A 72,089-nucleotide genomic window follows, 5' to 3' on the forward strand; every position below is an offset into this window, starting at 1 on the left:
ATTCACCTCTGTTAACATCTATCACAGCTCCTGCTGTGGCTAGGAAGGGTCTTCCAAGGATGATGGATTCATCCTCTTCCTTCCCAGTGTCTAGGATTATGAAATCAGCAGGGATGTAAAGGACTTCAACCTTTACAAACATGTCCTCTACTAGTCCATAAGCCTGTTTTCTTGAGTTGTCTGCCATCTGTAATGAGATTATGGCAGCTTGCACCTCAAAGATTCCCAGTTTCTCCATTACAGAGAGGGGCATGAGGTTTATCCCTGACCCAAGGTCACACAGAGCCTTCTCAAAGGTCATGGTGCCTATGGTACAAGGTATTAAGAACTTTCCAGGATCCTGTTTCTTCTGAGGCAATGTCAGTTGATCCAGATCACTCAGTTCATTGATGAGCACGGGAGGTTCATCTTCCCAAGTTTCATTACCAAATAATTTGGCATTCAGCTTCATGATTGCACCAAGGTACTTGGCAACTTGCTCTTCAGTAATATCCTCATTCTCTTCAGAAGAAGAATACTCATCAGAGCTCATGAAGGGCGTAAGGAGGTTTAATGGAATCTCTATGGTCTGTAGATGAGCCTCAGAGTCCTTTGGTTCCTCAGAGGGAAGCTCCTTATTGATCTCTGGACGTCCTAGGAGGTCTTCCTCACTGGGATTCACGTCCTCTCCCTCCCTTACAGGTTCGGCCATGGTGATCAATTCAATGGACTTGCACTCTCCTTTTGGGTTTTCTTCTGTATTGCTTGGGAGAGTACTAGGAGGGATTTCAGTGATCCTTTTACTCAGCTGGCCCACTTGTGCCTCCAAATTTCTAATGGAGGACCTTGTTTCATTCATGAAACTCAGAGTGGCCTTAGATAAATTACAGACTAAATTTGCTAAGCTAGATGGATTCTGCTCAGAACTCTCTGTCTTTTGCTGAGTGGATGATGGAAAGGCTTGCTATTGCTAAACCTGTTTCTTCCACCATTATTGAAGCCTTGTTGAGGCTTTTGTTGATCCTTCCATGAGAGATTTGGGTGATTTCTCCATGAGGGATTATAGGTGTTTCCATAGGGTTCACCCATGTAATTCACCTCTGCTATTGCAGGGTTCTCAGGATCATAAGCTTCTTCTTCAGAAGATGCCTCTTGAGTACTGTTGGATGCAGCTTGCATTCCATTCAGATTCTGAGAAATCATATTGACTTACTGAGTCAATATTTTATTCTGAGCCAGTATGGCATTCAGAGTATCAATTTCAAGAACTCCCTTCTTCTAAGGCGTCCCATTACTCACAGGATTCCTCTCAGAAGTGTACATGAACTGGTTATTAGTAACCATGTCAATGAGTTCTTGAGCTTCTGCAGGCATTTTCTTTAGGTGAATGGATCCACCTGCAGAAGTATCCAATGATATCTTAGCTAATTCAGACAGACCATCATAGAATATATCCAGGATGGTCCATTCTGAAAGCATGTCAGAAGGACACTCTTTGGTCAGTTGCTTATATCTCTCCCAAGCTTCATAGAGGGATTCACCTTCTTTCTGTCTGAAGGTTTGAACATCCACTCTAAGCTTACTAAGCTTTTGAGGAGGAAAGAACTTGGCTAAGAAAGCCGTGACCAGCTTATCCCAAGAGTTCAGGCTATCTTTGGGTTGAGAGTCCAACCACACTCTAGCTCTGTCTCTTACAGCAAACGGGAAAAGCATAAGCCTGTAGACCTCGGGATCAACCCCATTGATCTTAACAGTATCACAGATCTGCAAGAACTCAGTTAAGAACTGAAAAGGATCTTCAGATGGAAGTCCATGAAACTTGCAGTTTTGTTGCATCAGAGAAATTAATTGAGGTTTCAGCTCAAAATTGTTTGCTCCAATGGCAGGAATGGAGATGCTTCTTTCATGTAAATTGGAATTAGGTGCAGTAAAGTCACCAAGCATCCTCCTTGCATTATTATTATTTTTGGCTTCCATCTCCTCTTCTTGTTTGAAAATTCCTGTAAGGTTGTCTCTGGATTATTGTATTTTAACTTCTCTTAATTTCCTTTTCAGAGTCCTTTCAGGTTCAGGGTCTGCTTCAACAAGAATGTTCTTGTCCTTGCTCCTGCTCATATGAAAAAGAAGGGAACAGAAAATAATAATAGGGATCCTTTTTACCACAGTATAGAGGTTCCCTTGTGTGAGTAGAAGAAAAGAAGAAAGAGAATGAAGAAGAGAAGAATTCGAACTCAGAAGAGAAGAAGGGGTTCGAATTTTTGGGTGAGGAGAAGTATTAGTATGTCATTAAATAAATAGAAGAAGATGAGAGAGAGAAGTTTTCGAAAATAATTTTTGAAAAGAAGTTGATGATTTTCGAAAATTAAAAGAGAATTAAAATTAAAATTAAAATTTAAACAATTAATTAACTAAAAAGAATTTTTGAAAAAGAGGGAGGTATTTTCGAAAATTAGAGAGGGAAAATTGGTTAGGTAGTTTTGAAAAAGATATGATTGAAACAAAAAGATATGATTGAAATTGAAAAAGATTTAAAAATCAATTGAAAGTCAATTTTGAAAAGATAAAAAGATAAGGAGTTAGAAAAGATATTTTAAAATCAAATTTTTGAAAAAGATATGATTTAAAAAAAAGATATGATAGAAAGATATGATTAAAATTAGTTTTGAAAAAGATTTGAATTTTAAAATCAAAATTAATGACTTGACTCACAAGTAATCACAAGATATGATTTTAGAACTTAAAGTTTGAATCTTTCTTAACAAGTAAGTAACAAACTTGAAATTTTTGAACAAAAACATTAATTGTTGATGATATTTTCGAAAATTATGAGATAAAATTAAGAAAAATATTTTTTAAAATATTTTGAAAAAGATTTTTGAAATTTTCGAAAATAAATAAAAAAAATAAAAAAAATGGAAAAGATATGATTTTTGAAAAATATTTTAAAAAGATAAGATTTTTGAATTGAAAATTTGATTTGACTCATAAGAAACAACTAGATTTTAAAAATTTTGAAAAAGTTAACTCAAATTTTCGAAAATTTAAGAGAGAAAAGGGAAAGATATATTTTTGATTTTTTAATTTTTAATGAGGAAAGAGAAAAACATGAAAAGTAACACATAACATAAAAATTATGAATCAAAACATTCAATGCATGCAAGAACACTATGAGTGTCAAGATGAACACCAAGAACACTTTGAATGTCAAGATGAACACCAAGAACTTATTTTTGAAAAATTTTTAAGAAAAGAAAAATGCACATGAAAAATAACAAAAGATACAAAACAAGAAAACATCAAGATCAAACAAGAAGACTTACCAAGAACAACTTGAAGATCATGAAGAACACTATGAATGCATGAATTTTTCGAAAATTTTTATGCAAAATTTAAAACATGCAATTGACACTAAACTTAATATTGACTCAAGACTCAAACAAGAAACACTAAAAATATTTTTGATTTTATGATTTTATAATTTTTTGGTATTTTTCGAAAATTATTTGAAAGAGAAAAATAAGGATTCCAAAATTTTTAATATGAATTCCAGGAATCTTGTACTTTTAATCTAAAGCTTCAGTCCAGGAATTAGACATGGCTCACTAGCCAGCCAAGCTTTCATTGAAAGCTCCGGTCCAAAACACTAGACATGACCAATGGCCAGCCAGGATTCAACAAATCATCATGAAACACTAGAATTCATTCTTCAAAATTCTGAAGAAAAATATATTTTTGAAAATAATTTTTTTTCGAAATGAATAATAAAAACAAAAAGCTTAAAATTAAAATAAATTTACCCAATCTGAGTAACAAGATGAACCGTCAGTTCTCTAAACTCGAACAATCCCCGGCAACGGCGCCAAAAACTGTGTGTGAAATCGTGATCATTCCATTCCTTGGTAACGGCGCTAAAAACTCAATACTCACGTTCATGATCTTATATCTGTTTCACAACTTCGTACAACTAACCAGCAAGTGCACTGGGTCGTCCAAGTAATAAACCTTACGTGAGTAAGGGTCGATCCCATGGAGATTGTCGGCTTGAAGCAAGCTATGGTCACCTTGTAAATCTCAGTCAGGAGGATTAAATTGTTTTTATGAATTGATAAGTAAAAGATAAATAAAATATAAAATAGGATAGTGGTACTTATGTAATTCATTGGTGAAAATTTCAGGTAAGCGTATAGAGATACTTTCGTTCCTCTGATCTCTGCTTTCCTGCTGTCTTCATCCAATCAATCCTACTCCTTTCCATGGCAAGCTGTATGTAGGGCATCACCATTGTCAATGGCTACATCCCATCCTCTCTGTGAAAAAGGTCCAAATGCTCTGTCACGGCACGGCTAATCATCTGTCGGTTCTCGATCATACTGGAATAGGATCCATTGATCCTTTTGCGTCTGTCACTACGCCCAGCACTCGCGATTTTGAAGCTCGTCACAGCCAACCCTTCCCAGATCCTACTCGGAATATCACAGACAAGGTTTAGACTTTCTGGATCTCAGGAATGGCCATCCATGGGTTCTAACTTATACCACGAAGACACTAATAACTCGGACTCGGTCCCCTGTATTAGATATCCAAGAGATATCCATTCAATCTAAGGTAGAATGGAAGTGGTTGTCAGGCACGCGTTCATAAGTTGAGAATGATGATGACTGTCACGATCATCACATCCATCATATTGAAGTGCGAATGAATATCTTAGAAGCGAAATAAGTTGAATTGAATAGAAAAACAGTAGTACTTTGCATTAATCTTTGAGGAACAGCAGAGCTCCATACCTTAATCTATGGTGTGTAGAAACTCTACCATTGAAAATACATAAGTGAAAGGTTCAGGCATGGCCGTTAAACGTGATCTAAAGATGAAACAAAAAATGAAAACTCAATAGTAAAAAGTTCTATTTATAAAAACTAGTTACTAGGGTTTACAGAGATAAGTAATTGATGCAGAAATCTACTTCCGGGGCCCACTTTGTGTGTGCTTGGGCTGAGCTTGAAGTTTACACGTAGAGAGGTCATTCTTGGAGTTGAACGCCAGTTTGTAACGTGTTTCTGGCGTTGAACTCCACTTTGCAACTTGTTTCTGGCGCTGGACGCCAGACTGCAGCATGGAACTGGCATTGAACGCTAGTTTACGTCATTAATCCTTATTTAAAGTATGAACTATTATATATTTCTGGAAAGCCCTGGATGGCTACTTTCCAACGCAATTGGAAGCGCGCCATTTGGAGTTCTGTAGCTCCAGAAAATCCACTTTGAGTGTAGGGAGGTCAGAATCCAACAGCATCAGTAGTCCTTCTTCAACCTCTGAATCTGATTTTTGTTCAAGTCCCTCAATTTCAGCCAGAAAATACCTGAAATCATAGAAAAACACACAAACTCATAGTAAAGTCCAAAAATGTGAATTTAACATAAAAACTAATAAAAACACCCGTAGAAGTAACTAGATCCTACTAAAAACATACTAAAAACAATGCCAAAAAGCGTATAAATTATCTGCTCATCACTCATGCTTTATTAAGGTCATGGCACACCAGACCTAGGCGTGGCACGCTAGTACAAATTACCAGAGGAGAATTCTGAAGAGTTCATTGAGGGCGTGGCACGCCAGTTCTGGGTGTGCCATGCTAGTTCAAGTTTCCAGAACAGTGAAGAAGAGCCTTGCTGAGGGCGTGGCACACCAGGTCTGGGCATGCCACGCTAGTTCAAGTTTTCAGAGAGGAAGAATAGAGGAATCACACTGGGCGTGCCATATGAGTTCAAAGGCGTGGCACGCCAGGCTAGCTGAACAAAGGAGGCATGCCACTTGGAAGCCAGGCGTGGCACGCCAAGCCACGCTAAGGAGCTGGGTATGGCATGCCACTCACACGCTGCTCACACGCCAGGCAAATGGTTCATTTTTTTTAATGAGTTTTCCTTTTAGTTCAATTATAATTTTCTTTCCCTTTTGGTAGTTTTTATTTCTAGTGATAGGAGGAGTATAAATACTCTGTGAGAGTACTGAAAATGGGGATTGGTTGGTGAGTTAAGTTGGCTAGTAGTAGTCTTTACTTCACTTCATCTTCTTCAATCTTTTGTACTTTTCTCTAAGCTATGAGTAGCTAAAATCCCTCTCATTGGGAGAGGGAGCTCTGTTGTACTTGATGGATTAATGATAGTAAATTTCTTCTTCTTTTCATCTCTCTTTGATTTGCTAGAAGGAATTTCGTTCTTCATGCTTAGTGTTCACTCATCTTGGAAAAGAGGTTAAATGCAAAATGGGTTTCATTGGAACGTTGGAAAAGGAAACATCAAACCATGCTTAAAATCCCTTCTCACACTTGAGTAGATATGGGTTTTGGGATTGGATATGGTGACAAGAAATCCACCCACTATTTGGATCTTTGAAGATGTGTGGTTGTAAGAACCGTGGTTTTTCACGTAAAACCATTTTAATAAAATAATTTTAGTGCCTGGAATAGATTCAAAATTTAGAAGTTTTAATTTGAAAATATAAATGTGAATTTTGATTTCAGTGAATTTTTCTGAGTTGGAAAATGTACCTTCTTTGAAAAGATTTTGTAAAAATGCGTACTAGTGCTTAAGCCGGCAGTACCGGCTCTAGTCTGTCCAGTACTGCCTATTTAGGAAAATTGATTTATTATTTTGAAAGGATAAAAATAATTTAGAATAAAAAACCGGACACTAATCTTAAAGGTTTTGGCCCAAAGTGGGCTAAACGGGCTAAAAACGCTAACGTGTGATACGCAAAAAATTGCCTCCTAACAAATTTCTTTCCGGCAAGTGCACCGAATTGTCGTCAAGTAAAAACTCACTATAGAGTGAGGTCGAATCCCACAGGGATTGGTAGATTGAGCAATGTTAATTGGAGAATTATACTAGTTGGGCGAAATCAAAATTGAAATTGGGAATTGCAGAAAGTAAATTGGCAGGAAGCTTAAATTGCAAGAAAGTAAATGAACAGAAATTAAATTGCTGAAATTAAATGACCGAAGCTTAAATTGCAAGAAATTAAATACGAATGGGAATTGCATGAAATTAAAGACAGAAAGTAAATAGAATGGGTAGATCAGAGATGGGGATTCATTGGGTTTTAGTAGATATTGAATTCTCTGAATCAAATCATTTTCATCTCTTCCAAAATCAATGCATTCATTGACATTGCTTGGAAATCTTAGATGATTGGATCCCAATGTCTTGGCTCACTAATCTCTCTAAGTATGAACAATTGCCCATGTCTTGATTTAATTGCTCATGGGAAGAGTTGAAGTTCGGTCACTGACTTTACCACACAAATTCATAGATCAAAGTATAAGTAGGATTACATGTCACTATATCCATCCAACCCCCAATCTAATCCAATGTGAGAAAGTAATTCTAGCATGAACTCTTCATTCCTCTCTCAAGGCTCCGAAGAATTCCAATTATGGATAGCTTCTCTCTCAAGACAACTATCCAACTGGATGAAGAACGAACGCTTTCTAGTAAAATCAAGAGAAAAGAAAGAAGAAGAAGAATGAAAACTAGTATTGATCCATTGAATTTACACAGAGCTCCCTAACCCAATGAAAGGGGTTAGTTGTCCATAGCTCAATTCAATTTTATAGAAAAAGAAAAGTGCAAAAAGAAATAAAGAAATTACAAATGAAATTAAAAGAAAAGTGTAGGAATGGAAATCAGGGAATTGAACTCCCATAGCCCCCTCAGGGCCTTCCGAAAGCTCCCTCAATCTTCAATAATTCTTCTATTTATAACCCTCTTCTCATCTTTAATTAGATCCAGTAATTGAATGTGGGCCTTGGCTGAAGCAGTGACGAGTGATTCTCCAGTGATGGGCATTGGCAACTAACTTTCATATTGAGCATAGGTGAAGTTTGGAATTGAATTGGCCTTAACGTTGGTGATCACGTTTGAGAGCAAACGTTGAATCAGACGCTGCCTTGAAAACTCAGTTCTGATTGCTATCATTGGCGTTTGACTCAACGTTGGAGGGCCAACGTTCTGCTACCCACGCGTATGCATGCACCATGCGTGCGCGTGAAGGCTATGATTTTGCTAATTCACGCGGACGCGTGCACCAGGCGTGCGCGTGAAGGCTGAGATTTTGCTTCTTCATGCTTGCGCGTACACGACGCTTATGCGTGCATTGCCATTTTTCCAATCGATGCGTACGCACGTGACGCGTGCGCGTCGATTCAGGTTTTTCAATTCCAAATTCTGGGCTCCTTATCGCGGACGTTGGAGGCTAGCGTTTGAGGCAACGTTGAACTCCAACGTTCTTTTGGTGATGCACACGCGTGACCCACGCGTATGCGTGGCTGGTCAATTTTGCCATTCCACGCTTACGCGTGACTCACGCTTGCGCGTGGATTTAAAAATTTTCTTCTTTCATGCGTACGCGTCGCCCGAGATTCTTTCAGCTCCAGAAAATGAACATTTTCAAGGATGTTGAAGGTAACGTTGGACTACCAATGTTCCCTCCAATGTTGGCACCAGAAACTTGCAGAGAAAGTTGCATTGCCTCCTTTCCTTTTCTTGCTCTTCTTCTGCTTCCTTCCTCCTATTATCAACCAAACAACTATATCAAAACTTTGCTATAATCACAAGAATTTGCCTCATTCTTAGCACACAAGTAATTATGGCATAAATTTCATGAAAATGCATCAAATTAACATTGTTTGCATGAATCAATGTAAGCATGAATTTCTCATCAAAATACTTACTTATTTCCTAAGAAATGCATAAAACTACTCTAATACAAACTAAAAATGGCTTGTGGAATTAGCCAAGATGCCCTGTTACTATTCACCTCCTCCTTCAAAGCCCCATAACTTTTGATTCGGAGCTCCGATTGATGAGCTGTTTGTGGCCTCACGAAGCTCTTGACGAGCTCTTCTTTTCTATCTAAAGAAATCTGGTAAGATATCTCTCTTCACGCTCTAGTTTCCAGCCCAAAGCTTCTGTATTTTTGGGGTTTGGTTTTTGAGGAGATTTTGTGGTTTTCCTTGTTTACATGATCTCTAGTAGCGGGTAATTGTTAGATTTTACCCTTAATCTCATTGGGTAAGGTAAGGTTTCACTAAACCCTTGTGTTTAGTTGTTTTATGTATCTTAGGTTTTGATCTTGATATATATATATATATATATATATATATATATATATATATATGTGTGTGTGTGATGTTAGATTAAGTTTTGGTGGTTGTTGGAGTTGGTTGAGGCTTTGGATCAAGCTTAGTGGCTTCGTTTTGATGTTTGGTGCGTTTGGAAATCGGCCAAGGTATGGTTTCAGTTTTCTTTATGTAATATGTAATGTTTCAGGATAGTTAGACTAGTTGACCGTAAGATAGGTTGAAGGATGTAATTGTATGATTAATTGTATATAAATGTTATTCTTGATGATGGTTTGGATGTAGGTTGAATGAGTTTAAATGTGATGATATATATATTGTTAGCTGATGTTTAATGATGAGTTATGTTGGTGGGTGTTGAGGTTTGAATATGGATGTTGATGATGATTGTTGATTGTTGGTTATTGTGGTCCATGTTGAAAGTAAATGAGTAAGGAGGTTTGATAAATTGAATGTATTGTTGAGAATTGTGAATAACGAGTCTAAGTATTGATGATGATGATGAATTGAGGATAATGTGTTTATTGGATGGGAGTTTGTGAATATGTGACATTGATGATGAATGGTAATGGTGGGTGGTTATATTGATGTTAATAAGGTTAATAGAAAGTGAAAAATGTGAATTAGGTAGGATTTAGAATTATTGAATGGTTTAGAAGGTTGTGTGATTGAGAAAATGGTGGAAGTAGTGTTTGGTATGAATTTTGGGCTATTTTGGTATGGTTGAAATGTGATTCAATTGGTCATGGATGGAAAGTTCGGTAAAATTGAGGTTTAAGGGCTTTTGGTAAAAATTGGTTTTTGGTTAACTTTGTCTGATCATAACTTATGCCTCGGTTTTCAAAATATATTGAAATTGGTTGAGAATTAAAGTTTATTGAAAACTCTTCGAATTGATATAAAGTTTGTGAAATTTGGATTTTTGTAGAGAAAGTTATGATCATTCAAAGTTTGGTGTCAATATCTGAAATTTTGCAGAGTTGCAGAATTTTGGGATTTCTGGTATGTGCGCTCGTACAACCCTGAAAGATTTTAAACTTGTGCGCACGCACAGATCTGTGCGTACGCACAAGCAGGGATGGGCGTGCTGTTTGCAGCGCTAGCACAGCTTGTGCGCGCACATACCCATTGAGGTTTTACAACCTGTGTGCACGCACAGCCCTGTACGCATGCACAAGTTAGGAAAGTTAATGCCTGTGCATACGCACACCTCTATGCGAACGCACACATCTTAAAAATCTTCTGGGCGTCCGCATGCAGACCCATGTGCGTACGCACACGTCCTGTTTTATAACTTAAACTTTGTTTTTAAACTATTTGACTTTTCCAACAAGATTGTATACTTCTATGACACCATTTTATGACTCTTGGGCTCAATTTTGGATATTGGAACATGGAAAAGGTCCTAGGAGGTTTAATTTGGGTTTTACTTTGAATAGTTAGCAAATGGAGGTTTAGGTTTCTGATGTAATGAGGATGAGTTAGTTGAGAGGGAAGGAAGAGTGGTAAATATGGTGATTGCTGACAACGAATTTGAGAAAACTGATTAACTAAGGAGTTCGGAATGGAACTTATGAATTAATGATGGTTGTGATGAGTATGAGTGGAAGTGTGCTATGAGTAGTGGCCTCTGAGGTTGAATATATGATTACGATATGCACTGTTCTCTGTTGTAGGGGCTGTGGCAGTCTCCCGGCTACATTCGGATGCAAGAGTTGAAGCTGGGCTTCTCACTCATATTTCTCGCAACCAGAAGAAGGTGGTAGGGCACGCTCCCTCGGAATGTTTCCCTCTGAAAGAAGAAGGTGGTAGGGCACTCATCCCTCAGAATCATTCCTCCTGAAAATGCGATTTCTCTCTGATTGCAAGGTGGTAGGGCACTAACCCCACAAAATCATGCGGCAACCAGAGGAAGGTGGTAGGCACGTTCCCTCGGAATATTTTCCTCTGAAAGGAGAAGGTGGTAGGGCACTCATTCCTCGGAATTATTCCTCCTTATGCGCAATAGAGAGACTAATTCGGGAGTTGTCGACCAGATTTTTTGTCGGGTTTGGCACCATAACTGACACGTGATTTCACAGCCAATAGGACAGACATTCATCATGTGCATCTTCTATATGTTTGCTTGCTTTGATTACTTGAGTTTGCCTAATTGTATAATATGCCTACTTGCTTCTTGAAATACTTGTTATAAATATGAATACTACTTGTGTTTTTCTTGCTTGCATTATCTGTGTTTGTTTGGTGCTGAGGAGGTTAGGTAGGCGGCGGCGATGGGATCGCACGGAGGGTAGGTTGGCGAAGGTTGTGGGACAGCTGTGACTAGTTCTAGATAGAAATCCCCTAAGTTTATATACCCGGTTATAGTTTAAGTTCTTTATTTATTTATTTTTGTTAAGCTTGAATATCGGTTTGGTGTGAAGTTCTGGGATTGCCTTCGGCGTCCCGGGGCCTTACATCTTACATATTGGGCACTGTTACCATACTGAGAACCTCTGGTTCTCATTACATACTTTGTTGTTGTTTTTCAGATGCATGTCGTAATTCACTTCGGTGAGATTGCGGATATGGTGACAGAGTGGAGTATGGTTCCTCTTTGGTCTATTTCCATTTTACCTTGTTATAGTTACTCTCACATCTCTTTGTATATTATCTTTATGGCCTTAGAGGCTTAATTGAGAGATAAGTTGTATAAGCGGTTTTAACTCCAAAACTCTATATTTTACTCTTTGTAATTGGTCGGCTTTAACTTCGCAAGCTACGGCTAGTTCCCTATGATTATATACTCTTTTATATTTATATATGTTCCATTCTTTTATATCTATACCTTGTGTCCTGTGCGTTAGCTTCGTGTGAACGTTTCGCACTTTTGTAACTTTGTTTTTGAGCTTAATCCTTCATCGGGCTTGTAAAATATATTATTTCCTTCTATATAAATATGTATAAGCCTTAGAATTGTCATAACCTTTGATTAACCTTTGCCTTACCGCTAGAGGTAAGGCTTAGGATAATTGGGGTGTTACATTTAGTGGTATCAGAGCAGTTCATCCTTGTGAGCCTGAGGGATGGACCGATTATGCTTCATTGCACACTCTGGGTCATTTTTCTTTCATGCTATTTAAGTTATCTGCTTGATATGCATAGCATGCTTGTTTGTGAGTGCCTTTGGGGATAATTGAAGCACTGAGCTTGAGATATTGAGACTGATCACCTTGATATTAATTGTTTGGTGTGGAAAAAAACCGAATGGCAACTCACAAACGAGGTCGATTACGTTAACGGAGAGGTAGTGAGGATGGATAACCTAGCCTATGCGTTACGAGCTCAACATGTTCTAGGAAACCAGTTCGTGGAGTTGCAACATAGCAGTTGATGGGTGCGGGTCAGCACTGGTGGCATCAGAAGTGCCGATTGTTTCTTTTGCGATTTTTACTTAAGATTTTCAATTTCTACACGGTATGGCTTGGATTCTTGTTAAAAAGGTTTGAAAGCTTAAAACAATTTTGAAAATTATTTTGAAACTTTTGGTTTAAATATTTTGCTTTTGAAACTAAATCAAAACTCTTGGTTTAAATAATATAGTTTACAGAAAAAATGAGTTTTAAGATTTTCTTGATTTGTGATTTTGGTTTAACATTTTATCTTATCAAAAGGGATTTAACTTGAAATTATGATTTAAGGATTTTAAATGAATTTAAGAAAATTGTGGTTCAAAGTAATTGCTTTAAGAATAAATGATTTTAGAGTCCTTTGAAAAATGTTTGATATTGATCTTATTTTGAAGATTTTGGAAAATGTTACAAAAATCGGTATTTGTTTTCAAGAAAATTTTGGATTCTTAACGATGATAATCAGAGTGATGCAGCGGAAGGAAAAAGAGAACATCGGCATGGTAGGAAGCTTTGATAGGGATATATCACGTGATACAAATTTTCGAGCGCAAAAATTTTATTAGGAGGGGAGAATGTAAGAATTGGGATTTTTCACGTAAAACAGTTTTAATAAATAATTTTAGTACCCAGAATAGATTCAAACTTTAGAAGTTTTAATATGAAAATATAAATGTGAAATTTGATTTCAGTGAATTTTTTTGAGTTGGAAAATGTACCTTCTTTGAAAAGTTTTTCTAAAAATGCGTACTGGCGCTTAAGCCGGCAGTACCGGCTCTAGTCTGTCTAGTACTGCGTATTTAGGAAAATTAATTTATTGTTTTGAAAGCATAAAAATAATTTAGAATAAAAAACCGGACACTAATCTTAAAGGTTTTGGCCTAAAGTGGGCCAAACAGGCTAAAAATGCTAACGGGTTGGACCGGGCTCAAACCGGGCACAAGGCCTAACTTATATAAGCTCATTTATGAGCATTTCAGCTCATTTGATGCAAAAAGAGAGAGGGACGCGGTTTAGAAGAAGAGAGGAGAAGAAGCCATTGTTACTATTCACCTCCTCCTTCAAAGTCCCATAACTTCTGATCCAGAGCTCCGATTGACGAGCCGTTTGTGGCCACGCGAAGCTCTTGATGAGCTCTTCCTTTTTATCTAAAGAAATCTGGTAAGATATCTCTCTTAATGCTCCAGTTTCCAGCCCTAAGCTTCTGCGTTTTTGGGGTTTGGTTTTGGTGATTTTGTGATTTTGTGGTTTTTGAGGAGATTGGGTAAGGTAAGGTTTCACTAAACTCTTATGATGTTAGATTGAGTTTTGGTGTTTGTTGGAGTTGGTTGAGGCTTTGGATCAAGCTTGGTGGCTTCGTTTTGGTGTTTGGTGCATTTGGAAATTAGCCAAGGTATGGTTTCGGTTTCCTGTATGTAATATGTAATGTTTCTGGATACTTAGACTAGTTGACCGTAAGATAGGTTGAAGGATGTGATTGTATAATTAATTGTATATAAATATTATGCTTGATGATGGTTTGGATGTAGGTTGAATGAGTTTGAATGTGATGATATATATATTGTTAGATGATTTTTAATGATGAGTTATGTTGGTAGATGTTGAGGTTTGAAGATGAATGTTGATGATGATTGTTGATTGTTGATTATTCTGGTCCATGATCAAAGTAAATGAGTGAGGAGGTTTGATAAATTGAATGTATTATTGAGAATTGCGAAAAATGAGTCTGAGTATTGATGATGATGATGAATTGAGGATAATGTGTTTCTTGGATGGGAGTTTGGGAATATGTGACATTGATGATGAATGGTAATGGTGGGTGGTTATATTGATGTTAATGGAAAGTGGAAAATGTAAATTTGGTAGGATTTAGAATTGTTGAATGGTTTAGAAGGTTGTGTGATTGAGGAAATGGTTGAAGTAGTATTTGGTATGAATTTTGAGCTGTTTTGGTATGGTTGAAATGTGATTGAATTGGTCTTGGATGGAAAGTTTGGTAAAATTGAGGTTTAAGGGCTTTTGGTAAAAGTTGGTTTTTAGTAAATTTTGTCTGATCATAACTTATACCTCGGTTTTTAAAATATGTTGAAATTGGTTTAGAATTAAAGTTTATTGAAAACTCTTCGAATTGATATAAAGTTTGTAAAATTTGAATTTTTGTAGATAAAGTTATGATCATTCAAAATTTGTTGTCAAAATCTAAAATTCTGCAAAGTTGCAGAATTTTGAAATTTCTGGTATGTGAGCACGCACAACCCTGCAAGATTTTAAACCTGTGCGTACGCACAGGCGAGGATGGTCGTACTGTTTGCACATACCCAATGAGGTTTTATAACCTGTGCGCACGCACAAGTTGGGAAAGTTAATGCCTGTGCGTACGCACTCCTCTATGCATACGCACACATCTTAAAAATCTTCTGGGCATGCTGATGAGTCCATATTTTACGATATATTTTGGTTTGACTTTAATGGATTTCATCACATAAACCTACATTTATTCATCTAAATAGCATGCTTTTGTGTTTTCTCCCTAAATTGAGCTTAAATGTGAAAACATGCTATTTTGTGCTTAATTTAACCAACTTTATTCCACTTCCATTCCATTTGGTGCCTTGATGTGTTTGATGAGTAATTTCAGGTATACAAGACTAGTATGGGTTGAAGAAGTAAGGAAAAGAGCATGCAGAGGGAAGAAACCATGAAAAAAATGGAGTTTGGATGTTTCAGCACCCGTGCGTACGCATAAGTATGCGTGCGTATGCACAAGCAAGATTTGCGAGCCACGCGTATGCGTGGATGGATTTTTGCTCAGTGACGCATACGCGTGACCCGAATTACGTCAGCCCATTAATTGCAAATCGCTGGGGGTGAATTCTGGGCCTCCAGAACCCAATCCAACTCATTTCTGAAGCTATTTGAGGCCAAAGGAAAGATGAATGAAGGGGGGCAATTAGGGTTTTTAGGTAGTTCTCTAGAGAGAGAAGCTCCCCCCTCTCTCTAGAATTAGGGTTTTTAGCTTAATTTCCTTTTAATTTCAGCACTTTAATTCTTGTTTTAGTGTAGTTTCATTTATGTTTCTATGCTTTATTGTCTTTATCTTCTTCATCTCTTTTGTTATTTTCTCTTTTATGTCAATTTTCATGTTATGAACACTTTTGTTATTTTAATTCCAATTAATGCAAATGTATGTTTCCATGTCATTTATTGCTTTCTATAGTTGTTATTGCTATTTTCTTGCTTTGGTAGTTATAGAATTTATTTTATTGTAATTTAATGTTATTTTATTTTCATGCACACCAAGTGTTTGATAAAATGCTTGGCTTAGTTTTTACTTAGTTTTTCTCTACTCTTGGCTTAAATTTGATGACTTTGGTGATCCTTGAGTCATTGATGTCCATTCTTGTTTGATATATTAGAGTAGTTAGTTGATTTGGTTTTTCTTGACTCTATGTGACCCCTTAGTGTTGACATAGGACTTAGGGATTGAAATTAGCTATGCCTATTTGACTTATCTTCGATGTAAGGTTGACTAAGTAGGATTAACTCTTCAAAATCATAATATGTTTGTGGTCAATGGCTAGGATAGGTAACCTTAGCACTCAATTGCTTGTCAAGAGGTTTTCTTGCACTTTAAGTTTCCTTTCCTTGCATTTTATTGCTTTGACTTTTATTGCATTGACTTTTAATTCCTTGCATGTTTGTTGCTTTGATGTTTAATTCCTTGCATGTTTATTTTTCACACTCTTAGTTGAGAAATTGGGTGTTTTGGTGGAATTGAGTTGTGGATGTCCATTCCGCATTGTGTGAGAATAGTTAATTGGTTTAGTTTCCATTGACGCTAGTCTTTCACTAAGTAATTAGTTAGTTGACTAGGACTTATGGATTGAGATCAATTACGTCTTTTGACGAATTCTCAAGGAGGATTGACTGATTTTGATTGATTCCACACAATTGCCATGTTGGCGGTCTATAACTAGGATAGGAAACCTAGATTATCAACTTCTTGCCAAGAGTTGCCATTTACATTCCTTGCATGCTCATTTACTTTCTTTCTATTAACATCTCTTGCTCTCTTTATTTCGTTCCCAATTCCCCATGCTCTCTTTCATAGCCAATGATTATACACTTAATTGCAACTCCTAGGGAAAACGACCCGAGGTTGAAAGACTCTCGGTTATTATGTGGTTTGAATTGTGATAATATTTGATTGATGATCAATTGTTTGGTTTGGACTATACTTGCAACGTCAATCCTATTTTTAGTGTGAAAATCTAAACCTATGCTTTTGGTCATCTATCAAATTTGGCACCGTTGCCGGGGAGTTGCAATGGTGTAGGTTATGGGCTGTTGTAAATATGTTAATATGTAAATAGCTTGCTTTTTGGTTGTCTTTGTTGATGGTTAGGATTGGGATCCCAGAGGACATTGAACATTCTAGCATTTGGTGGGAAAGCCAAGCACAAGCCACCATAGCAAGGGCTCTCCCAATTGTCTAACTTAAAGACATTAAATAAAAGTTCTTGGTAACATTGTTCTAACTTTTCTCTTCTGCACATATTTTGAATTATTTGCTTTTTGTTATGCTTGGTCAGCTTAGTATTAGTTTAAATTTGAGTTAGATAGGTTAATTTTGGTTTGGATCTTGAATTTATGGGTTCTTGCATGTTTTGGTATTTGGTTTTGATTGAACTAAGGCTTGGTACCTTAGATTTTGAAAGAAATTTTTTTTCAAAACACGGCATCTGTGCATACGCACGTACTTGTGCGTGCACACAAAACAGCTATTTTCTGCTTCCTGTGCATGCGCACTGACCTGTGTGCACACACACGCATGATTTTTCCCTCTATTCGCAGCGCCAGCACACCTTGTGCACGCGCGTTCCACTACTTTCTACGATCTATGCGTGCGCACTCACTTGTGCGTACGCACGCATACCCTTTTTTTTTTTGCGTTGTATGCGTGGCCGCATAGGCTTGTGTGTCAATACGTGAGCTTGCGGGTCCTTTGGTGGGAGCGTTAGCACAGCCTGTGCACCTGCACCCCATACCCCTTTTTGATTCTGTGCGCCCGCACGGACCTGTGTGCGACCCACACATGATCCTTCCTAAAAAAAAATTTTTATCCTTCTGTGCATGGGCACAGGCCTGTGCCCATGCACACATCAAAATATGGCCTCTGGTCGCGGTGTTAGAACACATAGTGCAAATGCACAACTTTTTAAATTTTTCCTATCGTGTACGTGTGCCTTATGCATACGCGTCACCGCGTATTTCCTCCATTTCACGCATGCGCGTCCCTTACGCGTATGCGTCGATCTCCTCCTTTTGCCACACCACGCGCACGCGTAACCCTGATGTGTACGCGTGACACTCGTGCGTGCACACATCCCTTTGTGCGTACGCACGCCCCTGTTTCCACCCCTTTTACTTCTTTTCTTCTCTTCTCTCAACTTCTTCTCTTCTTTTCTCTTCCACCACTCTCTTCTCTTGCTTTCGCCCTCTTCTCTACTTGTTCCACCTTATTTTATTTATATTTTATTTTTATTTTGGTAATTATATTAGTTTTAGTTTAGTTGTTTGCTAATTAAATAAATTACAAGTGTTTGCTTCTTGGGTTGCTTCTTGCTTGAATTTGGTTTCAAGTTTGATGAATATGTGCACTATGTATCAAGTCTTTGTTTAATTGCCTAATTTAATTGTGAGTTTGATTCATATGTTGTAGCTACCATATGCATTAGACTTTATCCTTGTTTGGCATTATAAATTGTGCACTTTACTTTAGTGAATTGAGTTGAGCTACTTAGTCATCATGGTTCTTAAGTGAATATAATCACATAACAAGGTATTTGTTCCTCGTTAATGCTTTGCATTTTTTTTAGTTGACTTGACTTGATTCATATTAAGACTTGTCACTTTTTGTAACAAACACCTTATACATGTGATTATTACCTTATTCCTAAGGGTGAATAAGTAGTCTCTTTTTATCAATGAATTGGTTGTTGTTGATTGTGCCATTTTTTATTCACTTTGCGCTTTCACTTGCACAACCTCACTATCCAATATATTTTATACTCAATTCATTTTAGTTGTGGTTACCTAGGTTGTTTGTGCCTTAAGTCTTGCTTATTTATTACTTGCAACCTAGAACTACTTGACTGAGGAACATGCTATTTCTTTTACTTTTGTGGTTATTGTTTTACCCGATCAATGTGTTGTGTTCTAAATTGTGCACACATTTAGAATACACACATTGCCTTTCATCACACCACACACAACTAACATATCTTCAATTGTTGTTTATTTGCTTATATATCAACCGGAACCCCCAGAGCCCACCAACTGAAGGTGGAGCCTCAAAGCCCTTTATCCCTTGGATTGTGTGCATGCATGGAGGACCGTGCATTATTTAAGTGTGGGGATTATCGCCAACTTCAAGGGGGTAAAATTTATTTTCTTATACACTTTGCAATACTCTGTTTGTCCTTTTCCCTTAATTTTCGCAAATTTTTGTTTTTGTTTGCATTTTTGTTTAGTTTGTTTGTATATATCTCTTTAATGCTTATAGTATATGATAGTAAATACTTGCTTGATTGCATGGTAGAGTAAATAAGTTTGGTAAAACAACAAAGAATTTTCAAGAAATCTCTTTTAGGGCATTCCATTGATTAAATTTGAAAACTTGTTTTTGAACTTGCATGAAGTATCTTTTTAAGGAACATAGAAAAGAGCTTGAACAAATTACCTGGTGAGATTTGAGTTTAAACTGCGTGGTTACATATTTTCAATCACAACTTTTGTTCTTGTATGTTATAAACTCCTTTTATGATTGTAATCTTAGATTTGCTTTAATCTTTATGTCCTACATTTGTTGTTTTGAATGCATTTAGTATGATTGAGGCCATTTTTGATTAAACTCACCAATCCATATGGCCAACCCTTACATCTACCTTTGTAACCACTTTTGAGCCTTTTAATTTCCTTTTGTTCTTAATTTTAAGCACATTATTTGCCCTAAGTGAAAAACCAATATTATCCTTGAATTGTATCTTTGATTAGCTTGGGTTTGAGTGTGTATGTTAATCAAGTGTGGAGGAAATTTGTGGAAAACATTGGTAGAAAGTCAGTTTGGGTGTTCATTAAGAATATTTGGGAAAATGGTTAAACACTCATGCATCTATTAAGTAAGACATATGCATACCTTTTTGTCATATTTAAAATAAAAGAGAGAAAAAGAAAAAGAAAAGAAAAAAAATGGAAATGATAATGAGAATGTTAAATAAAGGATGCATATGTGTGTGAATTGGAAAGAATAATGCATGAATGAATGAGAAAAAGAGGTGAATGGGAAATTAGGTTGTTTCTTGAGTGTATATAGGATCATATAGGATTAGGTGGGATACTTGAGCTAATCAAAGATCCAATCTATTAGCCCACTTGACCATATTAATCCTACCCTTACCTAAGCCCCATTACAACCCTCAAAAGTCCTCATGATATTTGCATTCATTCATCAAATATTAGTCGATTGTTTGAGAGACATGATTAAAGGAGTATCGAGTGATTAAGCCCTACACACTGAGTGATTAGAGTGTAAACACATCCGGTGAGGGTTCAATCGCTCAATTCTATGTTTCCATGACTTATATTGTATCTTCTTGCAAGTAGTTGAACTTAATTTTGAAAATTTCAAATCAAATCTTTGGACATTGATCATATTGCTATATTTTCTTTGTCTTAGCCCTAAGCATCATTTTGGATTGATTGAGATCCTTTTGTTTGTTTTTGCCAAACTCAATAGGAACCATATCTAAATATAGATGGATAGCATTTGGTATAGTAGCATGCATGTAGGTATTGCATTGAATAAATCATTCACCTCTTCATTCATCCCCTTTGGTTGTGTTTAGCATGAGGACATGCTATTGTTTAACTGTGGGAGAATTGATGAGTCCATATTTTACGATATATTTTGGTTTGACTTGAATGGATTTCATCACATAAACCTACATTTATTCATCTAAATAGCATGCTTTTGTGTTTTCTCCCTAAATTGAGCTTAAATGTGAAAACATGCTATTTTGTGCTTAATTTAACCAATTTTATTCCGCTTCCATTCCATTTGGTGCCTTGATGTGTTTGATGTGGAATTTCAGGTTTACAAGGCTAATATGGTTTGAAGAAGTGAGGAAAAGAGCATGCAAAGGGAAGAAACTATGAAAAAAATGGAGTTTGGATGTTTCAGCACCTGTGCATACGCACAATTATGCGTGCGTATGCACAAGCAAGATTTGCGAGCCACGCGTACTCGTGGATGGATTTTTGCACAGCAACGCGTACGCGTGACCCGAATTACGTCAGCCTATTAATTGCAAATCACTGGGGGCGAATTCTGGGCCTCCAGAACCCAATCCAACTCATTTCTGAAGCTATTTGAAGCCAAAGGAAAGCTAAATGAAGGGGAGGAAATTAGGGTTAGCTTTTATCATGTTTTAGGTATTTCTCTAGAGAGAGAAGCTCCCCCCTCTCTCTAGAATTAGGGTTTTTAGCTTAGTTTCCTTTTAATTTTGAAGAGGGAAAATTGATTTCACACAAACTAACCGGCAAGTATACCAGGTCGCATCAAGTAGTAAAACTCACAAGAGTGAGGTCCATCCCACAGAGATTGATGGATCAAGCAACTTTAGTTAGGTGATAAATTTAGTTAAGTTGACCGTGAAAATAGTGTGGTGAAATCAGCAAAATAGAAAGGAAGCAATAGATCAAGGGCAATTAAATGGAAATCAGAGCAAATGAGAAATAACAGAAACAAAGATTCATCAGGGATTGGAGGTATTATAATCCATCAAGAATCAAATAGATCTCAACTTCTTTCTCAATCACATGAATAGATCTATGGCAGATTGAAATTGATTAGATCCCAATTCCTTGGTAATCCAACCTGTCTAATCACAATCAATCTCGCCAATTCCTTGATCCAATTGTCATGAGAAGAGGTTAAGCATTTTCTCTCATCCATAAGCCACACAGACTCTCAAGATCTCAATTCCTCCCGAATGGTGTTGATCAAGAGATTTGTGAGAAACAGAGCTTCAATTCTAATTTCCATGATCCCCCTTCCGAGGCTGACATGGAAATTCACAGATTCAAACCCCTTCGAAGTGAAAGGATCTGATTCACCGAAAAACTGTCTCTCAACAATTTTCTACCGGCAAGTGTACCGGATTGTCGTCAAGTAAAAATTTACTATAGAGTGAGGTCGAATCCCACAGGGATTGGTTGGTTGATCAATGTTAATTGGAGAATTATACTAGTTGAGCGAATTCATAATTTAATTGGGATTGCAGAAAGTAAATTGGTGGGAAACTTAAATTGCAAGAAAGTAAATAAACAGAAATTAAATTGCTGGAAATTAAATGACAGAAGCTTAAATTACAAGAAATTAAATGGAAATCGGGATTAAGCATGAAATTAAAGAAGCAGAATATAAACAGAATGGGTAGATCAGAAATGGGGAAGCTCATTGGGATAAGGAAATGTGAGAATTCTCCGAATCAAATTCATTTTCATCTCTTCTTCAATCAATGCATTCATTGATCTTCTTGGCAATCTTAAGTGATTAGACCCCAATTCCTTGGCAATCTAATCTCTCTAAGCATGAACAATTGCCCAATTCCTTAAGTTAAGTGCTCATGGAAAGAGATGAAGTTTGGTCACTGATTATACCACACAAATTCATAGATCAATGTATTGGTAGGATTACATGTCACTATATCCATCCAAACCCCAATCTAATCCAATATGAGAAAGCAATTCTAGCATGATCTCCTCATTCCTCTTCTAAGGTTTCGAGGAGATCCAATTATGAATAGCTTCTTTCCCAAGATAACTATCCAATTGGATGAAGAACGAAAGCTTTTTAGTAAAATCAAGAGAAAAGAAAGAAGAAGAAGAATGAAAACTAGTATTGATCCATTCAATTTACACAAAGCTCCCTAACCCAATGAAAGGGGTTTAGTGTTCATAGCTCTCAAAATGGAAATTGGAATTGGAAAATACATTGCTGGAAATGAAAATAAACAGAAGATTGAAGAGTGCAGTAAAGTGTAAAAATGGGCATAAAGTTTCTTTCTAACTTAAATTCTAAGTTATTTATACATTTTCTTTCATTGATCTTCAATCTCTGAATTGGGCTTTTGGCCTTGATGGATGATGCCAGGGCATCCTGGCCAGTTTCACTGACCTTTTCTTTACTGTTTTTAGGTTAATTTCATGCATTTCCTTAGGAAATAAGCTAGTTTTGGGTAGATATTCACTTACACCTTGATTCAAGCATACATTGTGCATTTTACATTATTTCATGAGGATTTTGCATAAGTTTAGTGACAAATTGTATGTTGCATTACCCATGACTTGGACTAGAACTTTGATGCACTCTATTGCTTGATTTCAGGACCAAAGGAAGCAAGGAATGGGAGGTAACTTGCAAAGTTAATGAGAAAAGTGATTGCCAATAACGCTCTCAAAGCCATCATTGACCACATTAAGAGTCATGTTAACTAAGTTAACGTGAACTCTAACGTGGAGAAGGGAAGTTGAGCCAACGTTAGTGACACTTAACATTGTCACTAACGTTGGCAAATGCTCATAAGTGGCCACGTTAGAGTCCACGTTAACTTAGTTAACGTGGCCTCTAACGTTAGAAAGGGGGAGAAACGCCAACGTTAGTGACATTCAACATTGTCACTAACGTTGGCCTAAGGAGAAACATACCACGTTAACTCCCACGTTAACTTGGTTAACGTGGAAGCTAACGTAAGAAGCAAGAGTGGTCGACAACGTTAGTGACACCCAACATTGTCACTAACGTTGGAAGCAACGACACAACCCCCCAAGGAGCCACGTTAACTTCGACGTTAACTTAGTTAACGTGGAAGCTAACGTTGATGAGTGAAAGTATGGCCAACGTTAGTGACACTCAACATTGTCACTAACGTTGGGGATGGCTAAGCATGGCCACGTTAGAAGCCACGTTAACCTAGTTAACGTGGACTCTAACGTGAGGCATAGGGGCACCTTGGAACGTTAGTGACAATGTTGAGTGTCACTAACGTTCTCGAAGGATGGCAAGCCCACGTTAACTAAGTTAACGTGGGAACAAAGGGGGCTTTTCAAAGTTATTGGAAATGTTAAGTCTCAATAACGTGTGCGAAGGACTTAGAGGCAACGTTAGTGGCAATGTTTATGCCACTAACGTTGAAGTTAACGTGGCTTTTACTTAGTAACGTTAGTGAGAAAGTTGATTGTCACTAACGTTCTCGAACTCATATTTTCACTAAACGTTAACACCCCTAATGTCCTGAGCTAAAGCCTCTGCCCACTTCACATTTTCTCTCTGCAAGTAAAGCCAAGCCCAAATGAAGAAGAGAACTGCTTCAAACTCAAGATCCAAAGGCCCAAGACTTGAAGAGCCAACTAGAAGCTGAGAAGTAGTATATATAGGAGTAGCTTTGAATTATTAAGGAGTTCTTGAAATTGGGGAAAAAGAGAACTACTCTCTGTATTTTACTTTCTCTGTATTTTCTAGTTTTATGATGTATTCTCCATCTTTGTTTTCAATTTCAAGAGCTATGAACAACTAAACCCCTTTCATTGGGTTAGGGAGCTCTGTTGTAATTTGATGGATCAATACTAATTTTCATTATTCTTCTTCTATCTTTTCTCTTGATTTTACTTGAAAGCTTTCGATCTTCATCCAATTGAGTAATTATCTTGGAAAAGAAGCTATTCAAACTTGGATCTCTTTTGAACCTTGAAAGAGGAATGAAGAGATCAAGCTAGAAATGCTTTCTCATGCTGGACCAAATTGGGTTTGGATGGGTATGTGACTATAACCCTCTCAATACTTGATTTGGGAAATGCATGTGGTATAATCAGTGACCATACTTCATCTCTTCTCATGAGAAATTGACCAATGAATTGGCTATTGATCAAGACTTGAGAGATTGAATTGCAAGAAATTGTGATTCAATCAATTAAGATTGCCAAGGAGATCAATGAGTGCATTGATTGAGGAAGAGATGAAAATGAACTTGATCCGGAGAATCGCAACATCTCCTAAGCCCAATGAACTCCCCATCTCTGATCTTACCCATTCTCTTTAGTTTCTGCCATTTACTTTTATGAGCAAATCCCCCATTCCCATTTACAATTCTGCAATTTATTTTCAGTCATTTACTTCCAGTCCTTTAATTCTAGCATTTACTTTTCCGTTATTTACATTCCCGCCATTTTATTTTCTGCAACTCTCAACCCAAATTCTGGATTCGCTCAACTAGAACATTCTTCTAATTAAAGTTGCTTGATCAATCAATCCCTGTGGGATTCGACCTCACTCTATTGTGAGTTTTTACTTGACGACAAATTCGATACACTTGCCGAAGGGAGATTTGTTACGAGACAAGTTTTCCGTGTATCAATGGAATTGGGTTAAATTGGCTCCAATTATTTTCCCTTGCTGTTGAGAAGAAATCTGTTAGAATTGCAAGTTCTGGTGCTTCAAGTTGGAGTCAACGTTTGATGGCCAACGTTGACTCAAACGCTTTCATTAAAAACCAGATAAATCTGCTGTCATTGGCATTTGACTCAATGTTGGAGGGCCAACGTTCTGCTACCCACGCGTACGCGTGCGCGTGGATGCAAAAATCCCATTTCCAATTTTCAAAACATGTAGAGGAGCGTTGGCCTTAGCGTTGGACTGGCAACGTTGCCTCCAACATTGGTCAATCCACGCGTGCGCGTACACCACGGGTAGGCGTGCATTGCCAGTTTTCCCATCCATGTGTACGCGTCACTAAAGCATGCGCGTCGATGCAAGTTTTTCATTTCCAAATTCTGGGCTTCTCATCGCGGATGTTGGGGGCAAAAGTTTCAGGCAACATTGGACCTCCAACGTTCGTTTGGTGACGGGTACGCGTGACCCACGGGTACGTGTGGATGGTCAATTTTACCATTCTACGCGTGCGCGTGACTCACGCTTGCGCGTGGATATATAAATTTTGCTCTTTCATGCGTACGCGTCATAGACGTGTATGCATCGCTCAAAATCATTTAGCTCCAGAATTGAACATTTTATCACCACGTTGGGGTAACATTGGCTTGCCAACGTTCCCCAAACGTGAGCACCAGCAACCCATGCAAAGAATTGCTCTGCCTCTCTTCCAACGTTTGAGGCAACGTTGGTGGTCCAACTTGGCCACCAACGTTGCTTCCTCTTCATCTTCTCCAGGCTCCTTCTTCAACTTCCTTCCATGTCCTCCTTAACCTGTCATCAACCAATACATGTGTCAAAGCCTTGCTAAAGTCATGAGAATTCTCATCATTCTTAGCACACAAGTAATTATAGCATAATTCTCATAAAATAGCATCAAATTAATCATGGTTAGAAGAATCTAGGTATGCATGAATTTCTACCCCAATTGCTTACTTATAACTCAAGAAAGTGCATAAAACCTATTAAAAAACAAAGAAAAAGGCTAGTAAAACTAGCCTAAGATGCCTTGGCAACACAACACCAAACTTAAATCTTGCTTGTCCCTAAGCAAGTACTGAATTATTGAGAAGAAAGAATAAAACAGAAGGTGATGTTCATATCAGCAAGTAATTATTATTAGTTTATAGGATTTTGTGCAGAAGATGTAGCGACTCACTTCTTATTGATTTTTAGGCATAGACTGTCTCCTTTAAGCATCAATTAACATATTGCTATGACCTCTTATTATTCATTCATCCTTGGTGATTACTTTTCTTTATTTTCTTTTTCTGTAAACTTTAGCTCAGTGTCATGTGTTGTAGCGGTTTCTTAGCTTATTTGTACTCAACACATATTCACTACAGACACTTGGCTCACAATTCTTCTTAAGACATTGGTGCCCAGCACCTCTTTGGGTTACTAAATACCTTCTAACTAAGTTACTCTTGATAATGGATTTTTGGTTGATAATCCCGGGTTAGTTAACCCAAGTTACCAAGTGTTAAAGCACTCCATAGAACCTAATCATCCAAGCAGATCCCAGTACAAAGACACCACAGGCATATGTCCTAAGGTCCAAGCTATTGGTGTCTAGCCTTTATTCTTTTACTTTCTTCTATTTTTGTTGCCACTTTTGGCTTTTCTTTTTCTTCCTTTCTATTTGTTTTTCTTTCATCCAAGGACTTTTATTAGCTAAGATTCATAAACAGCATGCTAATTTACACTAAAAGGGGAACAGTCTACCTTTTTATTCATTATAAGTGAGCTACTACAAAATCAAACATATATACCACCACTTACTATTATTTCAGTTCTTGTTAAAAAGAAACTATTCCACTTCTTGTTCAAATATTTCTTTTATTCAAATTGAAAAGACTCAGGGGACAAGACAAGCATTTAACTAGTGAAAATGAAAACACACACACCTAGGCTAGCATACTTATTGCAAAATTAAACACAACAAAGTGCAAAACAACTTAAACTAAAAGTTACTATCAACTAAACAGACATGTTCTTTCTTTATTGAGTAGAATAACCAAGGAGTAAGTCCACCTTTCATTTTTGTCCTGTTTGTCTTTCTTCTTCTTCTCACTTGCCTGCTTACTAGTTTCTCCCTTGCCTTTTCCTTTTAGCTTTGTCTAGAATCCAGCTTTCTTCATTGTCTCTTCCACTCTGTCTTCAAGGCGTATTGCTTTGTCTATATCTATGTCACTCCTTTCCTTGAAGTATTGATCATAAATTGGAAATGTTGGGTCCATAGTATGTAGATGTTTCGCAATGTAGTTGAGCTTGATTTGGCCATTTATGTTATAATCCGATTGAACTCCATATCTTGCATCCTGAAGAGTCGTGAACTCCTTGAAAGCTCTCATATTATCAACTTGAAGTTGGGCCAGCTGGTTGAAAGATCCTTGAAATTGTGAAGCTTGTTCTCTTTGGATAACTAGAGATCTTGACTCAAAATCTCTCTGCTGGCTCATCATTCTTAGCTAAAGCTCCTCTTGTCTCTCCTGAGATCTCATGTATTGTGAATGAAATTCTTCTTATTTCTCTTGAACTCTCAGGTACTGTTCGGATAGCCTTTCAATTGCTTCTTGCATCCTGCCCATGTTCATGTTGGTTTGTGGTTGAATTGTTGCCCTTCTTCTTGTTCTTCTTGTTGTTCTTCTTCCTCACGTGGTTCTTATCTCCTTCGCCTCCTTTGTGGTCTTCGAATTTGTTGTGCCTCTGTGATATTCATCATCCTTTCGAGGGTCATAGGCAAGCCTAGATGCAGCCATATTGGATTTGCATCCTCTAGTGGCACTCAGGCCTTCATGCATAACCTCATAATGGTGCTTGGGTAATGAAGCCAGGCTTCAGCGGAATTTTTCTCTACAACCTTTTGAATATCATTTGCAATGATCTCGTGAACTTTTATCTCTCCTCCCACTATTATACAATGTAGCATGACAGCCCTTTTCTTATTAACTTCTGAGGTGTTCACTGTGCCTAGAATTGATCTCTTTATAAGCTCATACTAGCCTTTTGCTTCAGGGATGAGATCTCCCCTTTTTAAGTACTTGTGCCCTCCTTGATTGTCCCTCTCCCAGTCAGTGTTCACCACACAGATATCACTAGAGATTTCATCATAATCTGGGTTCCCAGTCACTCTTTCTTGGTATCCTGGCTCATCAAAATGTGCTGCCCGTAGTCATAAGACCTTCATAATGGTCTTCGGTCATATCTAGCCTTGCAGTGTTAGCATAGAACTCTCTTATGATGTTTGCATTGATCATGGTAATTGGTGAGGTCAGCTCTTCCCATTTTCTCTTTCTGATCTTGGCTCTCATTTCTAGGTATCCATCCTTAGGTAACTGAAAAGGGATTTCTGGATATATCTTCTTGCCATTCATCTACCCAAGTTGCATTTGGTGGAACCATGATATGAACTTCCGTCGATCATAGTCGTTTTCAACTCCCTCAGTAACAGGTTCCTTTCCTCTCCTTCTTTTGGAACTTGAAGAAGATGCCATACTTTCCTTGATAGTTACCCGAGTAGGGATTGAAAGTTTATGAAGATGGGAGGTTGGTTTGATGCACTCTTGGTGGAAAAGTGTTTGAAAATAAGGTGGTGTTATGAAAGCAAGTGAACTAGGATGCTCTGTTGCACAAGGAACACGGTTTCTAGGCCTTGGTTTTAGTGAACACAATAGCCGAATTAGTTTAGGGTACAAGAAGTATGAACATTTTAGTTCATATGCATAGTCCAAGTGAAGCCATTTATAGTAAGCTTTAATGAAGAATGGATGGTTAGGATTCCTTGGGATAGGTTATGAATGAAGAGTTTGCATGTAAAGATGAATGAGGACAAAAGTTGCCTCTTCATTAGGCATGTGGGGCCGGTCTTCCAAGGGCTTCTTCCAAGCCATGTGATCTACTTTTGTCTTCATGCTAACTTTACCCTTCCTTGTCTTGTTCCTTTCATTAAATAGTTCTCTGCTCACCTAACCATCATAACAAGACAAAAGAAGTAAGTACTAACAAGTGGCGGCAAGAGAACAATTAATATCTAACTAAAAATTTGACTAGCATTCCTTACGCTTGTTTAACCAACCGTGACTCTTTTTGGTGCTACCATGTATAGTCTTGGAGGACACCAAACTTAGTGTTTGGTTGTATGGTACAAAGTGTTACTTCCTCCAAGTATTGTCATTGAGATCTCAACGGGATTAATGTCACTTTTGGTTAAACCATCATGAGAAACACTTTATTTTTCTATTTCTAAACATGAACTAAAGATTATATAAACATGGTTGCACTTTCATGACTTTCAAAACTCAAAAGACTTTGACTCTCATGCTTCGTTCTTGCAATATATAGAACACTAAACTTAATGTTTGGCTATATATTCCAAGAAACACTTGTCAAAATGGCAATATGATCATTATTTTTGAAAGGTATCTTAGTGTGCCTGTAAGCACACCAAACTTATAATTGGATTATATGCTTCACAATGTCATGGATAATTGTCAAAATTGTCTATGCGAGCTTGAATTCATGTTAGAGCATCACTTATTATTCATACTGAAGTATAAAAAACAAAAAATAAAAATCATGGGCTGCCCCACATGGAGCGCTTCTTTAGCGTCATTAGCTTGAAGGTTGGTCTTTGTCATGGTGGATTATAGTGCCTTAGGTCTTCTCCCCTTACAGTGAAGTGGTCTCCAATTGATTCCTTGATGATCTCTACATGCTCTAGGGAGAGGACCTTTCTGATGGTGAACACTTGAGGTAACTGAGATGGAATGGTTGGAAGATGGGGTGGGTTTGGTAGATGGTGGGCTGATATCACCTTGTCTCCAGGGGAAAAACCCTCTGTAGGAATATCCTTATTTCTCCAACCCCTTGGCAATTTCTTCACAACTCTTTTCTCTTCTTCCAATCGTGCTCCAGTGATTATTGTGTCAGGGGGTACCTCATTAACTGCTCTTCCCAACTCTTGTGGCTTCAGTTTTTTCTTGAGTTCCCTCGGTTGCTGTATCTCTTGAAATTCTTGCTTGTTCACCAAGGACTGTTTCAGGGGTTCAACTACTGATTCACTGTTGTTTTCCTTTGAGCACATGTTGCTATGATCATCCTTCAGCTCTTTAAGTTCTAGTTCAGACTCAAATGTAGGTTTGAAAACATGGAAGGTGAGATGTTCATCATGTATTCTCAGGATTAACTCTCCTTGTTCCACATCTATCAGTGCTCTAGCAGTGGCTAGAAATGGTCTCCCCAAGAAAATGGGATGGAGGTAACTTTCCTCCATGTCCAGAACAACAAAGTCAGTGGGGAGGAAGTGGTTTCCTACTTTCACCAATACATTTTTGACTACTCCTTGGGCCTGCTTCTGAGTTTTATTCGCCAACTGGATGATTACATCCGTGGATCTCAGCTCACTGATTTGCAACTTCTTCATAAGAGATAGAGGCATCACATTTATGCTAGCTCCTAGATCACAAAATCCTCTGTCAATTTTTGTCTCTCCTATGGCACATGGAATATGAAAGCTCCCTGGATCTTTTTTTTTCAAGAGTATGTCCTTCTTAATAAGGGCACTACATTCCTTGTTCATTGTCACTGTTTGTCCCCCTTATAAGGTTCCTTTCTTGGTCAGCAGCTCTTTCATACACTTGATGTATGTGGGCATCTGTTGGAGAATTTTGATGAAGGGGCTGTTGACACTGAGAGATGCAATCACATCTAAGAATCTTGAATATGACTTTTCTTTCTCACCTCCCCTTAGTCTTTGAGAAAATGGTGCCCTCGGCACATAAGGTCTCTGAATTTCCTTCCTTGTTGATTCTTTTCTTTGTACAGATCCAGCTCCTTGTTCCTTTTTCTCCAAGTTGCTCTGGAAATTTCCTTGGCTGTGCTCTTTTGGTTTGCTGGAATCTCCTTCCTGACTTTCTTCATTTGCAAGGGTAATTGCCTTACACTCTTCCCATTTCACCTTCTTCATTTCCCCTTTTGGATGTTTTTTTGTGTCACTTGGGAAACTATCAGTAGACTTCGGAGTTTGCTGTGAAAGATGTCCTACCTGGGATTCAAGATTCTTAAGAACCTCTCCTCGGCTCTTTATACTACCTCTCACTTCTTCCCTGAATTTTTTCATGTCTTCAGACTCCTTGCAAAGGTTTGCAAGCATTGCTTCCATTTTGGCAATTCTGTCCTCATCAGGTGGTGATGGTTGGTTGAAATTGGGGTGTTGAGAGTGGTTGTTGTGGTTTTAGTATGGTGGCTATGAATAAGTGTTTTGTGTGGTCTGGTATGGTTTTTGGTTGGAGTTTTGGTGAGTGAAGTTGTTATACTGGTTTGGATTGTAGGATCTGTGGTCTTAGCCTTGGTTTTGCTGGTTCTCCCACCCAAAGTTTGGGTGGTTCCTCCAACCAGAGTTATAAGTCTTAGAGTATGGATCATTAGCTTGCCTAGATGAGTTTTCAAGGTAATTAGCTTCCTCCCAGTTAACTCCTTCTTCTGTGTCCAAATCTCCTTGAGGTGATGATTGAGTGTGGATAGCTGCAGCCTGATTCTTCTCCATTTGCTTGGTCAATTCAACCAGTTGCTTGGTGATCATCTTGTTCTAAGCCAGGATTGTATCCATATGATTTAATTCCAAGACTCCCCTGTTGTTGCTCCTATCTGAGGCATAAAAATACTCATTGTCAGCCACTATCTCTATAACATCAATGGATTCTTCAATGGTCTTCTTGTTTAGGGAACCTCCAGATGAGTGGTCTACAGCCTTTTTTGATTCATGATTCAGCCCTTCATAAAAGATATGAATTTGCACCCACTCATTAAACATATTAGGGGGGCATTTCCTTGTCAAATACTTGAACCTCTCCTAGGCTTCATAAATAGTCTCACCATCCTGCTGTCTAAATGTATGCACTTTAGTTCTCAGCCTGTTTACTTTTTGTGGAGGGTAGAACCTTGTTAAGAATCTATTTATTACATCTTCCCAGGTGGTCAAGCTTTCCTTGGGAAATGACTCCAGCCATTTTGATGCTTTGTCCCTCAAAGAAAATGGAAACAGTAGCAATCTATAGGTGTCAGCGTGAACACCATTGGATTTAACGATGTCACAGATCCTTTGAAATTTAGTAAGATGCTCATTAGGGTCCTCTTAGGAACTTTCTCCAAAAGAACAGTTGTTTTGCACAAGAGTTATGAGCTGTGGCTTCAATTCGAAATTATTAGTATGGATAGTTAGTTTTGAATGCTGCTGGCATAATTTCCTGGATTTGGATTGATGTAGGATCCCAGAACTCTCCTCTCTTGTCCAGCAGGGTTGGCTCCACCTCTACACCTCTCCTTCATGATGGGTTGCCATATCATCCTCCATGGTTATATCAAAGTCTTCCTCCTCTTCTTCTGCACCAACAACCCTCTTTCCTTTTGCTTCCCTTCTTAATCTCAGGAAAGTTCTTTCCGGTTCACTATCAAATGAGGTTGAAACCTTTCTTCTACCTGTCATACAATGAGCACAACAAGCAGCAACCAGCAAAAATTTACAATTAATGAAAAAGTGTGGTTAGATCAATTGAGGCAATTAATCAAACAGTTAATGACTTAGTGGTTAGTTTTGCTGAAAGTAAAGCAGTAAGGTAAAATTAAAGAGAAACAACTAAAAATAGCAGAGAACAAAATGAACAACTGAAATTAAAATTCAATGATCAAAAGAAGGGAAAAGTACTCAATCTAGTCATCCTCCAATTTAGTAATTGTCAATACAAAACCAATCCCCGGCAACGGCGCCATAAACTTGATTCACCGGAAAACTGTCTCTCAACAATTTTCTACCAGCAAGTGTACCAGATTGTCGTCAAGTAAAAACTCACTATAGAGTGAGGTCAAATCCCACAGAGATTGGTTGGTTGATCAATGTTAATTGGAGAATTATACTAGTTGAGCGAATTCATAATTTAATTGGGATTACAGAAAGTAAATTGGCAGGAAACTTAAATTACAAGAAAGTAAATGAACAGAAATTAAATTGCTGGAAATTAAATGATAGAAGCTTAAATTGCAAGAAATTAAATGGAAATGGGGATTAAGCATGAAATTAAAAAAGAAGAATATAAACAGAATGCGTAGATCAGAGATGGGGAAGCTCATTGGGGTCAGGAGATGTGAGAATTCTCCGAATTAAATTCATTTTCATCTCTTCCTCAATCAATGCATTCATTGATCTCCTTGGCAATCTTAAGTGATTACATCCCTATTCCTTGGCAATCTAAGCTCTCTAAGCATGAACAATTGCCCAATTCCTTGATTTAAGTGCTCATGAGAAGAGATAAAGTTTGGTCACTGATTATACCACACAAATTCATAGATCAAAGTATTGGTAGGATTACATATTACTATATCCATATAAACCCCAATCTAATCCAATGTGAGAAAGCAATTCTAGCATGATCTCCTTATTCCTCTTCCAAGGTTCCGAGGAGATCCAATTATGAATAGCTTCTTTCCCAAGATAAGTATCCAATTAGATGAAGAACGAAAGCTTTCTGGTAAAATCAAGAGAAAAGAAAGAAGAAGAAGAATGAAAGCTAGTATTGATCCATTGAATTTACACAAAGGTCCCTAACCCAATGAAAGGGGTTTAGTTGTTCATAGCTCTCAAAATGGAAATTGGAATTGGAAAATACATTGCTGGAAATGAAAATGAAGAGAAGAGTGAAGAGTGCAGTAAAGTGTAAAAATGGGCAAAAAGTTTCTTTCTAACTTAAATTCTAAGCTATTTATACACTTTCTTCCATTGATCTTCAATCTCTGGATTGGGCTTTTGGCCTTGATGGAATTGGGTTGAATTGGCTCCAATTGTTTTCCCTTGCAGTTGAGAAGTGATCTGTTAGAATTATAACTTCTGGTGCTTCATGTTGGAGTCAACGTTTGATGGCCAACGTTGACTCAAACGCTTTCATTAAAAACCATATAAATCTGCTGTCATTGGCGTTTGACTCAACGTTGGATGGCTGATAAACACATATTTTATGATATATATTGTGCTCAATTCAAGAGATTTATTCAATCCTTCACTCACTTATTCATGTAAATTGCATGGTTTTACTTTCCCTTCCTTATTATGTGATATATGTGAAATACATGTTTCTTATGCTTTGAAATTATTTATTTTTAATTACCCTTTATTACCATTCGATGCCGTGATTTGCGTGTTGAGAAGTTTTAAATCTTCTAAGGTAGGAGTGACTTAAAGGATGGAAAGGAAACATACAAAAATGAAAGGAAAGCACAAAATGGAGTTTTTGAAGAAACTGGCAGCGACGCGAACACATGGACGACGCGGCTGCATGCCCAATGCAAAAAGGCAGCGACACGAACGCGTGACTGACGCGGACGCGCGCCATGAGCAGAACACAGATGACGCGGACGCATGACCTAAGCGAACGTGTGACAAGGAAAACTCTAGATGACGCGACCGCGTGACCCACGCGGACGCGTGACAAACGCCACGCACCAGAAATTACAGAAAACGCTCCCAGCAATTTCTGAAACCCTTTTTGGCCCAGATCCAAGTCCAGAAGGCACAGATTAGAGGTTATGAAGTAAGGGAATGCATCCATTCATAGGAGGTCTCCAATTATTCACTTTTCATAGTTTAGATGTAGTTTTTAGAGAGAGAGGCCCTCTCCTCTCTTAGGTTTTAGGATTAGGATTTCTTGTTATTTCAATTTAGTATTCCGACTCTTTATAAGGTTCAATATTCCTTTTACTTTATATTTCTCTTTTATTTTCAGATCTTTTAATGCTTTCCTTTAATTACTTTTGTTGCTAAATTGGCTTATGAACCATTCATGTTTAGATTTGATTTTCTATTTAATATAATTTGAGGTATTTCAGAATTATGATTGCTTTCCTTTATTTACATTAATAATTTGTATTTTTTTCCTCTTGGCTTTGGTTGATTAATTGGCAACTCTTGAGTTATCAAACTCAACGTGATTGATAATTGTTGTCTTTGCTAATTGAATTGAACTTCAATAAACTCCAGTCCTTTCTTAGGAATTGACCAGGACCTGAGGATCAAACTAATTGGTCCACTTGACCTTCCTTTGCTTTAGTAAAGGCTAACTAAGTGGGATTAAAACTCAATTCTCATCACCATTGATAAGGATAACTAGGATAGGACTTCCAAATTCTCATACCTTGCCAAGAGTTTATTTTATAGTTATTTATTGATTTTATTTGTCATTTAAACTACTTGTTCCTTACTTTCAAAACCCCAATTTACAAAACTCATAACCAATAATAAGTACATACCTCCCTGTAGTTCCTTGAGAAGACGACCCGATATTTAAATACTTCGGTTATCAATTTATTTAGGGGTTTGTTACTTGTGACAACCAAAATGTTTGTAAGAAAGGACTTTTGTTGGTTTAGAAGCTATACTTGCAACGGGAATTTATTCTGAATTCTAGACCACGCAAAAGTTCTCTCTTTAAAATGGCGCCGTTGCCGGGGAGCTGCAAACGTGTGCCTTATTATTGGTTATAGTAAATATTTTTCTTTTACTTGTTTATTTGTTTTTGTTTTCTCCTTTTATTTCCATTAGCTACTATAAATTCTCACCCCTCTCGCTTTGAGTTTGGTTCTAATATTGTTGAAGGAAACAGAAGTTATAGCAGGAACATGCATCAAGGTCAGAGAAATCAAAGATGGATGGAGACAAGAGGATTTGATCAACCCTTTAGGCAACACCCCCCTCCACAGTATCACAGACGAGGACCACTTTACAATGCATACCAAGCTAATAGATATGGTGGACAACTTTGTAACTACCAACAAGCCCCACCTTGTGCCTATAGACCATCCTCTCAACATAACTTTGAACCACCACACTCACAAGCTCATTTTCACCATTCACCACCATACGATCCTTATTTACCGCAATTCCAATCCAATTACTCCCAAACACCACCACTTGCCTATGTACCATGTCCAAATCCATCACCTCGAGAATCACAGGCTCGCCTCAAGGAAACAGTAGATCAACTTCATACAACCATTCATCAGCTGGAGCAAGCAATACATCAATTATCTTCCAGACGTTTAGGCACTCAAGGAACTCCAGTAGCTTTATGTGGAAAATCTAATGACAAACGTAGAATGAAGGAGACACTAGAAATCCCAAAGGGCAGTAATGAGCACAACTTTGTTCTGGAACAATTGGAGGAAGCTCAAATTATCCAAGAAGAAGAAGCACTGATTGAAGATTTAGGAGATGCTGAACCTCTATGGGAATCCAGAGTTGTGAAGAATTCTGTCAAGGACGTTACAATTGAAGCTAAGGAGGATAGTGCACAAACTCCAAGGCAGGTATTTTATGAAGAACTAGATGGAATGACCCAAGAAGCACGTTTCCTTAATGATGATAATCTCAAGTCAAGTTCCCCTAGTAATGAACTTGCATCCGCAAGTGAATTCTCTGAGATCGAAGAATCTTCTCCAAGCGAATACGAAGATGATGCGGAGGTAGATATCTCTCAACCTCTAGCTTATGACTTAAGTGATGAGGAAGACATAGAAGACTTTGATCAGGACACAGTTGCAGCTAAAGAATTTTGCAAAGAAGTGGAGGAATTCACAGAAGATTACAAGGGAGTAGAACTTACAGAACCACTGGAAACACCTATCCCAAGGCCATTACCACCCAATACAAGCTTCAAGTGGGTACAATCCTTAACCTTTAACTTTATTTTTCCACTTGAATATGGTTTGCTTGAAATAGATGGCCAGCTTAGAGCTCTCTGTGGCTTTAAGAGTAAGAGGGAAATGGCTCGTACTCAGAGCTGGTGCACAAGGTTCAATAAGGTTCCACGCTTCAACTCGAAGTGCACGGATTGGTATCATGTTCAATCGAATGGATCTCGGAAAACGTTTAGTCATCTTGGTGAGAATCTAATTTTTAAACTGCCCAGATGGAAAAATATAGATCAAAAGGAAAGCGGATTTAAAAGCAAAGTTTGGGATCCTGGAAAATATTCTGATATTCGTCACCCCGGGAGCCTGAAAACCTGTTTGAAGCTACTCAAAGGCTTCACATGCCTCGTTTGGGACCCCGGAGGCTGTTGGCATTCCAAACATTGGTGGAGATTTCTGGATGAATTTAAGCATAAGCCACCATAACAGAAACCTTATCCAATGTCCAACTTAAGGACTTTAACTAAAAGTGCTAGGTGGGAGACAACCCACCATGGTATGGTCGTTTCTTTTTCAATATTTATTTCGTACTATTTGATTTTATGCTATATTATTTTTATTGAACTTGGATGTTATTCATAGAATTTGCATTAACATTGCATACTGCATAATTGCATACTTTCACATATATATATATATATATAAAAGGGAGAAAGGCGTGCGACGCGATCGCATCGCTAAAGCGTTAGATTCAGTTGCGAAAAACTCCTCCCACGCGTCCGCGTCAATCACGCGAACGCGTGATCTAGAAATCGGCGTAAAAATCTAACGCCCAGAAATCTGGGCTGGAATTGTGCGGCTATCGTGCGTTTAGCACAAAACGGCCCACGCGTTCGCGTCCATCACGCGAACGCGTCACTTACAAAACACCCATCCCACGCGAAAGCGTGAGCAACGCGTTCGCGTCGCATGGATTGCACAACACCCCAAAGGAGACAGAGAGTTGTGCTGAAACGATGTTGGAATTGTGCGTTTAGCACAATTTCCAGCGACGCGGTCGCATGCCTCACGCGACCGCGTCATTCATCCTTCTACCCATTCCATGCGATCACGTCACTCGCGCGATCGCGTCAACCCCATTCCACCCTAGCCACGCGATCGCGTGCCCCACGCGTTCGCGTGGATTCAAATTCACTAACCCCCAGTGACGTAAAACCCTACCCCATCGCGCCTCATTCTTCCCCCCAACCCCCCTCCTGCTCCCTCTCTACTCCCCGCCACCCACAACCGCCACCACCACCCAACCACCTCCACCGGCCGCACCACTGTCGACCACCCAGCCACGACCGCGACACCACCCCCCTTCTTCCATCCCACTCTTTCATCTCTTTCTCTTCTCTTCTTGCCTCCACCACCGCTGCCCCCTCCACGACCACCACCACCACCGCACCGTCACTGCCGCACCTCCCACCACCATCATCCTCACCCCCTTCCTTTCCCCCTCCTGAACCCCCTCTCCACCATTACCCCCACCCGGAACCCTCCTGCCACCAAACAGCCACCATCCGCCGCGCCAACCACCCTGTTCCGCCACCGCGCTACCGTGCCTCTCCCAGCACCACCACAACCACACCCCCGCCATCTCTCAGTTGCCTAGCTTAGTTCATACGCCTACTAGGTTCTGCCGAACGCCACATTTCTTTCATTCATCATTATTTGCATATTTTTTGTCAGTTTATCTTTAAATTTAGGATAGTTAGCGATGTATGTTGTAGTGGATTCTAGGTGGTTAGGTAGCTAGGATGTAGTTAGTGGATTTAGGCCTGTTTAATTGCGTTGTTCTTGCTACTTGCTTTATAATTTTCGCAATTCTGCTGTTGCTGTGATGTTAGTATTGTTCATATGATGTTTGATGGTGTATTTTTGTGGAAAAACGAATTTCTCCAAAACACCCAAAACTAACCGACAAGTGCACCTGGTCGCATCAAGTAATAATAACTCACGGGAGTGAGGTCGATCCCACAGGGATTGAAGGATTGAGCAATTTTAGCTTAGTGTTTGATTTAGTCAAGAGAATCAAGATTTGGTTGAGAGATTTGTGATTTGCAGAATTTAAATTGCAGAGAAAGTAAAGGGAGTGGGTAAATTGCATGAAAGTAAAGAGAACTGAAATTTAAAGTGCTGAATCTTAAAGAACAAGAAATTAAATGGCAGAAACTTAGAACGCAAGAAATGTAAATTGCAGAATCTTAAATTGCAAGAAATGTAAATGGCTTGAATTGTAAAGGGAATTGGGAATTGGATTTGAAGAATTTAAACAAGGAAAAGTAAATTGCAACGAACAGAGAAGTAGAAGATAACTTGGATTGAATCAGATCTAAAAACAGAAATGTAAATGAGATTGAAAAGCATTAAACAGAGGATGTAAAATTGGAATTCAGATCTCAGGACCCAAGAGACTAGATAACCAAGTCTAGATCTCAATGCCTTCCTAGATCCAACAAGAACAATTGCAAAGGAAATGTAAATTGCAAAGAAAGTAGATGAAGAAGCAATTAACCGAAACTGAAATTCAATTAAGCAGAGAATTAAACAAGATCCCAAGGTGAGATTGAAACAGATTTCCTTCAATTCTCCAACCCAAGATCCAAGACAATTGTAATTGAAATTGAAAGCAAGAAAACTAAGAGGAAGGGAATTCAATTCTCCTTCCCCGAGACTTAGAAATTAAAATTCACTCAATACCAAAAGCTCTCCGAAAACTCTCTATGAAAACTAAAAGGAAAGCTCTCCGAAAAACTTAAATCCTATGCTATTTATACACTTTTTTCAAATGGTCTTCAAGCCTTCAATTGGGCCTTTGCTCTTGATGGAATTGGGTTGATAGAGGCCTTGGTTGATTGCTCTTGGAGTTTGGAGAAGAACTGAATTGAACCGGGTTTGGAAGCATGAAAGCTTGAGCAAAAGTTTGAGTAAAAGTTTGAGGCAAACTTTTACTCCAACTTTTCACATCAGCCACCCTCTTTTGCTGATACCAACGTTGGGGCAAAAGTTTGGGGTCAAACTTTTGCTCCAACGTTGGCCTCCCTTTGCACACTCATGGCGCCAACGTTTGCCAAAAAGTTAGAGGCAAACATTGGCGCAAACTTTTGCTCTCCAGGGTGTGTTGTTCATGCGCCAACGTTTGCCAAAAAGTTTGAGGCAAACGTTGGCGCAAACTTTTGCTCTCCAGGGTGTTGATTTGTGATGCCAAAAGTTTGCCAAAAAGTTTGAGGCAAACTTTTGGTCCAGCTTTTTGCCCAAAAGTTTGCACAAAAGTTTGAGGCAAACTTTTGCTCCAGCTTTTTGCCCAAAAGTTTACACAAAAGTTTGAGGCAAACTTTTGCTCCAGCTTTTTGCTCCCTGGTTCATTTTCACTTATTCCAAAAGTTTGAGCTAAAGTTTGAGGCAAACGTTTGCTCAAACATTTTGTCCTCTCTTCCTCCTAGCCATTCCTTCTTGCTTCAACCTTTCTCCAAGCTTTCTTCACCTATCATTAATCAACCAAACACATCAAAGCTATGCTCAAAATCATGAGATATTCATTCTTTCATAATATGTGATAATTATAGCATAAAACCTCATGAAATAGCATGAATTCATACATGGTTGGTTAAATCAAAGGAAGCATGAAAATCTACCCAATTGGCTTGCTTATGGCTCAAGAAAGTGCATAATTTAATTGAAAACAAAAGAAAAAGGCTAGTGAAACTAAGCTAAGATGACTTGTCATCAATGTTCTTACTGTTTATGCTGCTATTGCGACTGATCTTTCATGTTCATATTATTTATATCTATTTGCAGTTTGTTATGAACTATTCTGCCTGCTGTTTATTACCCGGAAACATCTAATTTTAGCCGGTATGCTGCCCAATTTTTTGTAAATTGTTTTGATATTCATTCATGTTTTGGGTTTGGCTATTTGAATTTGGCACTCCTCAGCTTTTTACCAAACTAATTCATGAATGCACGGGTTCGCTTTCTTATTCCTCTGTTTTCCTGGTTAATAAATCACATTATTGATGATTAGCTTTCACTTTTCGCCATTTCTATATCTATATGAATCAAACAAATTTGACTGAGGCTGGTTCTTCTTGGAGAGAAATTTGACTGAGGTCAATGCTTCATGGGTAAGAGAGTTTTACTGCAATTATTTCAAGACTTCCCTGGATGCAGTGCACCTCAGAGGGAAACAGATACTGGTCACTGAAGAGGCCATTGAGAATATTCTGCGCTTTCAGCCTAAGTCAGATCAGCCTGACGGTTACCAAAAGGCTAAAGAGGATATGAGGTTTCTGTGATTCGACTGGGATGATGTCAAGGAGAGAATAGCCCTTGACCCTACTGTCCCATGGGTCATGGGTAAGAACACCACAATGCCCAAAGGAATCAAGCTTATGTATCTAAATGATGAGGCTCGGCTCTGGCACCAGATCCTGAGCAACTTTGTTATGTCGAGCACTCATGAGACGGAGCTGCCTGCTGCTATGATCACCCTCCTCTGGTGTGTGATGGAGGGTAAGGACCTGTATCTGCCACGATTCATCCGGTAATATATGGCCAGGGTCCATGTCAGAGGCACCCTCCCCTTCCCCTATCTGGTCACCCAGCTAGGCCGTCGAGCTGACGTGCCTTGGGAGGATGCTGATGCACAGCCGACTGCTGCAGACCGCAAGAAGATCATTCCTCACAACAGGAAGTTTTTGGCTTTGGGCTATACACCTCCATTCCTCACCGCTCCTGATGAGACAGCCACACCTTCAGCCGCCCCTTCTTCTTCCACAGCTACACCTGCCCCACCCACCGCACCTCCAGCTACTCCTGAGCTTATTTACCATTTGGTGCATCGACTGTTTGCCCGCTTAGATCGTATGGAGCGTCGCTTATGAGCACGTCAAGTTGATGATCCGTTCCGGTGGCGACATCCCCTCCGAGCCTGACACCCCTTCTGATACATCTGAGGTGGAAGAGGACGATCACAAGGAGGAGATACCCACCCAGGCTGCACAGGCAGGACCAGAGCAGGCTACACCACAGCAGGGGGAGCCACACCGGATACAAACCGCAGAGGCAGAGATTCCTATCCAGTCATAGCCTCCTCTACAGTAGATTCCTCCTATGCTCATCCAGTCTGCAGATCCTCAGGCCACCACCGAGACTCCAACAGCCCATCCTTCCAGTGATGACACTCTTTCACACCCAGCTTGAGTGAGCATCGAGGACGATGCTTTATTTTAAGTGTGGGGAGGTCGCCATCTCTGGCACATTTTTTGGTGAACCACTACAGACTCTTTTATTTTACTTTGGTTATTTTTCTGTATTTTTATCTTTATTTTTATTTTTATCTTTCAGTACTTATACATTGTTCTTTTCATGTGTTTTATTCTATTTTCTGCATTTTGCACTTTAGTTCATATTTTAGCCATTTAGTTTAGTTGCAATTCTAACTTATTAGTTATAGAATATGTGGATTAATTAGTATAGTTTACCCCTTTTAGCATATGATAGTTTGGTTTAAATTGAAAATAAAAAGGAAGTAAACTAGAGACCTTAACATAATCAAAAACAATCCACACACCTTGTATATAGAACATAACATGTTAGTTAGTTAACAACATTTCTTCAAGGAGGAACACTAAAACTCTAAAGCCACCCAAAACAAATAAATTTTTTACATTGAGAATAATGGGAACTCTTAACTTCTACTTGCATGACATGTATAACTGATATATGATGTTTGAGCTAGAGAACACACAGCCTGTGAGTTTTGAGCTTAATTATATGGTTACATTCAAACCATAATTTTCATTCCTGTGGGTGTTTTGTCCTTCTTTTTTATTCTAATATTCTTTACTTTGTTTTAATTTATATGTCCATTTACAGAGTATAGATACATACTAAGAGATGATTGAGGCCATTGATGACAAGTCATCTTAGTCTAGTTTCACTAGTCTTTTTCTTTTGTTTTCAATTGATTTTATGCACTTTCTTGAGCCATAAGTAAGCCAATTGAGTAGAATTTCATGTTTCCTTTGATTCAATCAACCATGGAAGAATTAATGCAATTTCATGAGATTTTGTGCTATAATTGTCATATACTATGAAAGAATAACAATCTCATGATTTTGAGCATAGCTTTGATATGTTTGGTTGATTGATGATAGGGGAAAAGAGCTTTGAAGAAGGTTGAAGAAAGAAGGAATGGCTAGGAGCAAGAGAGAACAAAAAGCTTGAGACAAGGTTTGCCTCAAACTTTAGCTCAAACTTTTGGAAAAGTTGAAATCTCCCTGGAAGAAGCAAAAGCTTGCACCAACGTTTGCCTCAAACTTTTTGGCAAACGTTGGCGCCACACACCAACACCCTGGAGGAGAAAAGCTTGCGCCAACGTTTGCCTCAAGCTTTTTGGCAAACGTTGGCGCCACCATCAACACACCCAGGAGAGCAAAAGTTTGCGCCAACGTTTGCCTCAAGCCTTTTGGCAAACGTTGGCGCCACAAGGCATATAAGAAGGCTCAACGTTTGGCTCAAAGTTTGACCTCAAACTTTAGCCCAAACGTTGATAGCAGTAAAAGGGGGCAGCTGATATGAAAAGCTTGAGCCAAAGTTTGCCTCAAACTTTGACTCAAGCTTTTATGATTCATGGCCCAGTTCACAATGGGTTTCTCTCCAACTCCAAGAGCAATCAACAGAGGCTTTTATCAACCCAATTCCATCAAGAGCAAAGGCCCAATTCAAGGCTTGAAGACCATTTGAAGAAAGTGTATAAATAGCTTAGGATTTAAGTTTTCAGGGAGCTTCCTTGGAGAATTTTTACATACTTACAGTAGAGAGCTCACCTTTACATTTTTGAATTGTTGCTTTAGAATTCTAGAGAATTGGGAAGGAGAATTGATCTCTCTTCTTCCTTGTTCTTGCTTAGCACTCTTTACTTTTCTTGCTTTGGATCTTGGGTGAAGAATTGATGAACTTCTGTTTCAATCTCACCTTGGGATCTTGTTTAATTTTCTGCATAATTGAATTTCAATTTCTGTTCATTGCCTCTTCTTCTACTCATTCTGCAATTTACTTTTCTTTATTTCTTGCAATTGAATTCAACATTTGGATCTAGGAAGGCATTGAGATCTAGACTCGGTTATCTAGTCTCTTGGGTCCTGAGATCTGGAGTTTTCATTTTAAATTCTCTGTTTAATGTTTTTCAAGTTCATTTACATTTTCGTTTTAGATCCGACTCAATTCAAGTCATCTTCTACTCTTCTATGCGTTGAGATTTACTTTTCCTTGTTTAATTTTTGCAAATCCAATTCCCAATTCCCTTTACAATTCAAGCCATTTACATTTCTTGCACTTTAAGATTTTGCAATTTACATTTCTTGCAATCTAAGTTTCTACAATTTATATTACTTGCACTTTAAGATTCAGCCTCTTTAATTCCTCTGCACTTTAAATTCTTGCCAATTATCCCTCTCCTTTTTAATTTCATGCAATTTAGCTTCTGTCAAATACAAACCACTCAAATCAACTCTTGATTCGCTTGACTAAATCAAACACTAAACTAAAATTGCTCAATCCTTCGATCCCTGTGGGATTGACCTTACTCCCGTGAGTTTTATTACTTGATGCGACCCGGTATACTTGCCGGAGAGATTTGGGTGTTGGAATTTTGTTTTCCAAAAATACTCATCAAGTTTTTGGCGCCGTTGCCGGGGATTGAAATAGATTGACAATGATTAAGTGAAGTGGAGATCTAGATCAAGCACTTTTTCTTTTCTGTTTCTCTAATTTTTGACTGACACACTAACTGTTTGAAATTTTGCTCAAGCTAACTAAAACCTCATTCTAGCAATAGATTGAAGTGTTACTGGTGGTGTTTCTTTTGTTTTGTTTGTATGTCAGGTACAGGGAGAGTCACTCCTGTTTTATCTGAAACTGACCAGAGAACTCTTAGAAGGTTAAGAAGAGCTGAAAGAGGGAAAAATATTGTTGGAGAGGAAGAATCTGAGGAAGAATATCACGAGATGGAAGGAGATCCATCTAATCCAGGAGGAGTGGTTAACAATAACCCACAATAGAGGAGAGTACTGGCCTCCTATACTTTTGCAAATGCTAGACATTGTGGAAGCAGCATTCTTACCCCTAATGTCAATGCAAATAACTTTGAACTGAAGCCACAACTCATCACATTGGTCCAAAACAACTGCTCGTTTGGAGGAGGACCATTGGAGGATCCAAACCAACATTTATCCACTTTCTTGAGAATTTGTGACACAGTTAAAAGCAATGGAGTGCATCCTGACATATACAAGCTGTTGTTATTCCCATTCTCTCTCAGGGACAAGGCCACTCAATGGCTAGAAACATTTCCGAAGGAAAGCATTAACACTTGGGATGATTTGGTGAGCAAGTTTCTTGCCAAGTTTTACCCCCTCAAAGGATCATCAGGTTGAAGACTGAGGTGCAGACATTCACACAATTGGATGCTGAAAATCTGTATGAGGCATGGGAGAGATATAAGGCTCTGCTGAGGAAATGTCCACCAGAAATATTCACTGAGTGGGACAAGCTACAGAACTTCTATGAAGGACTCACTCTAAAGGCTCAAGAGGCACTTGATCACTCAGCTGGAGGATCATTGCAACTGATGAAAACTGCAGAAGAAGCTCAAAATCTTATTGACATGGTGGCTAATAATCAGTATTTCTTTGCGCATCATAGGCAACGCCAACCATCACAAAGTAGAGGAGTAATGGAGCTAGAAGGAGTGGACTCAATCTTAGCTCAAAACAAAATGATGCAGCAACAGATTCAGCAATAATTTGAGCAAATGGCCAAAAGAATTGATGGCCTACAAGTAGCATCAGTGAGTGCCACAAGCCAACCAACCACTCCTTGGGGGCATAATGAGGAGAACCAAGAGGAACAACAACAAGAGCAAGTGCAGTATATGCACAACCAAGGTTCAAAAGAGGTGTATGGTGATACCTACAATCCATGCTGGAAGAACCACCCAAACCTCAGATGGGGGGATAACCACAACCAAAACCAACAACCATGGCAGAGGATCTCAAACCCAAACACCTTAAGAAACAACCAAAACCACAACCAGCAGCAGACTAACCAAAATCCCTACAGAAAACCCCAAAACAACTACCCTAACTCTAACCATTATCCATCCAATAACCAACCTACCAACCAAAGCACTTACCATCAACCATCAGCACACCATAACCAAGCAATTTTACAAGACTCTTAGAGGATTACTAATCTGGAGATGCTCATGGAAAAGATGACGAAGAACCAAGAAATGACCACAAAGAACCATGAAGCCTCCATGAAGAGCCTAGAGAGGCAGATTGGGCAAATCTCCAAGTAGATTTCTGTTGAGAGACCTTCAAGCTCACTGCCGAGTGACACAATCCCAAATCCTAAGGAAGAATGCAAGGCGATATAATTAAGGAGTGGGAGAACATTGATGAGCAACAATGACACTACAAAGAAGCAAGTAGAGAGCAGCAAAAGACCAATAGAAGATGAAAAGCAAACAAAGGCAGATGAAGCCAAGGATCAAGTTGTGATGCCAAACAAGAGCACTGAGAAACTCAAAGAGAAGAAAAACTAACCACACAGTTCAAAAGAAGTGATTCAGGGACAGCAGCAAGTGGGAAAGAGCATCACATCTCCACTGCCATATCCCCAAAGGTTCAGTAAAGAGACTAAGGACCAACATTTTCATAAGTTCCTTTAGACTTTCAAAAAGCTGGAGATCAATATTCCCTTGGCTGAAGCACTTGAGCAAATGCCTCTGTATGCCAAGTTTTAGAAGGAGCTTATTAACAAAAAAAGAAGTTGGGATGAGAAAGAGACCATACTGCTTACTGAGGAATGCAGGGCTTTGATTCAAAAAGGGCTTCCTCCTAAGCTTGAAGACCCCGGGAGCTTCTTGCTGCCTTGCACCGTTGGGGAATTAACCATCACTAAGGCAATGTGCGATCTAGGAGCAAGTATTAACTTAATTCCCTCCTCTTTGGTGAAAAACTGCGTATAGAGGAAGCTAAATCGGTACAGATGTCTCTAGAGCTGGTAGATAAGTCAATGGTATACCCCAGGGGTGTAATTGAAAACCTTCTAGTCAAGGTGGACAAATTCATATACCCTGCAGACTTTGTGGTTCTAGATTCAGATGAGGATGAAAGTGACTCCATCATACTTGGGAGACCGTTCTTGGCCACTGCTAGGGCTATCATAGAGGTAGAGCAAGGAGAATTAACTCTCAGAATGCATGATAAGAGTGTCACTCAGAGAGTATTACCAGAAGCGTAGTTCAGTGATGAGAAGAAAGACTATATGGAACTCGACAAGGAAGAATCACAGTTAAAGGAAGAAAGCAACAAGGCGATTCACAGCAACATCCCAAGGCAAAAGATTGTGCAGAATGATGCAGAAGTTCAAGAGGATTTGGAGTATTGGCCACTGAGAAGAGAGATCTCCAAAGTAAGCCTACGGCCAAAGAAGAAAGATAAACAAAAGAAAGGAAGAAACACAGAAACAAAACAAAAAGGGGTTGGAAGAATAGAAAGATTCCAACAGAAGGGCTTTCCAAAGGTGATAAAGTGCAATTGATCTATCAACAACTGGGAGCAAGCCAACAGACGGATGACTATTACACTGTCAGCAATATACTCTCATTAGAGCATGCTGAAATTGAACACCAGAGAACAAAGAGGAGGATCACAGTCAGGGGAGACAAGTTGAGGCACTACAATCATCAACCACCATAAAAGAAAGCCCCAGTGTCAAGCTAGTGACAATAAAAGAGCGCTCCATGGGAGGCAACCCATGATTTAAGATTTATGTCATTTTAAATTCAATAAGCTATGATCACCTGAGCATGATTTTTTTTCTTTTCATGAACGTACTTAATGAATGCATGCACTGTTTTGAAACATATGCTAAGACTTCTAAGTTTGGTGTGCCTTCAAGCATACCAAACCAGTGTTACAAACATTTTCATACTATATGCTTAGTTATCCTGATGAAGCATATGACCAAACACTAAGTTTGGTGTCTGCATAGGTGGATATTTTCAGAAGATCAAATTTTTTTTTTCTCTTCATGAAAATTAAAAATCATGCACCAATGATCATACGTTGTTACTTTCTGAGACTTTACAATTGAAAAGAAATCATATTCTGTGATGAAGGCATCAAATGTGATTAACTGCTGGCATCTCACATTTACCCCTTAACAAGAGACAAGTTTGGTGTTCATCAAACCTTGATGCACTGATTAAGGGACACAATTGATCCTTCATGAAAAAAAAGAGAAAAAGAAAAATTATAATGAAAGCATTTCTTATAAATATTTATCCAAGAGTGACATTGGGATTTCAAGAACACTAGTTGGAGGAAGAAACATTTTTAAACTATATGACCAAACATTAGGTTTGGTGTCCTCCAAGAAAAGTCACAGTTAAAATGGATATAAGGAATGAGAGTTCACATAGTTGTTAATAAAGGAAGTATTCTTGCCACGGTTTGATAATGTTGATCTTTGTTGTCTTTTTGTGATGGTTAGGTGGTCAAAGAACACTCAATGAAAGAGACAAGACAAAGGGAGAGCATAGCATGAGGACAAAATCCCATCACATGCCTCAAAAAGTGAATCTGCCCACTCCTTGGAATGATCACGTTGAAAATCATTGAAGAAGCAAAATTTGTCCTCATTCACCCTCACATGCACACCTTTGATTCGCATAGTATCCAATTGCATCCCAGCCCTCCATTGTTCATTTAAGTAATCATAACACACCACCTTCAAGCCATGCACATAACCGAAGAGTTGCACACTCCCTGCACTCCAACCATTCAAACTCCATTCCCTTCATCATTCTTCATCATATAAGCTCAGCCTCAAATATTTTCTTTTCCTAAAACACATCCAAATCTCCAACATTCTTCACACTCCCTTTAACCTCAAGAAGATCAACCAATCAAGTGATCATGGCCTCTTCCTCAAGAACCAAACGAAGAAAAGGAAAAGAGCCCGTGGTGGAGGAGAGTACACCTGAATATGATTGATGGAGATTTAAATCTTGGTACCGTCAGTTACAAATTGAATGGATGAATGAGAAGAAAATATATCCAGAGGTTCCACTCTTGCTACCAGATGAAGGGTGCCAAGAAATGAAGGACAAGATTAAAAAGAGGAAATGGGAAGAACTCGTCTCACCCATCACTCGGGTCAATGCAAATATCATAAGAGAGTTCTATGCCAACATCCCAAGACTTAACACGGGTGAAGCCCCAACGTACAAGAGCTATGTACGGGGGATGGAAGTAGACTTTAGTTCAGATGCCATCAAGAAAGTCTTGGGACTAAAAGCAGTTTGCTTTGGTGAACCGGGATACCACCAAAGGGTAAATGGAGATCCGGATTATGATAGAATCTCTAGAGATATTTGTATGGTGAACTCAGAGTGGGAAGGGGATGCCAAAAACAAATACAAGTATCTGAGGAGAGGAAACCTCACCCCAGAAGCAAAGGGATGGTATGAGCTATTAAAAAGATCAATTCTGGGCACAGTAAACACTTCAGAAGTCAACAGGAAAAGAGCTGTTATGTTGCATTGCATCATGGTGGGAAGAGAGGTGAAGGTTCATGAAATCCTTGCAAAGGATATTCAAAAACTTGCAGAGAAAAACTCGGCTGGGTCTTGGTTATACTACCCAAACACCATTATGCAGTTGTGCGCAAGAGCTAAAGTGACAATGGAGGACGATACCCCAACATGGTTGAACCCGGGCATGCCTATAACCATTGAAAGAATGATGATGGTTACTGAAGCGCAGCAGAGCCGAAGACCACACGGAAGAAGGCAAAGAGAAGAACTAATGGAGGAAGAAGAGTTACAAGAAGAAGAAGAGCCACAAGAGGAAGAGGAACAGCAACACATTCCACCACATAACACTCTGGATATGACTCAGATGCAGGAAGCAATTGGAAGATTATCACAACAGTACATGAGAATTCAAGAAAGGCAAGAGGAATACCATTCACAGTACATGAAAAACCAATAAGAGCAAGAGGAATGGCAGCTGAGAATGATGAACAAACAAAGTGAGTTTGAGTCAAAATTCTTCGTGATGCAAGAGGAGCATGCTTTTCAATCTCACGAATCATTTGGAAAGTTGGCACAAATGCAAGCTGAAAATATGAGGGCTCTCAAAGAGTTCACAACCCTCCAAGATGCAAGATATGAAGTCCAAGCCGACTACAACATAAATAGTCAAATCAAAATGAACTATATTGGAGAGCATCTGCACAACATGGATCCAGCATTTCCAACTTTCGATGAATTCTTCAAAGGGAAAAGTGAGATAGAAGTAAGCAAGGCTATGAGACTTGAAGATAGAGTAGAGGAGGCGATGAATAGAGCTGGGTTCTGGCGGGGTCAACAGACAACAGACATGGACACAGGGAACACCAACAACCAAGTATATGAAAGAAGAAAGAAAAAGCATGACAAATGAAAGGTGGACTTGCTCCTTGTTCATCACTACAAAGAAAAAAAGCATGCATCTTATCTGTTTAAAATAGTATTCGCATTATGTTTGTTTCCCTTAAAATAAGTAAGCTAGTCTAAGTATGTGCTTGTGTGTTTACTTTCACTTAACAAAAAGCATGCTTTGTCCCCTGCATCTTTAATTCAATAAAAGAAATGTTTGAATGTGAAGTAAGATAGTTCTCTGTTAGATAGAAGTATAATAAAAGTAAGTGGTGGTATGCATGTGTGATTGTATGATAGCTCAATTTTAGTGAATAAGAGAACTAGGATGTCTCCTTCTAAGTAAAAAGTGGCCTACTGTCTATGAATCTCAATCAAATAAAAGTCCTTGGTTAAAAAGAAAAACAAAAAGAGAAAAGAAAAAGCCAAAAATTGGCAATAGAATAAAAGAAAAAAAAAAGAAGTAAAGCTAGACACCAATAGCTTGAACCTTAGAATATATGCCTGTGGTGTCTTTGTACTAGGATCTGCTTGGATCATTAAGTTCTTTGGAGTGCATCAACACTTGGTGACTTGGGTTAACTAACCCGGGATCATCAGCTGAAAGTCCACTATTAAGAGCAACCTAACTACAAGGCATTTAGTAACCCAAAGAGGTGCTGGGCATCAATGTTTTTTAAGAAGGAATGTGAGCCAAGTGCTATAGTGAATAATGTGTCAAGTATAAAGAAAGAAAAGAACTTGTTACACATGACACTGAACTAAAGCTTAAAGAGAAAAATAATAGTCAAGAACAAAGGAATAATGAGAGGTCATAGCAGTGTGTTGCTTGATGCTTGAAGGAGACTTTCTAGGCCTAAAAGTCAATAAGAAGTGAGTGTTTACATATCCACATAAAACCCCATGAACTACCAATAATACTCTGCTAGCATGAACATCCTCTTCCATTTCATTCTTTCTTCTCAATAATTCTTTTCTTGCTTGGGGACAAGCAAGCTTTAAGTTTGGTGTTGTGATGACAAGTCATCTTAGTCTAGTTTTCCTAGTCTTTTTCTTTTGTTTTCAATTGATTTTATGCACTTTCTTGAGCCATAAGTAAGTCAATTGAGTAGAATTTCATGTTTCCTTTGATTCAATCAACCATGGAAGAATTAATGCAATTTCATGAGATTTTGTGCTATAATTTTCATATACTATGAAAGAATAACAATCTCATGATTTTGAGCATAGCTTTGATATGTTTGGTTGATTGATGATAGGGGAAAAGAGCTTTGAAGAAGGTTGAAGAAAGAAGGAATGGCTAGGAGAAAGAGAGAACAAAAAGCTTGAGCCAAAGTTTGCCTCAAACTTTAGCTCAAACTTTTGGAAAAGTTGAAATCTCCCTGGAAGAAGCAAAAGCTTGCGCCAACGTTTGCCTCAAACTTTTTGGCAAACGTTGGCGCCACACACCAACATCCTGGAGGAGAAAAGCTTGCGCTAACGTTTGCCTCAAGCTTTTTGGCAAACGTTGGCGCCACCATCAACACACCCAGGAGAGCAAAAGTTTGTGCCAACGTTTGCCTCAAGCTTTTTGGCAAACGTTGGTGCCACAAGGCATACAAGAAGGCTCAATGTTTGGCTCAAAGTTTGACCTCAAACTTTAGCCCAAACGTTGATAGCAGCAAAAGGGGGTAGCTGATATGAAAAGCTTGAGCCAAAGTTTGCCTCAAACTTTGACTCAAGCTTTTATGATTCATGGCCCGGTTCACAATGGGTTTCTCTCCAACTCCAAGAGCAATCAACAGAGGCTTTTATCAACCCAATTCCATCAAGAGCAAAGGCCCAATTCAAGGCTTGAAGACCATTTGAAGAAAGTGTATAAATAGCTTAGGATTTAAGTTTTCAGGGAGCTTCCTTGGAGAATTTTTACATACTTACAGTAGAGAGCTCACCTTTACATTTTTGAATTGTTGCTTTAGAATTCTAGAGAATTGGGAAGGAGAATTGATCTCTCTTCTTCCTTGTTCTTGCTTAGCACGATTTACTTTTCTTGCTTTGGATCTTGGGTGAAGAATTGAAGAACTTCTGTTTCAATCTCACCTTGGGATCTTGTTTAATTTTCTGCATAATTAAATTTCAATTTCTGTTCATTGCCTCTTCTTCTACTCATTCTGCAATTTACTTTTCTTTATTTCTTGCAATTGAATTCTACATTTGGATCTAGGAAGGCATTGAGATCTAGACTCGGTTATCTAGTCTCTTAGGTCCTGAGATCTGGAGTTTTCATTTTAAATTCTCTGTTTAATGTTTTTCAAGTTCATTTACATTTCCGTTTTAGATCCGATTCAATTCAAGTCATCTTCTACTCTTCTATGCGTTGAGATTTACTTTTCCTTGTTTAATTTCTGCAAATCCAATTCCCAATTCCCTTTACAATTCAAGCCATTTACATTTCTTGCACTTTAAGATTTTGCAATTTACATTTCTTGCAATCTAAGTTTCTGCAATTTATATTACTTGCACTTTAAGATTCAGCCTCTTTAATTCCTCTGCACTTTAAATTCTTGCCAATTATCCCTCTCCTTTTTAATTTCATGCAATTTAGCTTCTGTCAAATACAAACCACTCAAATCAACTCTTGATTCGCTTGACTAAATCAAACATTAAACTAAAATTGATCAATCCTTCAATCCCTGTGGGATCGATCTCACTCCCGTGAGTTTTATTACTTGATGCGACCTGGTATACTTGCCGGAGAGATTTGGGTGTTGGAATTTCATTTTCCAAAAATACTCATCAACCATCATTTGAATTTTCCTCACTTATCCCAAATTAGCCTACCTTTACATCACCCCTGTTAGCCTCCTTGAGCTTTTTAATCCCCTCTTGTTCTATAAACCACATTACTAGCCTTAAGCAGAAAAACAAAATAAAAATCTCAAGTTGAATCCTTGGTTAGCTTAGGATAGAAATTGTGTATTATTTAAGTGTAGGGAATTTTATGGGAACATGGGATGATAGAAACAAAGTAGGAATTTAAAAAAATTAATTATTTCAGAAATTTGGGAAGCATGCTCATGTAAAACCAAAGCAACTGAACTCCCATGTGCATTAAAAAAAAAAGAAAAGTTTATTTTCAGTATTTAAATAAGGGGATACAAAAATTCCCCAATTGCAAAATAAAAAGAATCAATGCACATGGGATAAAATTTAAGTTAATGCGTGAGCATTGCAATACAAAGTGAGAAAAGTTGGGCAAATAGGTTAAGAAACTTTGAATTACAAAATATGTATGTTAGGTGAGATCTTAGACTAATCAAGGATTCACTTATTAGTTCACTTAGCCTTATACATATACCCTTACCTTTACGTTGGCCCCATTACAACCTTGAAAAAGACCTCATGATTTTTGTATGACTGTATTCTATAATTGTTGATTGGTTAGATGAAGAACAAAGTTATAGAAAGTAAGGATAAAAAGAAGAATAGAATGATTAACCCAATAAACACTGAGTGACTAGAGAGTAAACACAAAATCCAGTGAGGGTTCAATAGCTCATCACCAAATATCTCTGCTTGAATTGTTAATTGTCTTGCAAGTTTAAAAAATATTTTTATCCATCTCAATTGTAAAAGTGCTTTAACATTATCTAGGGTTTGGCTATGCATATATGATTCCTTGAGAATGTAAATTAATTTAACTACATGTAAGTTTTATATACAAGTGAGTAACAATTAGAATTGCATGATTCATTTAGGTAGTTGCACTTAGGATAGATTGTATTGCATGAGATTCCACCACTTTAACCTTACCTTACTCTTTATCTTGGACTTAGCATAATGACATGCTATTGTTTAAGTGTGGGGAGGTTGATAAACCCATATTTTATGATATATATTGTGCTCAATTCAAGAGATTTATTCAATCCTTCACTCACTTATTTATGTAAATTGCATGGTTTTACTTTTCCTTCCTTATTATGTGATATATGTGAAATACATGTTTCTTATGCTTTGAAATTATTTATTTTTAATTACCCTTTATTACCATTCGATGCCGTGATTTGTGTGTTGAGAAGTTTCAGATCTTCTAAGGCAGGAATGACTTAAAGGATGGAAAGGAAACATATAATAATGGAAGGAAAGCACAAAATAGAGTTTTTAAAGAAACTGGCAGCGACACAAACGCATGGACGACGCGGCCGCATGCCTAGTCCGAAAAGGCAGCGACGCGAACGCGTGACTGACGCGGACGCGCGCTATGAGTAGAACACAGATTACGCGGACGCATGACCTAAGCAAACGCGTGACAAGGAAGACTCTAGATGACGCGACCGCGTGACCCATGCGGACGCGTGACAGACGCCACGCACCAGAAATTACAGAAAATGCTCCCAGTGATTTCTGAAACCCTTTTTGGCCCAGATCCAAGTCCAGAAGGCACAGATTAGAGGTTATGAAGTGGGGGAATGCATCCATTCATAAGAGGTCTCCAATTATTCACTTTTCATAGTTTAGATGTAGTTTTTAGAGAGAGAGGTCCTCTCCTCTCTCTTAGGTTTTAGGATTAAGATTTCTTGTTATTTCAATTTAGTATTCCGACTCTTTATCAGGTTTAATATTCCTTTTACTTTATATTTATCTTTTATTTTCAGATCTTTTAATGCTTTCCTTTAATTACTTTTGTTGCTAAATTGGCTTATGAACCATTCATGTTTAGATTTGATTTTCTATTTAATATAATTTGAGGTATTTCAGAATTATGATTGCTTTCCTTTATTTACATTAATAATTTGTATTTTTTTCCTCTTGGCTTTGGTTGATTAATTGGCAACTCTTGAGTTATCAAACTCAACGTGATTGATAATTGTTGTCTTTGCTAATTGAATTGAACTTCAATAAACTCCAGTCCTTTCTTAGGAATTGACCAAGACCTGAGGATCAAACTAATTGGTCCACTTGACCTTCTTTTGCTTTAGTAAAGGCTAACTAAGTGGGATTAAAACTCAATTCTCATCACCATTGATAAGGATAACTAGGATAGAACTTCCAAATTCTCATACCTTGCCAAGAGTTTATTTTATAGTTATTTATTTATTTTATTTGTCATTTAAATTACTTGTTCCTTACTTTTAAAACCCCAATTTACAAAACTCATAACCAATAATAAGAACATACCTCCCTGCAGTTCCTTGAGAAGACGACCCGAGGTTTAAATACTTCGGTTATCAATTTATTTAGGGGTTTGTTACTTGCGACAACCAAAACGTTTGTAAGAAAGGTCTTTTGTTGGTTTAGAAGCTATACTCCCAACGGGAATTCGTTCTGAATTCTAGACAACGTAAAAGTTCTCTCTTCAACAAACGTTCTGCTACCCATGCATACGCGTGCCTTGCACGTTTGTGCCCATGGGTTTAGAATGCTCATCCACACGTGCGCGTGTTGCACGCGTGCGTGAGGATGCAAAAATCCCATTTCCAATTTTCAAAACATGTAGAGGAGTGTTGGCCTTGGCGTTGGACTGGCAACGTTGACTCCAACGTTGGTCAATCCACCCGTGCGCGTACACCACGCGTACGCGTGCATTGCCATTTTTTTCCATCTACCCGTACGTGTCACTGACGCGTGCGTGTCGATGCAAGTTTTTCATTTCCAAATTCTGGGCTTCTCATCGCGGACGTTGGAGGCAAACATTTGACGCAACGTTGGACCTCCAACGTTCATTTGGTGACGCATATGCGTGACCCACGCGTACGTGTGGATGGTCAATTTTTCCATTCTATGCGTGCGCGTGACTCACGCTTTCACGTGGATATAGAAATTTTTTTCTTTCACGTGTACGCGTCGCTCAAAAATCATTTTGCTTCATAATTGAACATTTTATCACCACGTTGGGGGTAACGTTGGCTTGCCAACTTTCCCCCAAACGTGAGCACCAGCAACCCTTGCAGAGAATTGCTCTGCCTCTCTTCCAACGTTTGAGGCAACGTTGGTGGTCCAACTTGGCCATCAACGTTGCTTCCTCTTCATCTACTCCAGGCTCTTTCTTTGACTTCCTTCCATGCCCTCCTTAACTTGTCATCAACCAATACATGCATCAAACCCTTGCTAAAGTCATGAGAATTCTCATCATTCTTAGCACACAAGTAATTATAGCATAATTCTCATGAAATATCATCAAATTAGTCAGGGTTAGAAAAATCTAGGTATCCATGAATTTCTACCCCAGTTGCTTACTTATAACTCAAGAAAGTGCATAAAACTTATTAAAAACAAAGAAAAAGGCTAGTATAACTAGCCTAAGATGCCCTGGCATCAGGATCTTAATCAAAACAGAAGTTATTTCTTAGCTATCCATATGAATTGAGAGGAAAAAGAATTTAATTCAATTCATATGAATCATAATAGAGCTCCTCCCCCTAATGAGTTGGTGTTTAATGGATCATAGCTCAGAGAACAAGTGCAAAGAAATGTAAAATTGGCAGAAAGTAAATTGACTGAGAAGCAAAAGTGCAGGGAAATTAAATTGCATAAAAAATAAACATGAAAATTTGCAGAAGAAGAAATTGCAGAGGAAAAGTGTAAGAAATTGAAATTGCATAAACCAAACTGAATTCAATTACAACTGAAATTTAAAAATGCAAAAAGGAAAAGAAATTCTAAGCTCTCTACCAAAGCCTTCTACCCTACTCCTACTCCTACTCCTAATTCAGGCCTTTAAGCTCTGTTAAGACCCCCTTTCAGTTTCAAAACATTCTTCTATTTATAGGCTTCTTCTCCTCTTCATTTGGGTCTTCAAGTGTAATTTGATGTGGGCCTTGGCCTTGATTGAAGCAGGGAGGAATCACTCTTGATGATGTTGACTTCTGGCCGTTTAATTCATTACTTGCAGGGTGCCATTTTGGAATGGGAATTAGCCTTAACGTTGGTGGCAGTGTGAAAACGTGAGCCCAAACGTTGCATAAAAGAATGAGTTCTGGTTTCTACTCTCAACGTTTGACTCAATGTTGGTACACCAATATTCGCTCATCCACGCGTGCGCGTATACCACGCGTACGCGTGAAAGCTGTGTTTTTGCCTTTCGATGCGTATGCGTACACCACGCTTACGCGTGCATTGCCAATTTTCCATTCTACGCGTACGCGTCATAGACACGTGCACGTCAATTCCAGTTTCCTAACTCCAAATTCCGGGCTTCTCATCGCGGACGTTGGAGGCAGCGTTTGAGGCAACTTTGGACCTCCAACGTTTGCTTAGTGATGCGTACGCGTGACCCACGCGTACGTGTGGATGGTCAATTTTCCCATTCAACGCGTGTGCGTGACTCACGCTTACGCGTGGATATAAAAATTTTCTTCTTTCACGCGTATGCGTCATAGCCGCGTACGCGTCGCCCTAAAAGTCCTTTAGCTCCTGAATTTAACATTTTCAATGACGTTGGAGGTAACGTTGGTTCACCAACGTTCCCTCCAACGTTGGCACCCATGTTTTCTTCTTTCAGAACGTTGCCTTCAACGTTGATGGGCCAATGTTGGCCTCTCTTCCTTTTCTTCCTTGCTCTTCCTCTGCTTCTTTCTTCCTATCATCAACCAAAAAAACTAATCAAAGCCTTGGCATAATCACAAGACTTTGCATCTTTTAAAACATCACTAAATCTTGCAGAAAATCTCATGAAAATGCATAAAATTAGCAATGTTTGATTGAATCAAGGCAACTATGAATTTCTCATCCAAACACTTACTTATTGCCTAAGAATGCATGAAAAACAAGTAAAAACTAATGAAAAAGGCTTGTGAAACTAGTCTAAGATGACTTGTCATCACAACAGCAAACTTAAATCTTGCTTGTCCCCAAGCAAGCATTAAAATATAAGGAAAATAGATGGAAACAGAGAGAGGTATAAGCCTTTATTTGGAGAATTCTCTATTATGGTTAATGGGGTTTTCATGCATGGTGTCTTAGTGATTTTTATTTGTGGCTGAAGTATAGAAAATCCTTTGGAGCCTCTTGATAAACCCTAATTTTGTGGTTTATCTTGTGCTTAATTTGGGGGATTTTATCAACTTTTCTCACATTTATGCAACGAAACAGCATGGTTTTGTAATTCTCCCTAAATTTGTGCTTAAGTGTGAAAACATACTTTTTAGGCCTTAAAATAGCTAAATTTAATTCACTTTAATTCCATTTGATGCATTGATATATTTGTTAAGTGATTTCAGGTTTAGAAGGCAAAGATTGGATTGAAGGAATGAAGAAAAACCATGCAAAGTGGGAGAACTCATGAAGAAATGAAGGAATCGCAAAGCTGTCAAGCCTGACCTCTTCGCACTTAATCGATCATAACATGAGCTACAGAAGTTCAAATGAGGCGGTTCTAGTTGCGTTGGAAAGCTAACATCCAGGGCTTCAAAATGAAGTAAAATTTGCCATAGTTGCCTTGTGTTTTAGAGTCGCGGACGAGTGCATCATACGCATGCATCGGTGGATCAGCATGGGTCATTTTGAAGAAAATATGGCCAGCAATTTCTAGCTTATTTTGGGCCCAATCCAACTCATTTCTGATGCTATTGAATCCAAAGATTGAGGGGGAAATGAACAAAGTAGCCATAGTTTAGTTTTCATCATGTTTTAGATCAGAATTCTAGAGAGGGAAGCTCTCTCTTCTCTCTAGAATTTAAGGCAGTTTAGGTTTAATTTTCTCAAATTCATCTTTCAATTCTTGTTTGGATTTCAATTCTCTTTATATTTTAGTGTTCTATTATCTTAATCTTCTTAGTTTCTCTTGTTAGTTTCTTATTTTGCTCTCTTTTATGTTGATGAACAATTGTTGGATCTTGATTTCTTTCTCGTGTTAGTTATGGGTTTCTTTAATTCTTGCATTTTGTGATGTTTACTTTTCTTGCACACTAGGTGTTTGATAAAATGTTTCCATTAGATTTTGAGTAGTTTTCTTGACTCTTGGCCTAGGCTAAGGGAATTGAGTGACCTTGAGTCATTGGGTCTCATTGAATTGGTGATTTGAAAACCCTTGGTGGTCAATTTGATAACCATTGATACTAGCCTACTACTAAGTCAATTAGTAGCTAGGTTAGAACCGATGGATTGATGTTGATCAAGCCATTTGATATACTTCAAGCATAGAAGTAGACTTAATGAGCTTGGTTCCTCATAATTGTCAATATATGGTTTGTGGACAAGGATGGTGATCTCAATTTCCCATGTCTAACCAAGAGTTCCTTTCCTTTATTTTATTAGTTCTTATCATTTACTTTCTTGTTGTTTACTTTTCTTGTCAAACTATAAAATCAAACCCTCCTTGCATTTTTATAGCCAATAATTGATCACTTAATTGCAATTCCTTGTTAGACGACCCGGAGTTTAAATACTTCGGTTAATTCTTATTTGGGTTTGTACTTGTGACAACCAATATTTTTGCATGTGAGGATTCTTTGTTGGTTTAGAACTATACTTGCAACGAGAATTTATTTGTGAAATTCTAAACCATATAAGAAACCGATCATCAAAATGGCACCGTTTCCAGGGAATTGCAATGGTGTTATATTATTGGCTATTGTGAATATTGTGAATACGTTTGCCTTTTGTCTAATTGTTAGTTTTTGTTAGCTTTAGGACTTTGTTGCTTATTTTTGTTAGCTTGTGTTTTTATTTGCTATTATGAATTCTCACCACTTTGGCTATGAGTTTGGCTCAAATTATGTTGTAGGGAATAGAAGTTACAATGATAACATGCATCAAGGATGGAACAATCAAAAGTGGAGGGAGCCTCAAGGGATTGATCACCCTTCTTGGCAACAACCTCCTCCGGTCTCTTATAGGTATAATTCCACTCCTAATGTATATCAATCTAATGGATGCAGTGACCCTCATTGTGGTTGTCAACGACCACCACCACATGCCTATTAACCACCCCCTCAACATGGTTTTGAACCATCATACTCACAAGCCCCATACCACCAAACATCTCCATATGACCCTAATCCTTATCCACCATACCAACCACCTTATGAGCCTTGTGAACCATACAAAGAACCACAACAATTCCGAAATAACTACTCTCAAGAATCACCTCCATATACACCATCTTCATACCCTTACCAATATGAACCACCTTCCAACTACAACGCCTTTCCCCCAAATAATGGACCCTCTCATCCACCACCGCCCCCCAATGAAGCCCTCATGCTAGAATTAAGAGATCTTGACTCTCATATCCAAAGGCAACAAGAGGGGACAAAAAAGGAGTTTAAGGAGCTAGAAGCCAAGATGGCTATCATGGCAGAAGCCGTTAGCAACTTGTACTCATCCTACCTAAGCTCGCGCGATCAATATACTTCCATTGTTGAATGTGGAGAAACAACCAAGGAGCTTAGTGAGGGAGTGAGTTTGGAGCTTCAAGGTGAAGAAGAGGGGTTGAAGCAAGAATTGTCACAAGGGGAGGAAGTTAAGACAATTGAGCCGGAAGGAGTGGTTGAAGACGTAGGAGATGTTGGAAGCCCATGGGAGCGTATAGTTATAGAGCCCTCTTTTAAGAAGCTCAATATTGATGTTAAGGAGGGTGTACTGGTGCACGAAATTGTGATAACACTTTTGACAACTCCTCACAACTAACCAACAAGTGCACTGGGTCGTCCAAGTAATACCTTACATGATTAAGGGTCGATCCCACGGTGATTGTCAGTTTGAAGCAAGCTATGGTTATTTCGTAAATCTTAGTCAGGAGATTATTAATAAGAGTGATTGTATTTATAAAAAATAAATAGTACTTGTGATTCAGTAATGAGAAATAGGCTGAGGTTCCGGAGATGCTCTGTCATCTGAAACTCTGCTTTCCTATTGTCTTCTTCTCCAAACACGCATGGCTTCCTTCAATGGCAAGCTGTATGATCCTCTCAGATGAAAAATACCAGGTACGATCTCTGCACGGCTAATCAACTATCAAATTTCTCATCTCGATTGAAAAATACCATGTACAGCTACCGCACGGCTAATCATCTGTCGGTTCCCGCTAGCATCGGGATAGGACCCTTGTCCTTTTGCACACTGTCACTGTGCCCAACAAGCACAGGTTTGAAGCTCCTCACAGTCATCCCTTCCCGGATCCTACTCGGAATACCACAGACAAAGTTTAGACTTTTCGGATCCCAGGAATGCTACCAATGATTCTAGTCTATACCACGAAGGTTCTGAACTCACGGACTCGGTCCGTGAATCAGAGACCCAAGAGATACGCACTCAAGCTGTCGCCCAAAGACTACGATGAGCTCAGATAGAATGGGAGTGATTGTCAGGCATGCGTTCATAGAATTGAGGATAATGATGAGTGTCACGGATCATCATCTTCTCCAGATTGAAGTACGAGTGAGTATCTTAGAATTGAATCAAGCGTGATTGAATAGAAAACAGTAGTAATTGCATTAATCCATTGAAACACAGCAGAGCTCCTCACCCCCACCTATGGGATTTAGAGACTCATGCCGTAGAAGATACAATATGAAGTGTGAAATGTCATGAGGTCTCAAATGAATCTCTAAAAGTAGTTTTTATACTAAACTAGTAACTTAGGTTTACAGAAAATGAGTAGCTAAGTGCAGATAGATTAGAAATCCACTTCTGGGACCCACTTGGTGTGTGCCTGGGATGAGCATTGAAGGTTTCACGTGCATAGGCTGTTCCTGGAGTTAAACGCCAGCTTTGGTGCCAGTTTGGGCGTTTAACTCCAATTCTGGTGCCAGTTTGGGCGTCTTACGCAAAGATATTTTAAGCTGGATTTAAACGGCAGTTTGGGCTATCAAATCTCAGGCAAAGTATAGACTATTATATATTTCTGAATTAGATTTTTGCTCAGGTCCCTCAATTTCAGCCAGAAAATACCTGAAATCATAGAAAAACACACAAACTCATAGTAAAGTCCAGAAATGTAATTTTTGAATAAAAACTAATAAAAATATAATAAAAAGTAATTAATTCATACTAAAAACTATGTAAAAATAATGCCAAAAAGGGTATAAATTATCCGCTCATCACAACACCAAACGTAAATTGTTGCTTGTCCCAAGCAACTAAAAAGAAAATAGGATAAAAAGAAGGGAATATACAATAAATTCCAAAAATATCAATGAAAATTAGTTTCAATTAGATGAGCGGGACTAGTAACTTTTTGCTTCTGAACAGTTTTGGCATCTCACTTTATCCTTTGAAGTTCAGAGTGGTTCGCATCCATAGGAACTCAGAATTCAGATAGTGCTATTGATTCTCCTAGTTCAGTATGTTGATTCTTGAACACAGCTACTTTATGAGTCTTGGCCGTGACCCTAAGCATTTTGTTTTCCAGTATTACCACCGGATACATAAATGCCACAGACACATAACTGGGTGAACCTTTTCAGATTGTGACTCAGCTTTGCTAGATTCCCCAGTTAGAGGTGCCCAGAGCTCTTAAGCACACTCTTTTGGACCACGACTTTAACTGCTCAGTCTCAAGTTTTTCACTTGACACCTTCATGCCACAAGCACATGGTTAGGGACAGCTTCATTTAGCCGCTTAGGCCAGGATTTTATTCCTTTGGGCCCTCCTATCCATTAATGCTCAAAGCCTTGGATCCTCTTTACCATTGCCTTTTAGTTTAAAGGGTTATTGGCTTTTTCTGCTTGCTTTTTCTTTTTCTTTCTTTTTCATCTCTTTTTTTCTTTATTTTTTTTGCCATTTTTTTTTCCGCAAGCTTTGTGTTTTTCACTGCTTTTTCTTGCTTCAAGAATCAATTTTATGATGTTTCAGATTATCAATAACATTTCTCTTTTTTCATTATTCTTTCAAGAGCCAACAATTTTAACATTCATACACAACAAATTCAAAAATATGCACTGTTCAAGCATTCATTGAGAAAACAAAAGGTATTGCCACCACATCCAAATAATTAAACTAATTTCAAGATAAAATTCGAAATTCATGTACTTCTTGTTCTTTTTTAAATAAAAACATTTTTCACTTAAGAAAGGTGAATGATTCATAGGACATTCATATCTTTAAGACATAGACACTAGACACTAATGATCATGTAATAAAGACACAAGCATAGACAAAACATAAAGCATAGAATTCGAAAAATAGAAAAATAAGAATAAGGAAATTAAAGAACGGGTCCACCTTAGTGATGGCGGCTAGTTCTTCTTCTTGAAGATCCCATGAACTGCTTTAGCTCCTCAATATCTCTTCCTTGCCTTTGTTGCTCCTCTTTCATGGCCTTTTGGTCCTCTATGATTTTATGGAGGATAATGGAGTGCTCCTGTTGAGGTCCATGAGTGGGCTCTCTTGTTTGCTCCATCCTCATTCTAGTGATGGGCTTTTGAGATGAATTTCTCTATCTCCCATGACTTGGAGTTGGAAGTAACTGCCTTCCCTTTCCTCTTCCTAGAGGTTTCTCCGGCCTCCCTTGTGTCATCCTGGCGTTAAACACCCATAATGCTATCTATTCTGGCGTTTAACGCCCACTTGACTGCCATTTTTGGCATTTAAAGCCCAGACAGATACCCTGGCTGGCGTTAAACGCCAAGATTCCTTCTTTGTTGGGCGTTTTTCTAAACGCCCAGAATGCTACTCATTCTGGCATTTAACGCCCAAAATGCTGCCTGCTTGGGCGTTAAACGCCCATTCTGCTATCCTGTTTTTGATTCCGCTTTAATTCTGCAGCTATTTTTGTGACTCCACATGATCATCAACCTAAAGGAAACATAAACTAACAATGGAAAATGAAATGAAAAAGTAATTAGCATGGATAAATAAGATTGGGTTACCTCCCAATAAGCGCTTCTTTAATGTCTTTAGCTGGACTTTTACTGAGCTTTTTAATTTAGTCTCAGTTTTGTGCTTACTATACTCTTTGGGTATGAATCTCACAGCTTTATAGTTTACAATGTTTGCAAACCAAGGTACTTCCTGAATGGCAAAGAGTTGCTCATCCGGGAATATTTCAGAGATCTCAGTAGGAGGAGGGGACGCCCCTGCTACTGGCTCTATCCGGGACAGGTGGTCAGCTACTTGGTTCTCTGTCCCTTTTCTGTCTCTTATTTCTATATCAAACTCTTGCAGAAGCAATACCCATCTTATGAGTCTAGGTTTTGAATCCTGCTTTGTGAGGAGATATTTTAGAGCAGCATGGTCAGTGTACACAATCACTTTTGATCCTACTAAATGAGATCTAAACTTGTCAATGGCATAAACCACTGCAAGCAACTCCTTTCCTGTGGTTGTGTAATTCTTCTGTGCGTCATTTAAAACACGGCTTGCATAATAAATGACATGCAGGAGCTTGTTATGCCTTTGTCCTAATACTGCACCAATGGCATGGTCACTGGCATCACACATTAGTTCGAATGGTAGTGTCCTGTCTGGTGCAGAAATGACTGGTGCTGTGACCAGCTTGGCTTTCAGAGTTTCAAATGTCTGCAGACACTCTGTGTCAAAGACAAATGGCGTGTCAGCAGCTAGCAGATTGCTCAGAGGTTTTGCAATTTTTGAAAAATCTTTTATAAACCTCCTATAGAATCCTGTATGCCCCAGAAAGCTTCTGATTGCCTTAATATTGGTAGGTGGTGGTAATTTTTCAATTACCTCTACCTTAGCTTGATCCACCTCTATCCCCTTGTTTGAAATTTTGTGCCCAAGGACAATTCCTTCAGTAACCATAAAGTGATATTTCTCCCAGTTTAAAACCAAGTTAGTCTCTTGGCACCTTTTTAGAACAAGTGCTAGATGGTCAAGACAGGAGCTGAATGAGTCTCAAAATACTGAGAAGTCATGAATGAAGACTTCTAGAAATTTCTCTATCATATCAGAAAAGATAGAGAGCTTGCACCTCTGAAAGGTTGCAGGTGCATTGCACAGACCAACTGGTATCCTTTTGTAGACAAATACCTCAGATGGACATGTGAATGCTGTTTTCTCTTGGTTCTGAGGATCTACTACAATTTGGTTGTAACCTGAATAGCCATCCAAAAAGCAGTAGTATTCAGGGCTCACCCAGGGGCTATCAAAAATAGGATAAATAATCCCAGCCTCTAGTAACTTAGTGACCACTTTCTGCACCACCTCCTTCATGGCTGGATTCAGCCGCTTCTGTGGTTGAACCATTGGCTTAGCATCATCCTCCAATAGCATCTTGTGCATGCATATGGATGGGCTAATGCCCTTAAGATCACTTATGGACCACCCAAGAGCTGCCTTATGTGTCCTTAGCACCTGGATTAGTGCTTTCTCTTCCTGTGACTCTAAAGCAGAGCTTATGATCACGGGAAAAGTGTCATCTTCTCCCAGAAATGCATATTTCAGGGATGGTGGTAGTGGTTTGAGCTCGGGTTTTGGAGGCCTCTCCTCTTCCTGAGGAGTTTTCAGAGGTTCTTCTATTTTCTCTGGTTCTTCCAGATCAGGTTGAACATCTTTAAAAATGTCCTCTAGCTCTGATTCGAGACTCTCAGTCATATTGACCTTTTCCACCAGGGAGTCAATAATATCAGCACTCAGACAGTCTTTTGATGTGTCTGGATGCTGCATGGCTTTGACAACATTCAACTTAAACTCATCCTCATTGACTCTCAAGGTTATCTCCCCTTTTTGGACATTAATGAGGGTTCGTTCAGTTGCTAGGAAAGGTCTTCCTAGAATGAGAGTTGCACTTTTGTGCTCCTCCATTTCCAGCACTACAAAGTCAGTAGGAAAGGCAAATGGCCCAACTTTGACAATCATGTCCTCAATTACGCCTGATGGGATTTTAATGGAGCCATCAGCAAGTTAGAGGCATATCCGGGTTGGTTTAACTTCATCAGTCAAACCAAGCTTTTTGATAGTGGATGCAGGTATTAGGTTGATACTTGCCCCAAGATCACATAGAGCTGTCTTGGTACAAGCATCCCCTAATGTGCATGGTATCATAAAGCTTCTGGGATCTTTAAGATTCTCTAGTAAGCTTTTCAGAATGACTGCACTGCATTCTTCAGTGAGGAAAACTTTTTTAGTTTCTCTTCAATCCTTCTTATGACTTAAGATATCTTTCATGAACTTAGCATAAGAGGGTATTTGCTCAAGCGCCTCTGCAAACAGAATCATTATTTCAAGAGTCCTGAGATAGTCTGCAAAGCGGGCAAATTGTTTATCCTGTTCTGCTTGGCAGAGTTTCTGGGGATAAGGCAACTTGGCTTTATATTCTTCAACCTTAGTTGCTGCAGGTTTACTTCCTACAGAAGTGGGTTGAGAGGCCTGCCTAAGGGGGTTGTTATCAGCACTAGCAGGTGTCTGATCCCCCATTGGCGTTTGAACGCCAGAATTGGGTGCTGTATGGGAGTTTAACGCCAGATTCCCACCCTTTTCTGGCGTTTGGACGCCAGACTTGGCTATCCACTGGGCGTTCAACGCCAATTTCTTACCCTTTTCTATCGTTTGAATGCCAGAATCCTTTCTCTATGGGCTCTTACTATCCTCAGAGGGATTTTAGGCAGTGGTTTGGTCATCCTCTATCAGCTGTTCCTTTCTTAGCTTTCTGCTGCCTTAAGTTGAAACATTCAATGTCTTCCCACTCCTTAAATGAACAGCTTGGCACTCTTCTGTTATCTGTTTAGATAACTGCTGTCTTGTTTGATTCAAATGTGCTTCCATATTCATGTTAGCCTTTTTATTGTCTTGTAGCATCTCTTTAACTTCTGCTAACTATTTTGTTATAAAAAGCAATTGCTGATTGAGTTCAGCAACTTGTTCTGGAGGACTAAATTCAGTGGATACTGCTTTAGCCTCTTCTTTCATGGAGGACTCACTACTTAAGTACAGGTGCTGATTTCTAGCAACTGTATCAATGAGCTCTTGAGCCTCTTCAACTGTCTTTCTCATATGTATAGATCCACCAGCTGAGTGGTCTAGAGACATCTGAGCCTTTTCTGTAAGCCTATAGTAAAAGATGTCTAACTGCACCCATTCTGAAAACATTTTAGAGGGGCATTTCCTTAGCATCTCTCTGTACCTCTCCCAGGCATTATAAAGAGATTCATTATCCTCTTGTTTAAAGCCTTGGATATCCAGCCTTAGCAGTGTCATCCTTTTTGGAGGGAAATATTGATTCAGAAATTTGTTTGATAACTGTTTCCATGTTCTTATGCTTGTTGTGGGTTGGTTATTTAACCACCTCTTAGCTTGATCTTTTACAGCAAATGGAAACAGCAATAATCTGTAGACATCCTAATCTACTTCCTTATCACGTACTATGTCAGTAATTTGTAAGAACTGTGCCAGAAACTCAGTGGGTTCTTCCTGTGGAAGACCGGAATACTGGCAATTTGCTGCACCATGATAATGAGCTGAGGGTTTAGCTCAAAACTGCTGGCCCTGATAGGGGGTATACAGATACTACTCCCATAGGAAGCATTAGTGGGGTTAGCATATGACCCCAGAGTCCTTCTGGACTGTTCATTTCCACTAGGTCCATGATGGAGAAAATAAAATATTTTTGTTTTTATTTTATTTAATTAAGGATAACTGAATTCAAAAGAAAATAAAATAAAATAATTGGAAACTAGAAAATATGTTTCGAAAACTAAGGAAAAAAATAAAATAAAATAGATTAAAATAAATAAAGAAAATTTGAATACTAAAATGGCTGATTAATTAAAAAGATTTGAAAAATTTTGGATATGATTTTCGAAAAATAATAAAAGAAATTTGAAAAAGAATTTGTTTTGAAAAAGATTTAAGAAGATAAATTTTTAAAATTGAAATTTTAAATTGCCTAACAAGAAACTACCAAATTTTAAAAATTTTGACTAAGTCAACCTAAGGAATTCGAAAATAATGAGCAAATAAAGGAAAATATATTTTATTGAATTTTTGAATTTAATGAGGAAAGAGAAAAACAATAAAATGAAACCAAACTTAGAATTTTTAGATCAAAATAAAGAAAGCAAATAAGAAAGCTTTGAATGTCAAGATGAACACCAAGAACACTTTGAAGATCAAGATGAACACCAAGAACAAATTTTTGGAAATTTTTAAGAAAATAGAAACACAAAGGACACCAAACTTAAAAATTTTTATACTTTGGACACTAATAATTCGAAAATGCACAAAAAAACAAGAAAAGGTACAAAACAAGAAAAACTAAAGATCAAACAAGGAAGATAAATGGTGCATGAAATTACAATCACACTTTTGCAACTCCGCACAACTAACCAGCAAGTGCACTGGGTCGTCCAAGTAATACCTTACGTGAGTAAGGGTCGATCCCACGGAGATTGTCGGCTTGAAGCAAGCTATGGTTATCTTGTAACTCTTAGTCAGGATATCAATAATTCTCAGATTTAATTGTAAAAAGTAAAAGAACATGAAATAAATACTTGTTATGCAGTAATGAAGAACAGGTTGAGGCTTTGGAGATGCTTTGTCTTCTGAATCTCTGCTTTCCTACTATCTTCTTCTTCATGCACGCAAGGCTCCTTCCATGGCAAGCTTTATGTTGGGCATCACCGTTGTCAATGGCTACTTCCCGTCCTCTCAGTGAAAATGTTCCAAATGCGTTATCTCCGCACGGCTAATCATCTGTCGGTTCTCGATCATGTCGGAATAGGATCCATTGATCCTTTTGCGTCTGTCACTACGCCCAACACTCGCGAGTTTGAAGCTCGTCACAGTCATCCCTTCCCAGATCCTACTCAGAATACCACAGACAAGGTTTAGACGTTCCGGATCTCAGGAATGGCCGCCAATAATTCTAGCTTATACCACGAAGGTTCCAATCTTAGATTAGAAACCCAAGAGATACACATTCAAGCTTGATTGCATGTAGAACGGATGTGGTTGTCAGGCACGCGTTCATAGGTGAGAATGATCATAATTGTCACGGATCATCACATTCATCATGTTGAAGTGCGAATGAATACCTTAGAATAGAAGCAAGCATGATAGAATGGAAAACAGTAGTAATTGCATTAATTCATGAAGAACAGCAGAGCTCCTCACCCCCAACAATGGGGTTTAGAGACTCATGCCGTAGAGGATACAATATGAAACATGTAAAGTTTCACGAGGTACAAGATGGATCACTAAAAGTAGTTTTTATAGTGAACTGGTGACCTAGGGTTACAAAAAATGAGTAAGCTAGGGTGTTTAGTGTAAAAATCCACTTCTGGGGCCCACTTGGTGTGTGCTTGGGCTGAGAATTGAAGCTTTCATGTGTAGAGACTTTTCTTGGAGTTAAAGGCCAGCTTTTGTGCCAGTTTGGGCGTTTAACTCCAGTTTTTATGCCAGTTCTGGCGTTAAACGCCAGAATTCTTGAGCTGACATGGAACGCCTGTTTGGGCCATCAAATCTCGGGAAAAGTATGAACTATTATATATTACTGAAAAGCCCAGGATGTCTACTTTCCAACGCAATTGAGAGCGTGCCAATTGGGCTTCTGTAGCTCCAGAAATGCACTTTGAGTGCAGGGAGGTCAGAATCCAATAGCATCTGCAGTCCTTTTTCAGCCTCTGAATCAGATTTTCGCTCAGGTCCCTCAATTTCAGCCAGAAAATAACTGGAATCACAGAAAAACACACAAACTCATAGTAAAGTCCAGAAAAGTGAATTTTAAATAAAAACTAATAAAAATATAATAAAAACTAATTAAAATATACTAAAAACATACTAAAAACAATGCCAAAAAGCGTATAAATTATCCGCTCATCACAACACCAAACTTAAATTGTTGCTTGTCCCCAAGTGTAAGACCCAAGACTTTTGAGAAGTCCTATTTTGAACTAATCTCAAGTCATATATTTATTTATATTTTTAATTTCATAAATTATCTTATTGAAGGTAATTAAAGGTAGTTTTGATTAATTGGATTTGAAATAAATTAAGGTTTTTATCCAAACTCTATGCTTATGGAGTATTTCTCTATTTACAACTTAAAGTTCTAGAAATCTAAAAATAATGAGTTTGGGCTATTTAAATTAACATTTTATCTAATTTTATAATTATTGAGTTATTTTATATATTTAAATTGTAAAGTTTGTAGTTGTGAAATAATAAGGATTTTTATATGATTTGGACTAAATAATTAATATTTTAAAATATTGATACTACTATTTTGGAAAAACAAAAGATTTAAGTATATTATTTCTAATTATTTGATTTGGACATTTTATTGAAAATAATTTGTAAAATTGACGAGCAAATAGTATTTTCTATATATAATTAATATTGGATTTAACTTGGGTTTCAATTATTATATTATTCCCAATTTTATTTGAAATTACGAAGTTACCCATAACCCTAATTTTCAAAATAATAAAACCCTAACCCAGCAACCCGTTACCCGACCCGGTTCCCTTTTTCCCCACACCCAGTAGCCGCCGAAGATCCCCCTTTCCCCTAACTCATCAGCAAGCACCCAAGGTTTCCCTTTTATGAAAGAAAGAAAAGAAGAAAGAAAGGGGGGAGCTGGGAAAGGGAGCGCCGGTATGAGAAGAGGGAAAGGGATGGCGCCGGCGGGCGTCACTGCCGCCGCGCCGCCGTGTTGCACCGGGGAGGGTGAGAGAGCGAAGAACAGGCAAGAGAGGGAAGAGAGCCGCGCCGGGAGAAGAGAGGGAATGGAGATTTGAGGGGAGGAGGTGCGTCGCCGGCCTGGTGCCACTATCGCCGTCGCGTCCTGCCGTCCCTGCCACTATGAAGCCGCCGAACTGAGCTGAGGGAGAGGGAGGAAGAACGAGCGTGGAGAGTTCAGCCGCGAGAAGGGGAAGCACGGGTCTGACCAATCGCCGCCGATCCGTCCCGACCCAACACCATCGCGAGGAAGCTGCCACCGTGGGGTGTGTCGCCGTTGAGGAGCCGTCGCCGCCAGATCCGCCGCCGCCTCTGTTCGTTGCGCCGTCACCTCTAGCCGCGCCGCTGTCCCTACGCCATCGCAGAGCAAACAAGAGAGAGATCTGAGGCTGAGTTGGGAGTTTAACCATCGTGCCCAGCCGCCGTTCGCATCGCCAGTGCTGCCTCCGTCGGAACTGCCGTCGTAGGTGCCGCTGCCGGAGAAAGGAGCTGTGTCTCCGTGACGCTGACCGCCGGGAGTGGTTCTGTGACTTCTGGGACCATCGTTGGAGCTTCTGGCTATTTCTGCCATCGCCGGAAAACTCTGCCTATAAGGGTTTTGAATTTGGTTTTCATTCATTTAAAATTCTGGAAACTTTATCGTTTGCGTATGTGGGTTTCAGCCACCATTGCCGAAGTCTGGGTCGCCGCTGCCATTTGAGGTGGCTGCCGGGCTACCACCAAGCCGGTTCGGAGACCGTCGCTATTTCGGTTCAGCCGTTCCTTCTTCGTTCGGTAAGCGTCTCGATCTGAAAGCCCTCTAGTTGCTGCTCCATTATACGTTGAGGTGTTGTAGCATTCGTTGTTATGAGAGTTAATCTCGGCTATTATATGTTGCGATTAGAGTGGTTGTGGTTGCTGAGAAAGCGGGTTGGAGCTGAGGTTTTGACTGCAGTCGATTCGGGTCAATACGAAAGGAGTCAGTTAGCGAGTTTGGGTTGTGATTTCAACGTATCGAGGTAGGGGCTTTTTATACAAACTAATTCATTTTAAAGTGGAAGTTGTTATAAATAGATATGCTGTACAAAATGTATTTCTGGTGGTTATGTGAGTCTTATGAATTGTCTGGTTTTATCTTGAATGAATATGGGTGCTTGTTTGATTGTAACAACGTCTGATTTTGATAAATTAGAGATTTCTGGATTGGTTGATTTGAATGATTTTTGATAATTTGAAAGTTGAGTTTTGTTTTATTGGAAACTGATTTAGTCTTGAACCCGTCAGAA

General features: G+C 38.7%; 2 non-coding genes across 2 annotated transcripts; both read left to right on the forward strand.

Annotated features, from left to right (window-relative positions):
* The first annotated feature begins 1,452 nt into the window (after nucleotides 1–1,452).
* Nucleotides 1,453–1,560, forward strand: LOC148564897 (small nucleolar RNA R71). Its single transcript, XR_015884512.1, has one exon. It is a non-coding gene; the product is annotated as a small nucleolar RNA R71 (small nucleolar RNA).
* A 30,299-nt stretch (nucleotides 1,561–31,859) lies between these two features.
* LOC148564898 (small nucleolar RNA R71) lies at nucleotides 31,860–31,967 on the forward strand. Its single transcript, XR_015885529.1, has one exon. It is a non-coding gene; the product is annotated as a small nucleolar RNA R71 (small nucleolar RNA).
* Nucleotides 31,968–72,089: the final 40,122 nt, after the last annotated feature.

Source organism: Arachis ipaensis, chromosome B5 (genome assembly GCF_059453495.1).
Source record: "Arachis ipaensis isolate K30076 ecotype BB chromosome B5, ASM5945349v1, whole genome shotgun sequence".
Taxonomy (NCBI): domain Eukaryota; kingdom Viridiplantae; phylum Streptophyta; class Magnoliopsida; order Fabales; family Fabaceae; genus Arachis; species Arachis ipaensis.